The following is a 61,085-nucleotide window of genomic DNA, read 5'->3' as shown; positions in this document are numbered from 1 at the left end:
TATTTGGTGAGAATAATTATATATTTTTTTGAGAATTTGTGAATCAGTGAATTGGCGCATGGCTTGACCACAAAAATTACCGACCCGTCTCTTGATATCAGCACAGGCACAATTTTTTTCTCCTTGCCTGTGATATCTGCGTCATCTGTTATCGTATCAGGAAAAATATAACCGAGATATTTGTGATCCGATACAACGTTTAAAATCCTAACCTTATAAGTAAAGCAACGAGCACAACTAACAGCAAGGGACCATGGTAGACAGTATTGTCGTTCTTTTTTTTTTCGCAGGCCCCTCCCCAACATTAAGTAACATTTTCAGAGTCGTCCTCTATTGACAAGAAAACGTTTAGGGGTCTTCCAACCCCCCCCCCCAAAAAAAAAAAAAAACAAAACAAAAAAAAAACAACAGACAAACGACTGGCCAGTCGCGGTGATTGCGAATGAGAGATATCTTCTTCACAACTATGAAAAGAGGCAAATTAAAAGTCTTTAGAGAATTGCTTTCTGAGGGTTCAGGATGAAAACAGGATGGAGTGGGGGTGGGGGTCAAAAACTAAACGTGCCCGGCGACTGTTCTACATGGCTAGTTCGTTTCCACTCGCACGTAGAGGGCAGAAATCAAAATGGAATCAATGACCAACTCTAGGTGTACGCCCAGCTTATCATGCATGAAAATGTTACCCTTCCCAACTACGCTTGCAAAATTGAATCCCATGATCTTCCACAAACACCTGGGACAAAATGGCACTTCATCCACCTGAAAAACCATCCTTACTCTTGTCCGTTCAGTTATTTAGAAAAGATAATGGCTTGTGATAACATCCGGAATCATGGAATTGTCATTGAAATTCAACTTTTATGAAGATACAATCAGTGCGATTTTGAAAATACTGACAAATAAAGTACATAAAGTTCACTGAAAAAAATATGTCATATCTAAAGGACATGATAGAAAAGAGACGACGGTATGCAAGTTTTGGTCTATTGAAAAATAGACGCACAGTGTATCTGTTGAAGCCCATCTTCACTTATTCTTTAATAGCGACAGTGATTTTCTTTGCGTCGACGCAAACCTTCAGAAACCGTTTAATCTCAAGTTTGCTTGCCTTAAATGAAGAGAGAGAGAGAGAGAGAGAGAGAGAGAGAGAGAGAGAGAGAGAGAGAGATTTTGTCGAAACAACGGTACGTGTCGAACTGTTTGTACAGATTTCAATAATGATTGAGGGTGAACATCAATGGAATAAAACGAATGCCACGCTGGAGTAATGGTTCAATGTGGAGGATGTGCATCAATGACTATACGTACGTTAAGCGCAGACTTCAACCTATGTAATATCCACGCTGCAAGTTGGTTATTCCAAACGGCTCAGGTTAAGTGACGCCAACATGAAGAACTACTGACTACAAGTTCTCGTCCAATACTGTTCTAGGTCGTGTGTTTAATACCATTGGACTACATCCCCTCAAGCAGGCCTGTGGTACGAGCGTTATATTACTTGTAAATGTTTAAAATTCTACCCTCCTGCAAGGATTTGGCGGTATTTCTGTATAAAGAAAGGCCATTGCATGAGAGACATACAACCCCTAAAACTGAATAGAATGACCGAGTATTGTTTCTTTCCATCGACAAATCGCTGATTCAATGCGTCTTTATTTTGAGACACTATACTTCATATAGCACGCCGTGGCGCTCTTTTTCGAGTATCTGCCATCCGCTACGAGTGACTACAACATGTCCTGATTTCGTTTGTTTGGCGTTTGATGTAGGCTTATAGTTACCGGGAATATGGAAAAACAGTTGGACAACCTCACTTACTATGCGACTGGTGTTACCATTGCGTTGATTGGTATTCTTGGTGCGTTCGGTAACATCATGGTCCAATTGGCATTTATAATAGACAAAAAGATTCGAACGCCAACGAACATATTTATCTTGTCGATTTCATTAAGCGATCTGGCGATATCGGTTTTTGGAAATCCAATCTCTGCTTCAGCCAGCTTATCACGCAGATGGCTCTTTGGGGAAGCTGGCTGCAAATGGTGAGTAAAATACTGCGATACGTTGTCATTGACTTTTGGCAAAGTATGCATCGCTGTTGTCTAGTTCATTTGATTGTCAAAAATATAAACACCAAGACACCGATCAATAAACTGATTTGATGTTACTGAGATTTTTTTCGGATTCAGTTTCAATTACCAAAGTCGACGTAACAATGTTTGAATAGCAGTTTAAAAACTGTTTTCATTTCTAGAAAGTCAGTTCCATTATAACGTTTGTCAGTTATTATTTGAGTCAAGAGATCATGGCAGATTAAACCATGCAAATGTTTTATAATAAGTGGTTTATTCCGTTTCATTTAAACTTTTAAAAAATGTGAAACACGTGAAAAGGCACGTGTTTTGTGGAGGGACCGTGGTTTTTATGTACCCGTATACAGTCTTATGTGGAAACGTTGACAGTGTGGATCGTTCAGTCGACGGGCAATTAATTCTTAGGGATAGAGACATATAACAGCTACTCAGAGGTTCTTGGTGAAGGAAATATCGCAGGACGTCAATATAAACAGCAAAATTTCAAGATGAAAAATTCAGCAACAAAACCGGTGGTTTTCACCTCATTCCGTTTTATGTTGTGAATATTATAACTCTACTACTCATCTCAAGAATGTGTATGAGAAATGTGTCATTTTCCCCACTATACTGACAAACACTGTCAAGGTACTGTGTAACTGTGTTTCCGCCGTAGCCCCGTTTTCTATGTTTATTCTATTTCCTCGATGATGACGTCACGCTGACAGCACATCTTTTGGTACTTCCGACTGCATTGTTAGTGGACCTGTCAAACCCATTCATGTTTAAATAGAAACAAGCTGATTGCATGTTGGTTTAATTGTAGGAATGTACCACCTAATGCAAAAGCTACATCTGCCCAGCATCTCTGCCTTCACCATGATGCAACATTGAATTCCAAAGACATTTTGACTTTGCCATGGATTATTTTTGTTCAAGAGATACGATTTTTTTTAGTTACCACTCAGATAACTACAAATTGAGCGATAGACATGAAACATGTCGACAATCGGATTTAACAATGGTCTTGACTATCGCCTTAACTTGGCGTCGGGCAGCCTTGGGGAAGATTCTTTCGATCAGTTTAGTCTATCCACCTAGGGTAAAAAATCAGTAAGGAATGGACCGTTTCATATTAGGAGGGCTTGGAATCTTGACTCTGGAGCATATTTTTTCCTCTCTGCTTCACCTGGAATTATTTTTAACTGTGTGAATCCTAGCATCTTTTTTCACCCCCCCCCCCCCCGTTCTCAGAGCAATCTTTATCTTTTCACGGGCATGCGAAATGCGAATATATGGTTCTTTTACTTTCGCTTTCGTCATATGACGAAACTGAATAGGGAAGCAAGCAGCATCTGCTTGAGAATGCTGGAAAGTTGGGAAATAGAGAAGAAAATAATGAAAATAAAGAAATAGATTACTGACGTAGACAAATCAGAAGTCGTCGAGGTCCCGGTCTGTAACGGGAAACGACTACTGTTTTTAGCGCTTGAAAGGTTCTGGGTAGCACGCTTAAAGCAAATGGCGCAAACCAAGTAACATTTTGAAAGACTGGAAATTTGTAGAGGTAGTTGATTACTTTGGGATGGGTTAGAAGGGTCTTCCCTCTCCCGATACAGAACAATTTGAAGTTTACGTATTAAAATGGGGTTATTTGGTGGCCATTTTGAGTGCTTTAACAGATTTTTCATGACGATTCAAAATATTGTAGACACAAAATTATTTCCCATTATTATCATGTCAACAGAAACAAGTGAATATCCAAACAGGAAAACTTCTATTTTTTCGCAACTTCATGCAAATAAATGTAAATTAATGTATAGAAATCAAAATACACTTCTAATGCACATAAGAAACTGCATTTTGATTTCTTCACATTAATTTGCATTTCTTTGCATTAAGAAATGAAAAAATATAAATGAATGCAAAGAAATCAAAATGCAGCTTCTGTATATATATATATATATATATGCTACAGAAATGCTTGAAATTTCTGTTTTAACTTTTGAATATTGACAGGCGTATCCTATAACATGCCTTGAAAGACAAAATTAATCATAAATTAAGGATATTATAAAGATATTTATAAGTAAGTCTCTTTACAGCAAATTCTTGCACCCTTGGTCAACCCACGTCACATTGCATTGCGTAAAGTTGTTAGAAATTGAAAAAGAGTGCTGTACTTCTAGAACCATCCAATTTCGAGCTGAGTGCGGGAACCACTTTATGTACAACAAATATACGTTTGTTAACAAGTCATGATAAGCCTGACACTAATTGAAAAGAACAGCAAAGGACACATGATATCCGGTGCAGGCTATGTGAAGAAGTTAAATTGAGTATTCGATATATTTTCAGGTGTAAGGATGAGAAACTGTAGCAGAAGCACAACAAATGAAAAGTACTACTTAATATTTCAAAAAAAAATAAATCAGAGCATTTATGAAAAAATAGCAATAAATTTACATGTTATAAAAATGTCTCGATCCACGGATATGCGCCGAAAATTAAAGATGTTATGACAATAAGGTGCCCAAAGAGCGCGCTGACATTTAAAGATATTACAAAAATGGCGTGCAAAAAGTTCCCGCCGAAAATGAACATGTTATAGAATGGGAAAACCCGGAGGGCGCGTCGAAAATTTGCAGTAACTGTCCGTGCATTATTTTTACTTCATATCTGCTGACAATATTTTTTATTTTCTCTGTCATCCTTGGCTGGATTTTTTTACCTCTCATTCCCCAAATCTTCCAAGCCGCCTCCGACATAAAATGGGCCATCCCTCAAGCTAACTCTTCCACCAGATATAGATTTGATCTCGCTGTACCTATACTTACCAAATAAATTTCCCTGAGGCTTGTGTCCATTCAAATAAATCTAACAAATATCTCTAGTAGACGCTTGCAGTCGGAGACCCTAAAATTAGAACTATACGTCGCTTCTCTATTTTCATTCTATCTATGGTTGAATATCAGAACTTTTGCAAACGTGTGACATAAATCTTTTTTTTTTCAGCGAGGAAATTAATGACAAAACAATGTTCGGTAGTGTTATTGTGGCTTTTTTATAACTTTTTACGAGTTGAGAATATCCCACACGATGCAGGAACTTTAGTGTCATGACGGAGAGTTTCGGACTTGTGAATTCACTTGAAACAATTCAGAGGCCATTCTTCCGAAAGAGAACGTATTCCACATTGTTTCATATTTTTCTCCATAGGTATGGTTTCGCCAACACTTTTTTTGGCCTTGTATCGATAAACACACACGCCTTGATCGCTATCGATCGATACCTGATAATCGTCAAACCTCACATCGGTAAGTGACATTCGAGTCTCCATAATCACGCAGTTTGTAGTTTTCTTGTCAAGTTTACATTCTTCGGATTTCTTTCTTAAACGAAAAAAGCCTTGCCTAACGACAGTAGAAAGGACGCTTACGTCTGAATAAAGGGCAGAGGATATGATATATATATATATATATATATATATATATATATATATATATATATATATATATATATATATATATATATATATATATATATATATATATATATGTATGTATGTATGTATGTATGTATGTATGTATGTATGTATGTATGTATGTATGTATGTATGTATGTATGTATGTATGTATGTATGTGTGCATGTGTATATGTATGTATTATATAAGTTATGCTTCCCTTTAGATCTCACGACTGGAGAGTCATCGGGCACATCCAAATAATAATTCGTAATTCGACAAAAGCTGATAACGTTAGCCATAAAATAAACATATCGAATGATTGAGTAACCAATTATTAATGCAGCTAAACATATGTGGACAGCTGAAAGCGTTTGTTGGAAATAATCATATTACTTAAATGGCCTTAAAGGCATTGCTCGCGATCTCTGGGATCGCCTTTGTTCTAGTCTGTAAGAGGATTACGGAGGTGTGATAGCCTTTTGTTTTCCATTGAAATTGTAATCAGGTTGGTAGATATTCTGATGAGACAATCTGGTGCCAACACATGCCTTTAAGGAGTGGAAGCTATCCATTTCTCACGGCTCAATTCAGCCAGTGAATAATCCGTCGGGGTGGTCACAAATTCAAATTGATATAATGCAGACACGCTGGACAATACGTTGTGTTCACCAGCCACCATATCAACTCTTCGATAGAGCCAGGTAAATTCAGTGCTTGTATAATCGAACAATGGTTAAGAACTATTCTTGATGAGGGGAACTGAAATGCGCCCTGGAAGTACTCTCATGGTCTCATTACTCAACACAATGCTCACCATCAGTTGGAGACATTTCTGTTTCTCTGGTGAAATTAGATATTGATTTAAAATATCTGCCACCAACACCGCCAAAGGTTGCACATGTACATACATAGGGGTAGGGTATTGTAGGCAGGGGGGTTGTTTTTTACTCAGTGATTTACTTGTATACTCAATCGAATACTGGGTACGCTTGCGTTTTACTGTAAAAAGAGCGTCAAATTCCTCAGTCATGCTTTTTGTCATATTCGAGAGAACATATCAACCTCTTGCTAAAATGATTGGTTTAAGAATTATCGAAAAGTCGTGTTTCAAATTTCTTTGCATTGTATTTGCGTTCCTTATGAATTTGAAATCCTGGTTTGAGTCACCGGCGTCCTTAAAGTAGTCATGTTTCGATTTACTGCCCTTGGTTAGGAAATGGGCAGGGTTACACCTACAAGCTTCTCTCAAAAGTGTTAACTTGGTTGAATTGCGCATCATTTAATGATTGTTGGTAGGAATTAAACCCATCCATTATAAACAGTCTGCCATGGAAATCTTAGCTAAAAAGCAGATGGGCGTATTTACACAGGTTGCATATAACGAAAGTTGATGGGCACGTAAAGTTATGTTCAAAATGGTAATGACTCGGAGGTGATCAGATGTGATTGCTGGAAACTGGTGGGTTTCATGAAGTTCGTTATCAGATATGCCCGACGAATAAACGTAGGATAAAGCCTTTATCGTAGACGAAACTTCTATCACGTGACAAACGTGGTGAATCGGGACATTCGAAGAAACTCAATGGGTGTTTGATGTTGTAGTATGGGCCTCGAAAGTGAAAGATTTAAAACTTTTACTCAAACTTTCCTCAAGAAATCTTTCGACAATTCTCTTTCAAATTCACAATAAAATCGGGGTCATCGTGCAAATTTTAGTACTAGCGATATATATTACCCAAGATTTACCAATATCTGAAATTCAAAATGGCCGCCCCCCCCCCCCCCGTATTAACTCTATGGGGAAAATACAATTTTCGATTTTGAAAAACTAAGACGCTAAAAAGTTTTCTTACACCAAGGGCTTTAAAATGAACCCCACAAGAGGTAGATCAGAGAAGAATTGTAAAAGTTTGAAAGTCCAAATATGTGCCCCGATGCGCGTTTGGGTGACTGAGAATAAACGAGTGTGTTTGGACACTCTAAGGATTTAGGAAGCTTGCGCTCAGTGGGCAAAGAATGAGTCAGATTATTTTTTCGCCTTTGAGCGATGCAAGAACATGCTATGTATCTCCGGGGGTGCTCTAAACTTAAAGAGGCACTCCCACTTGGTAACATTTTTAAAACACATTTTTTAATGCCAACGGTCGATATTTGACGTGGCAACTGTGCACGGATCGCGAGATATCGATAAAAACATGTCATTTCCCGAGCGTATTTTTCACATCCCGAAGTTTCTTATTATGACCCGAAATCCCCCGAAGGTTTGTTGTTATGCTGATGGACAATATTCTAGGGAGTCCAAAAACGTTTGAATGACGCAATTAATTTACCCACTGCGAAGACTTTATATACAGCATTATGCCTTTACCTAAGGTAATTTTTTTTTTAAAACTTCTCCTTAGTTTTTGTCGGTGTCATTATTCTCAATCAGTTGTATTAGATTTTTAACCAATACCACATAGATATCAGTTTTTACGAGTAAAATATTAGCCGTCTCTGATGACTACATTTTGTCGTCTGCCACACAGTTGCGCGTGGTTCGATACATAGCGGTCGCCACGTGGTATGCGTCTGCATACCACGCGGCGGCCGCTATGTATCAACCAAACGTAACTGTGCTGGTCACCTATGCGAATTCTGGTGGAATCAGCAAACTTTGTTTTTCGGGGTTTTTTTGCAGAGTCAGTAAGACTCGGCTTTATCCCACGGGACATGACCGATCACCGACGCGAGTGGTACTGTGGCGTACAGCAGCGTCAGAGTAGACTCGTACTACATAGCTTAGTTGACAATGGCCCCAGTGCCGAACGTTCGATGTTCGGAAGCTGAATTTAGGTGGGCCACCGGAATTCAAACTTGTACTTTTTTGAGGACATGTTTATATCGATATCTCGCGTTCTGTGGGCAGTCGCCACGTCTAATATCGACCAATGGCATTAAAAAAATGTGTTTTAAAAATGTTACCAAGTGGGAGTGCCACTTTAAGGTCCTTGCATGAAGAACTTCAACTTTTCTCAACTTAAACTTTGATCTATTTGGCGATAGCCTGTGAAGTTGATTTATTTCGATTTCAAGTTCAGGGACTTAATTTTATTCACCATGTATGAAGGATACCTCGAAAGCTTACTGGATCGGTATTAGAGAGTAGACTTTGAAGAGTGGTCTTGCAAATCCTCCGACTCAACTTTATCGGTTTTTTTTAAAGGTATGTATACAGTCACCTGTAATCTAAATATGCCTATATATGGTCAAAGGGGTGTTCCTTGGTATCAAAATGTCCATGTGAGGGCGCTGTTTTTAAAAGGCGGCCACCCGCTTAAAATCTGTGATTGGTTAGATTTTCTCTTTCCATGGTAAATGTGGCAAAATTGGAACAGGTGACAGTATACCTTTAACATTAAGGTAGTACACGCCTCGAAATTGAAAGTCTCAAACCTTTGTTCAAACTTTCCTCAGGAAACTCTAAACCACTGTTCTTCGAAACCAAGAATAAAATCATCGGTCACTGAACAAAATTTTGCACTAGAGATACCAATTACCTAAACATGACAGAGATATGAAATTCAAAATGGCCGCCATTCGTGTGTTGACTCTATAGAGACAAAATAAATTTTCGATTTTCAAAAGAATAAGACAGTGAAACTTTCAGTAACTCAACGAACTTCTAAATGAGACAACACAAGTGGTTGATCAGAAAGTATCTTAAAAATTGGAGATCCGAATATCTGTCCTCGAGGCGCATTCTGCCTTAATCCATTTTCGAAGATGGCAAACAAAGTCGTATTTTGAAAAAAAGATACGGAAATAATATATTCAATGAAGCGCTTTTCTGCTATGGTTGGGTACATGCTCCTGATAACGCTTTAAAATCGGCGTAGTCTTCATGATGAGCTATTAATAATCTGTGCCACGTTCTTAGCTACCTCATCTGTTTCTTAACGTTCTTTCGAGCTCACTTCTTTTGACTCTACAGCACATGCACAAACTCCATTAAGATCGTGCAGGTCAACAATCACATTGAATACTCTGTGGGGAAGAGAGAGGTGTGAGCAGCAATTGGTGGAATATCTTTTAATGATAGACGCCCACAGTTTAATCAAATAGATGGAGTTCAAACAAAGAGAATTTCCCGAGGAATATGAAATAAAACAAATGTGCAATGCTCTCGGTCGCTGTGACAAGGATGAAGGTCGTGAAGGGAAATAACACGTCATCAATGTTTGATTGATTATGTTTTTATAACAACATCAAAATATTAAAAAGTTACGAAACCGAATGATCATGACGAAAGAAGTACAATATGTCACCATGACTACCGAGAATATAAACTTGGCATGTTGTTAATGAATTCGTCGACCTTTCGTTCATACATTAACTTTGCATTCCTTGCTACACGTATTGAATTTTACTATTAGTGTATGTGTCGTCATTCCTGTCAGTTATTTTTTGTTTTCGTGTGTGTTTCGTTTTCAACTGGTAGGGTCCTGAAACAGGGGAAGTATTTTCTCATTTTCTATGTACAAGCACAGTCCCTCAGCAGAAGTCTCTATGTAACATAACGTTAAATACGCTAAGTACAGTGGCAACAATGATTTGACAAATTCGTCACACAAGAGGCAAATTGTGACCTTGAGCGAGCTCATTTCACCCTTTCATCAATATAATGAAAGTTATCTTAGTTCCCATTGTTAAAGACAAGTCGAAGCTAGCCAGTGATGCTAGCAACTACCGACCAATTGCCTTGGCTTCGGTGGTGTCCAAGCTTATTGAGCATATTTTACTGTCAAGATGTCGTGATTTTATTACGTCTCACCATTTACAATTCGGTTTCAAGAAGGACCATTCTACCGACCTTGTCTGTTTGCATTCAAAGAAATTATTAACTATTATGTAACAAAAGGTGGTCCTGTGTTTGCATGCTTCATGGATGCCTCTAAGGCATTCGACAGGGTGAACCACTTTAAACTGGTGAAAAAGCTCATTGACAGGAATGTTCCTATGTACATTGTCAGATTACTTTATTATTGGTATAGAAATCAGTTATTCTGTGTAAAATGGGTGGATTCTTTGTCAGACTGGTTTCATGTTTCTAATGGTGTGAGACAAGGGGGTGTTCTTTCCCCATATCTCTTTAATGTGTACGTTGATGATTTGATAAATCAGCTTTCTGATTGTAATGTAGGTTGTCACATTAGTGGCGTCTGTGCAAATAATTTAGCTTATGCTGACGACATGACTTTACTCAGCCCAAGTGCGAAGGGCTTACAGTGTCTCCTTAGAATATGTGAAATTTACGCCAAAGAGTTTGACATCACTTTCAATCCATGTAAAACTGTGTGCATGATTTTTAATGGGACGAAAGTAAAAGTCCAAAGAATTCCTAGACTGACACTCAATGATAAAACACTGAGTTTTGTATCCACGCATACCTACCTTGGTCATGTCATTTGTAGAGGTATGTATGACGATGACGATATTGAAAGACAGAGACGGGCATTTTGTATTAGAGCGAACATGTTATTGAGGCAATTTAATGTTGTAGTCCAGAAGTGAAAAAGACTTTATTTGCAGCTTACTGTTGAAATCTATACTGTTGCCATCTTTGGGTAACTTATAGAGTTAAAGTTATGAATAAGTTAAAGGTTATGTATAATAATGTATGGAGAAGACTTTTAGGTCTTCCTTCATTAGTAGCGCGTCTGCGATGTATGCTACAAATCATATCATGTCTCTTGGAGAAGTTATGCGCAGAAATATCTATAGCTTTAAATGTAGACTTGAAAAATCAACAAATTTACTTATTGCCGCTATCTCCTCATCAGATAGAGTAATTGATAGTGCATTCTTCAAGTTCTGGAGAAAACAACTGTATTTGAAGTAGTTTTTCTTTTCTTTTTTTTCCCAAAAGCCTGAGTTTTGTATTCATTTTCATTTACTAAATTTCTTTTCTGTATATGGACAACCCAGTCTGAAATAAATAATAATAATAATAATAAAAAAGGTGCCCGTTTCGACGGCATATCATTAAAGTCACATGTATGAAAAGTGCGATGAACGCGCTCCATCAGCGTGAGGGGCTGAATTTGTGTGTTAATGTAAAACGCATTTGCGTTCCCTCCATGTGCCAACAGAAATGGTTGAAATATCTACCGTGCAGAGTTTGATTTATTTACGGTAATCTGAAATCGGTGACTTTACATTTACATATTAAAGCAATGTACAGTCACAGTCCCTTCGATATCGACCAGGAAAGTAACTTCGGAAGTAAGTGCTTGTAAATGAAAGCAGTAATTGACCTACCCTCTTACTGACACTACACGCAGTTTATTCAATTTTCCGAAACTGTTTAATACGAGCTACTCAAATAGGTAAATACTTACCAACGTATTGGCCGAGGAGATTGTATATGGGAACATATACGCTTCCATATTTTTGCCTATTTGCAAACTTCTTACCGTTCTATAACGAATCCGACCTTTTGTTTGTCTAAATAAAAATGTCTATGTACTTTATTCTTCCAGGTTGTTACATTACCAAAAAGAGAGCTGTAATGATGTCAACTGTGGCATGGTTCTTAGCGTTACTTTGGTCAGTGTTTCCCCTCATCGGTTGGTCAGAGTACACTTTTGAAGGCGCTGGAATGATGTGTAGCGTGCTGTGGCAGTCAGATGAAACTGATGACGTGCTCTACGTGGTCAGCCTTTTTCTCTCGTCGTTTGTTCTGCCAATAACCATAATGATCTTCTGCTATGTTGGCGTGTTTCGAACGCTTAGATCCGCTGCGTCCATACAGGCTGCGTGGAATCCTGAGTCAGCGGAAAAAAATTTAAAAGTGTAAGTATTAGGATGTATATATATAACGGCTTCCATTTTGAAATGAGCTTTCCAAAGCTCAATTTGAAAACGTACATCTCTAACATTAAAATCGACATTCAAGGCCGCACACACACCGAGATGTGTGGCTTGAACACTCAAGCCTATATCCATACATCACAATTGGTGACTGATTCAAGGCAACTTGCATAGATCTAAATATTGAACGATCTAAAAGTTTGAATAAATTAAACTCTTCAAACACAGAATCTAATACGAGAACATTCAAGGCAGTGCAATTTGTGCATTGGACTTGAACATTTGAGAATTTTGAGATTTGGAGCATTCAAGAAAGACTGTTCACACACATGGGAATATTGAGTTTTGCCATTCACACATTACGATCTGCGGCTTGAAAATTCAAGGCACTTCAGACATCAAGATCTTGAGGCTTGAAAATTCAAGGCACTTTAGACATCAAGATCTTGAGGCTTGAAAATTCAAGGCACTTCAGACATCAAGATCTAGAGGCTTGAAAATTCAAGGCACTTTAGACATCAAGATCTTGAGGCTTGAAAATTCAAGGCACTTCAGACATCAAGATCTTGAGGCTTGAAAATTCAAGGCACTTCAGACATCAAGATCTTGAGGCTTGAAAATTCAAGGCACTTCAGACATCAAGATCTAGAGGCTTTCAAGCCTTGAATTTTCAAATTCAAGGCACTTCAGACATCAAGATCTAGAGGCTTGAAAATTCAAGGCACTTTAGACATCAACATCTTGAGGCTTGAAAATTCAAGGCACTTCAGACATCAAGATCTAGAGGCTTGAAAATTCAAAGCTCTTCATACATCAAGATCTAGAGGCTTGAAATTCAAGGCACTTTAGACATGAAGATCTAGAGGCTTGAAAATTCAAGGCACTTCAGACATCAAGATCTTGAGGCTTGAAAATTCAAGGCACTTCAGACATCAAGATATTGAGGCTTGAAAATTCAAGGCTCTTCAGACATCAAGATCTAGAGGCTTGAAAATTCAAGGCACTTTAGACATCAACATCTTGAGGCTTGAAAATTCAAGGCACTTCAGACATCAAGATCTTGAGGCTTGAAAATTCAAGGCTCTTCAGACATCGAGATCTGAGGTTTATGGAAATCCGGTCACGACATGCGACATGCGACCTGCGACTTCAAAACTGCGACCTGCGTCCTGCGTGTTTGTCAAACTGCAACCTGCGACTTAGGGAGCATTCGTTATTTACGGGGAGGGGGGGTTGGCGGAATTTGAGCGACAAATGAAACGTAAAAAGCGACCCCCCATATCAAATTTCTAAAATTTGACCCCCCCTCAATTCATCAATTGTAAATGTGACCCCCCCCATAAAAAAAATTCATCAGATATGATTCATTAACCCTTCGCATCCTGTGGCCCCGGGCTGAAAAAGTTTCCTCACATACTAGAGAATCAACATTTTTGGTGAAATGCCAAATCAATTTTTTGCACACACATGAACTTGTAATCGCTCTAGTCTAATCAAGTACACTAATATCAATAATCAAGAGTACATAAATACACAGATTTACCTAGTTTTATATTTGAAAAAAATTATTCATAGTTTCCATATAGACAAGATAGTGAATCAACATTTCGGTGACATTCCAAAATCAAATTTCTTGCACAAACATCCACTTGTTACCACCCTAGTCTAATCAAGTAAATTAATATCAATAATCAAGCGTACATAAATACACAGATTTAACTAGTTTTGTGATGGAAAAAAAACTATTCATAGTTTCCTCTGACAAGATAGTGAATTAACAATTCGGTGAAATTCCAAAATCAAATTTCTTGCTCACACATGCACTGGTAACTACCCTAGTCTTACCAAGTACATTAATATCAATAATCAAGAGTCTATAAATACACAGATTTAGCTAGTTTTGTATTTAAAAGAAATTATTCATAGCTTCTCATATATTATGTATGGAGGACCGGTGTATTTTCTATTTTGCCTGGGAGTTCTTGTGTGTTATCACTGTATACCTAGGGAGTCCAAGACGGGAACTTTCCAGAGAGTGTTTTACGTTGCATGCTGCACTGGCACTGGAAGGTTTGAGTGTCAGCGTATGCTTTTTAAGTCAGATATTTCTCTATTTTGAGTCTTACTCAAGTCAGCAGATATGTAAAGAAACCGGTGAGTGGTAGAGATCGAATTTTATGCGGATCGGACTGTTTATTTAAACCCTACGCCATCCTCTACTTTAGTCGATGGAACGAACATTGCTCACACAAGTGAAAGCCGTGCCGTATATTTGCAATATACGCACTGGCATGCTAAGATGATAATATCACCACAAGTTGAAAGCTGATCTTACAGTTACTGCAGCAAATTGTGCGTTAACTGTGAACTTTATTCCGTTTATGAGTTCAGTCAGATGTCTGAGATTGTCATGAGAACATTATTTATGATCGTTCCACTGAACTTTTGTCGATGCGCGGAGTTAGCAGAGGAAGACTTCAGATTAGTTCGGCATGTCCCGACCGGAAGTAAACAAAAGATCTAAGATGGCTGCTCCCGTGGTAGCTGAACTGGACGCTGCTTAGCAGTGAATTGCGTGTGTTGTCGCCGACTTTCATGTGACGACATTACACGGGACTTACAATTGTGCTCATCATCGAACATTAGTTAAAGTCGCGTGTGAACTATTTGTGTTTCCCAGCTGCGTGGTCAAGTCTGAGGTACCTCTGCGGTAACGTTAAGTTTTCCATAGAAATTGTTAAGCATTTAGAAAGGGTTTGAACAGAGTTTTGTTCTGAAAGTGTGTTCGACTCCTGCCGTAGGGAGGTCGATCAGTACGGTTACTGTTACCATGGAGTAATATTTATAGTTTTGAAGTACGGTTTTACTATTTTGTATGTAGACCCCGATATTTGTTTGTTACATTATATGACCGTGTGTTGGTTCCTCATTTCATGCCCCATGCTGTGTAGCCCTGCGTACAGGTGTGTGCACGTGTGTTCCCAGCATTATATGGCCTCTACCAAAGCCCTGAAATGCTCTTTGAACAGACTTGAGGTCTCTGCGGCCTGGATCTGGACCGCAATGAAGACTAAAGGGTCTTTTTGGCCGAAATTCTGCTCTATTGGGGCAAAATCCTTTCCCTGCCTACCTTTACCTCCTAACCAATCCAAGAAAAGATGCGATTGACTTCTCCTAACGTCCAAAACTACTCATTTTCTGAAACATAACATACTCGACAAGTTGTTTACCCATGGAGATCCCCATTTTGAATCTCGCTGCAGAGACCCCAGTTATCTCCACAGACCGTTGCAGGGCTGTGGTGGAGGCCGTATACGCCAGGAACACACAGACCTGTACTCAGGGCTACATGCTCTGTTGCTGCTCTAGAGAGGTTAACGCCAGTTTCGGACGTGTTGGCCCTGCTAGAGAAATAAATTTGGCTGAGCTTCGGTCGGTTATTATTCTGCCGTCTCGAAACATCGGTTACACAAGCAACATTTCGGTGAAATTCCAAAGTCAATTTTGTTTTCTATAACTCAATACAACCTTTGTAAAATTTGACCCCCCCCTTCAATCATTGATTGTAAAATTTGACACCCCCCCCCTAAAAAGCGGTTTTGTAAAAGTCAACCCCCCTGATTTCCACCACCCCCCCTCCCGTAAATAACGAATGCTCACTTATGGGTGCTCTGGCCTAGCTGCCACCTGCGAGTTTGAAACTGCGACCTGCGAGATCACGACCTGATCCATGATTTTAGGTATTTGGTGTTTATTGAGAGTATGAAAGCAGTCACAAGTAATATCAATGATAGGTGGTGTCATTTAGGAAAGAGATGAGCTTCGATGACACAGCTGTGTTGGCCTACGTGTTGTTCGGTTGCTTTCAAAGTCCGGTTTAAAAGTGACAATGCTTAACTGCATGCGATACCGATTTTCATGAATAAAATTTGTTTTGATAGGCCTACTTCAACAAGCATGTTGTTATATATGTTGTTTCCTAAAGTGGTGGCTATTTCACAGATCGAAATGACCTAGTTTAGGCCTAAAGAAGTAGGCCTATTATGTGGTTGTTGTACTTCGATTCGGTGACCATGCAACCCATCCCGCCTTAATGCAAGATTACTCGAACGTGGCTAAAACAACAGGAAATGTCCAGTCACATCGCAAGCACAGTTCGCCGCACGAATTACGCAACTAGAACACTAAGCGAACAAACGAAGAAACAAAGAAAACACTAGTCTTCACAACGAAAACTATAGCAACAATATATATAAGAACACAAGCTATAAAAAGCAGCAATGTGCGAAAACTGGGAACACATAGACAAGGACGAAACACTATAGCCTGAATGAAATATTGGGAAATATTTCCACAACAACCGATCATCGCATACAAAAGAAATGATTAGCGATATACTGGTACAGGCCAAAGTCCACGGCATTTGGAACAAGGCAAGAAATAAATATACACAAAACGATCCAAACATAATATTCTAGTTTCCCGGCTAGAAAAACAAGAGATCAACATCATAGACACAATATATTAAAATAAGAAAGAGATATACATAGGCGACTGAGGAAGAGACCGAACTGGTTTCGAAACGTGGGGTCAAAGGATCACGGTTGTCTAAGACACACTCGACTACGCCCACGTCTCGCCATGGCTTATTTTAAAATTAACGACTCGTTTGCTAATTTTCACACTAACAGAAAAAACACAACTCAGACACTAAACACACCAAAGCACATACAAGACGAGATGGCTGATGTGTGAAGCCAATTTCCCTATATTATTTACATCGCAGTTGTGAAGTCGCAGGTCGCAGTTTGACAAACACGCAGGACGCAGGTCGCTGTTGTGAAGTCGCAGGTTACACCTAGGTCTAAATGCCGAGGTCGCAGGTCGCATGTTTCAAACTCGCAGGACGCAGGTCGCAGTTTTGAAGTCGCAGGTCGCATGTCGCATGTCGTGACCGGATTTCCATAGAGGTTTGACAATTCAAGGCACTTCAGACATCGAGATCTCAGGTTTGTCAATTCAAGGCTCTTTAGAAATCAAGATCTTGGGGCTTGGACATTCAAGGCTATTCACACATCAAGATCTAAGGCTTGCACCATAGACAGTAGAGATTCTCTACTGTCTATTATTGAACATTCAAGACAGTCAACTCATGGAGATAGGTCAATCTTGCTCAATCACAGCAGTTATTGACATATTAGACTTCAACGTTCAAGATATTAACAAAGTGAGATATGAGACCTGAATATTCAAGGCTATGTGCTCTTGAAGATCACAGACTTGACCATAAACGCATGGAGATCTGACTTTCATATACAGGGCAGTATGTCATAGAGATCTAACACTTGAACATTCAACGCAGTACGCTCAGAGAGATCTGCCGTGATCTTAACAATCAAGACACTTATATGAAGAAGTGAGACTTGAAAAATTCAATGCAGTAAAATATCATGAAAGTGATTTTAAATAAAAAATATACAACAAAATCTTAGTATTGACAAAACGATAAAACTTTTGAAATAATTTTATCTAGGCGACATTGGTCATTGCAAAGATTTGCATTTGTGCAGAACAGTATTTGTTCAGGGTATTTAATGTTTCTTTTTGTATAGCAATTGCTTGTGATCTCAGCTTGAACATAAAAAGCAGCAGCCATGCTCATTATTAAGCATTATGTAATAAGTGACAGTGCAAAGGCAGACAAGCTGAAAATATTTTATGAAGATTTTATTTGTATCTACTTTCCGGAAAAATTCCACAAATGCTAGATCTTTTCCACATGACCAAAATCTGCTGCAAACACAAAAGTATTCTAGAGCTGATCTTTCTGCTACATTCAGGTTTGATTACAGCCCTTCATTCTAATAAGATGTAGTTTGTGTTTGAATCTACTTTTTTCCTGTTTATATTAACTTTTGTGAACACCACCACCGCTAAGTTGAGGAAAGACAGGAGGGTTTATTGCAAAAGGAGAATGTAAACGCCAACAAAGTAAAGAATAAAGCACATTATCATACATGCTATGCCTGTATTGCCATTCTTCTATTGTTCAGACGGTACTGATATGAGCCCGTATTTTAACTAGTGAAAATATGGATTTTATTTTCACTGTAACCGAACTACTTACAGCGACGCGTACGCGTGACCTTCGCTGTATGCTGACTATCGTTGGTATATGTACATATAAAACAGCTGAGCGAATAAGACAAATGACAATCCGAAATGTCATTATGATTATGGTCAAAATTATGTTGTTTGCAGTCACTTTATGGGCATTACACTTAGGCACAAGTACAGTTGTACCAAAATCATACAAACAAACGTATTGAAAATTTGTATAATTTGCCGACACCTGTCAATTCACGGCCGGTCCCGTGGCGGCAGTGTTTTCGTGTCGTCTACGCTGCTGAAGATTACACCATGGATGTATGATTACACGTAAAGATATCGGTTGACAGAGCATCATGATAGAATCGCTTTACGACAAGTTTCCTGTGATGAGCTTGAATTACAAGCGGTGAATTACATCGTTTACAGTCGTAAGTGAGCCACGAAAATCCAATCGCACGAAAAATACTCGCGACAGACAAGGTTGAAGGTGCACATGATATTTGATATTTGTACCTGTCAGTGCACAGGTCATGTTCGTGTCTGGTGGCACCGATGCGGTGCGGGTTTCAGATACAATGTACCATCTAGGGAAAGTAAAACTTTCGCTTAGGTTGTTAAAGGAAGTTTAGTTCTATTTAGGCAAGCCAGGAACGAAAATATACGAGCAGACGACGGAAATACCTTTGAAATGTTTTATTCGTACAGCAACAAATAAAAATCACGAACGAGTTACGACACTACAGCTTACAGTGTACTCACTTCATGTTTTCACTAATCCGCTTACTGAGATGGTAAATTCGGCATATTTGACGTCTGGGAACATGTATAATTCTTCGAGATAAACTGACTGGTGCGGGTATTATATCCACTGTATGTGCATTCATAGATGTCGCAGAGCTGCTTGCTCTGTGCTCTCAGCTGTTCATACTCGATAGAGTTTGAGCGTGGCGCGAGTATTTTGACCCGATTTTGGCGGCCTCATAACTTTCACGCAGGGATGAGATTATGTATCAAAACACGAAAACTCACCCATTTTACAAACTCCCGCTTATGTTTTACATCCACCGTCATTTTAACTAAAAATAAATCTTCTTCAAATTGTGAAAACCTGTGTCAACATCGTAATATTTAAATTGTTTGCTTTAAAAGTGCTCCATAAACCCTCCTTTGAAGTGGAATGGTCCAATAGCGGAATAATATCAAGAAGTGATACGGTTGTCATCACTCCTTAGCAACCAACTTTTTATAAGTACAGCCTGGAGGAAGCAAGGTCGATTTCAAGTTGATTTCGTCGCTAATTTCGGAGCGTCTGTAGGAAAACAGTCATAACCAAAGCATGCATGTATGATAAAGGGGTTATTACACGAAGTTTGGGCGATACCACGTCGTATTCTCGTGATGTGTCCGTATTTTGACTCGTTGCTGCGCAACTCGTCAAAATACTGACACATCACTCGAATACGACGCGGGGTATCGCCCAAACTTCGTGTAATAACCCCTAAAGATGAAACGGCAAATATAAAGCAGTAAAGGCATAGAACTAGTGCCCTCGCAGATCTCAAACTAAGTACTATCAAAACTTACAATACAAAACAATCAAAATAGAAGTAGCAAACTAACCTACAATAAAATATGAGCAAAATATATGGGAGAGGGCCCCTTCAGTCAAGCAACCGAGCAACGGTCATAGGTGACCTTGGGGTCAAGGTCTGAATGACCTTGATGATGAATCCATCCTGAGAGGCCGCAATGTGGGAAAGGAGTGGAATTCCCGAGAAATGGGGGTCAGGATGGAATCCAAAGCCCAAACGAAGGAAGTATGACTGAAGTGACCCCCAAAAGGAGGGAAGAAATTGAGAATGATGTTAGTAAAGGGTTCTCGCACCCAGGGGAACACCGCGGTGGTGATACGGCCTGGGGGGAGGGGGTCCTGGGGGACAGGTAAACTGTACGAGCCCAGGTGGAAACATGATGAAACGGAGACAAGGTTCTCGCACCCAAGGGATCACCGCGGTGGTGATACGGCTTGGGGGGAGGGGGTCCCGGGGGACAGGTAAACTGTGCGAGCCCAGGTGGAAACATGGAACGAAGACAAGGTTCTCGCGCCCAAGGGATCACCGCGGTGATGATACGGCTTGGGGGGAGGGGGTCCTGGGGGACAGGTAAACTGTACGAGCCCAGGTGGAAACGTGGATTGAACAAGACAAGGTTCTCGCACCCAAGGGATCACTGCGGTGGTGATACGGCTTGGGGGAGGGGGTCCCGGGGGACAGGTAAACTGTGCGAGCCCGGGTGGAAACATGGAACGAAGACAAGGTTCTCGCGCCCAAGGGATCACCGCGGTGGTGATACGGCTTGGGGGGAGGGGGTCCCGGGGGACAGGTAAACTGTGCGAGCCCGGGTGGAAACATGGAACGAAGACAAGGTTCTCGCGCCCAAGGGATCACCGTGGTGATGATACGGCTTGGGGGGAGGGGGTCCTGGGGGACAGGTAAACTGTGCGAGCCCAGGTGGAAACAACGTACATGTAGGAACGTTAGGTGACAGAACACAGACGTGAAACACGACGAGACATGTAACGTGTGAGTCATAATGCAATGGAATGAGGCTGACTTGCATGACGAATAGGCAGCCGTTAGAAGTGTTTGAGTGTGCACCCAGTGAGTCCAGATGGCAAAACGCAGACATGGAACACAACAAAACGTGTAAACGTGTGAGTCTGTTGATGCGGTGAAATACGGCAGACTTGAAGAAACGACAAGACCGCAGTAGATAAGTGTTTGAGTGTTCACACAGTAAGGAGGCTAGCCATTGAAAGGCGTGGCGCGAATTTCTAATGTTCTGACGTACATGTACGTCGGTTAGCAGTTGCTAGACCGTCTACCTAAAAGGTGGTCCGGGATTTCCATGTAGAGCAGCAGTCAACGGATCAGGCAAAGTGGAACGTCGCTGAAAAGTGTGACGCAGGGAGATTTCTGATGTTCTTATGTACATGTAAGTCGGTGGCAGTTGCTAGACCATCTACCTAAAAGGTGGTCTGGGATTTCCCTGTAGAGCAGTGAACGGATCAGGCAATGCGGAACGTCGCTGTTAACTGGCAAAATGTCCGAGCATGCGAAGCAAAGCCTCTACAATGGCATGTTGCTGGTCGAACGAAGTGTGAAGTCCATGACAGCGTTAAATGCCAGTTCTTTCGAAATGAGGAAACTGATGTGGGAAAAAAGTGGCATTTATGAGACATTACTAAAAAACTGTAATACTGCTAAATGGCAAAGGATGAAGTATGTAGTCCTTTGCTTTGAAAGTGAAAGTGTTCTGAAAGAAAGCATGTTACTCCAGTCACACTGATGTGAACTGTACAATCCGCAAAGTCAAATTGCTGACGTGATGCCGTAATGCGGTTTGTGGTAAGGTATCCATGGGTCTAGCAAATGTTTTTGTTTTCGTATGTTTTCGCTGGGATGCTTGTGAGATTGCCGACAAGTGCAGCTGCAGGGTTCGGCTTCCAGGGAGTGACACAGTAGTTTGAAACGGTGCATCTAAAATGAAAGGAAAAAGAAACGTGAAAAACATCGCTACGCTGTATGAAGAGCAAATTGCGTGGGCCGCATGTAAGGCCAGACTGCAGACTGCGCAATACATGCAAAGCTGGGAAAACGCTTGTGCAGGATGGCCAAGTCGACATGCTAAAAAAGGGGGGGGCACGATAATGCATGCAAACCGAAGAGAGCCAGGTAACATGAGCTGCAAACAGGTAAATAAACGAGCGACAAGTAGGCGAATGCTAGCAAAACTGAACTACTAATAAGTAGTAATTTCAACGTAAAGGGTAAGTCATGGCCTTGACGTAGCATAAGACAAAAAACGAAGGCGGCAAGATCCATTGCCAAGTCCACCCCAGCAGACAGAACATGCCAACGAGATGGCAAACATCAGTCTGAAAGGCGATATAGAATGACCGGTCGTTCTCGATCTCCAGCTGTAGTTTGTTGGTTCTTTCTTGTGGCACCGCAGCGTAATCCAAGGTAGAAGTAAGGAGAGATCATCAGGTGACATCCAGCAGCTGCGCTTGGTGACACATTAACTGACAGGTGAAACTGGTCTGTAAAATCCAATAGGTAGCTGGGAGCAGGTACGTCCGATTGGTGAGACGACTGTTAAGTAGGCCACCGATAGGATGCTTTACAGAGAGTTAGCCTTCAGCTTCCGCATATGTATGCTCTGAATTTATTTGCTAGTCAGACTTGATTGTCCGCAAACGCAGGAGTGTCATGTTGATACGCATCTAACTCTTCGCTTAACAGTCTGAAAGTTCAACAGGTAGGGCTAGCCTTAAGCTGCCGCATATTTACATGCTCGGAGAAAATGCTAGTCATTGTTGGTTGACCGCGTAAACAGAGTCTTGACTCGATTGAGTCTTGAATTGAAACTGTACCTTGTTTCGCTTTCAGTCAAACAGGAAATGCTAGTCAAACAGAAAGTGAGGCCGTGTGTAGATCGTTGTGAACTGCCGGTCGGAAGGACTCGTTAGTATGCTTGAAATCATGCAGATGTTACTTAAATAGTCGCCTGTGATCTTTGTTCGACATAAAGTTGAGTGACGCTGCGGCCACTTGACACCATGGGCGCCGCCATCTTTGGTCCTAAGACTGAGTTTGTTTGACGTCACAGGGTCAAGGTCCGTTGTTTTCCCTGTGCAGCAAGCTGTCTTATGACGGGCTACGCACGACTAATTACTAATCTGAAACGGAAACTGATATAGTCGTCGGTCAGTCAACTGATCCTCTTGTCGATTCTTGCTGGACGTGATACGATGTACGTGATAGGAACTGATGACATCAGGTTTGATGAGGTTTCTGGCCCCGCCACCAAAACAGGCGGTCGACTGAGTCTGGAGTCAATGTGGTATACACTCTGGCCGTCGTTACGTTCGCTTCTTGACGGCGTCTGGCTGTTGTGTCCTGTTGATCCGCAGTCATCTGAATAATGCTTATGAAATTCTTGCGGATGCGGAGCTGGCGCTGGATTGGTACGATGGGTCGGATTGAGCGGTCGGACGTGACAGAAAAACCGGGCTCGACATAGGCCAGGAAAACATCGCCATGGGCGGTATATGGCCAAGCAAAGTCAGTCTATGGTTACTCGTAGTCAGCCTGCAACTTGTCCAACGTACAGACGAGCTAGAAATGTCGGAAATAGGCAGAGTAATAAAAAGAGTCCGATACCTTATGGTTGAACTCAAAGATGTGCCAAAGTCCCACGTCTTTGGGCATAGTAGTCGGCCTGCAGCTTGTTCCGACGTGCGGTAGTACTTTTTAATTGGTACAAACGCTTGACGAGCTGGAAGATGCCAGATATTTATAGCAAAGTAATGAGTCCGGTGACTTATGGTTTGAACACGAGGACGTGCCATGTCGATGGAGCCTTCGTGAGCGTCGTCTTTTGCCTGGCAGTGGCATGTATGTTCATTCATGTACACATGGAAATATGCAGGTCGTAGGCTTGAAGGTGTGGATAAGCAGCAGAAGTCCGTCGCTTGAACCATAGCCGGGAATGAGTAGGCAAGATTCCCATCCTTTCCTGCCAGGATATCGCGACGAATCGCTGGAGACACCATTTCGATATGTGGTAGGCTTTCTGAAGGCGTTCCGCGGGTCTGTAGCAAGGTGTTGGATGACGCGTGACGATGAGGAGGGGATGACATCGACGTTGTTGGAACGTAGGGCGCCGCCATCTTGGATTGTGTTGTTTACGTTCCGGAGTGGAACTTCGGGAAGTGACGTCATAGGTGACTTAGTGGCCGCTGGTCGAAGTTGCTGTTGCAGGATATTGGATATCGTGTTGACCGAGTCTTGCAGCTATGTTTATGGAAGTGTTACATAACTATCTTCTGGAATGTTGGCTTGGGACGCTGCCCGACGAAATGCTGGCAGAAGGAACCATTGCAGACAATGGAACTTAGGAGGAGACCTGGTTCTGAACTCGGTTTGAATGCCAGGACTGTCATTCGCCTGAGGCCGATCAGAAGGATTGTGAGTAATAATACGTTAGTACCGCGGGCGTGCTCCGTATTCGCAGCTAGATCCAACGTACACAGGCAGCGGAGCGGGACAAAGGTCAGTGGCCGGTCTTGTGTAGGGCTGAGCACGGGGTCTCGAAGCAGGCTGAGCATTCGGACACTCAGATTCTTGGCTGTCTTTGGACGTCCTTTGGCCGGCATGGTTGTTCGAAGGAAGGGATCGTAAACGATTCCGGACGTAGTGTAATAGGCTGAGCTGGTATGGCATGAACCCAGCGGCTGAATGAATGAATGAATGAATGAATGGGAGCGATGAGACAAAGGCTTGATTATGTAGTGTCGTGTGCAAACGTGGCTGATTGGCTGGGAAGGAGGATTGATAACAGTCATGGGTAGAAGAGCCGATTGGCTAAGGGGATGACAGTGAAGATGTAAGGAAGGCAGATAGCTAGGTGTAATCACAAAACACATCTGTGATAAACACAGATTCCACTTAATACACTTGTAGCTCTTGCTGTGTATTTCAAAGTACGGGTACAACTATTCGAAATTTAGGGCTCGTAATTTTTCCCTTTCGTGCAAGTGAAAATGAAAATTCACTTGTCCCAGAGCTAGTAAGTTTGAACAAGTGACGTAGCGGCCAACACACTCCCCTGCATTATGTAGATAACAACTTTTTGATTAAGAAGGTGGAAATTTTCGATAGCTCATTTCAAGATGGCCTGACCAAAAAAGGCAAAAGTAGCTGCAAAAATACAAAATATTTTTGATAATTTAAACATTTCGCATTAAGATCAACTCTCAGACTGATTATCTAGAGAATCAATTTATTTGATCCAAAACGGTAAACATAGCCCAAAAATACACAGTTGAAGTTTTAAATTTTTTAAGTGTTTTACCCAACATTATAAGAAATACCTTAAAATATAAATTCGCATAGTCTATCAAAATTTGAAAAAATCTGAATTAGGCGATCCCATGTGACCTATATACCAAAATATTAAAGCTGTTGGACCAGATGTTAAGGAGGAGATTTTGTCCAAAGAGCAAAATTAGCCTTGAAAAATAACAAGCGACCTAGCGTCCGATATAGCTGCTATGTGTTATGTAGAGAATAAATATTTTGACACATCTGTTAATAAAGAATGTGGAAATCTTTGATAGCTCATTTGAACGGCCTTTTTAAAGGCCAACATATATTCAAAAGGGAGAGTTACCGTATCAACACTGTGCCATGCCTCAACACTAAAAATGTACACTATTACACATAAAATTACAAAATAAATAGAAGGGGTCAACATCATAAGAGGGCACAGAAATAGAGAACAAACTAAACATATTACATCAACAAAAATGTCGCATTACACGAGCACAAACCAAAATTAACATCAATACACATAGCACCCTCGAATTCATCTGAATTTCACCTTCCAAGACACAGAATAAAATACATCCTATGTCTAAGGCATGTGATCAAGAACACTATCAGAAAACGGTGAGATACCAATCAAACCGTTAGATAAAGGAAGATGAATGACATTCTACACACTAATAAGGAAGCGTCAAAATAAACTCGTCAACCCGTGATTTCACACAAAGATAACAACAGTCAACTTATAAACACAGAAAAAATCCTGCATTTTGACAGAAACGCACAACATTAAACATGTTGACGATCACATATATCTATCTCTCAATCTAGTAAACAAAATACGAACATGACCCTGAACATGATAGAACAAAATTAGACATCCTAGCTTCCAGAATGAAAGAACAAATTTCGAGTGGGACAACATAGGAATACATACCATCTGCCAATATACCACACAATTTATCCACTGAAGATGAACTTGAGGCAATTGATGAAGAAAGTTTGGCAAACTTCCGAAATATAGCGTCAAAGAATCGTAGTGTCTTACGCAGTCTCTCCACTCTGGAGCACAGGCTGCACTGACACGCAGATTACAGCCTCTGTGTCTCTGCGTGCCTAATCAGCTCTATACACCAGACAGTGTAACAAAAAATACAGACTACCCCGGTACTCTACATTTAACGCAAAACCACCAATATATGAACGATGTGTGGAGTTGCTTTCCCTTCACTAACTATGACTCTTACTTATTCCTGCTCTGCAAGTTTAAGTCGAAAGCTTACATACACGAAAATACTTTTTAGGTATCCATCGTCATATACATACAAGCGTAACACTAGCTGTCCCAACAATCATATACGGATTAGGATTAGAAAATACAAACATCAATGTCTGCAGATCAAAACCCAGTAACGCTAATCGAAAACACAAGATTCTGAAATCACAAAAAATACACTGATCAGAATTCACAAATAACAGCCAATTACAGTGCCTCAGTTAACAGCCAATAAAATGCGACTAGAAAGAAAACTAACCAATCAACATGAAAGCGGAAACAAGAGCAAACAACACCCTCAATACAAACTTGATAACAAAAACGTAACGGTTAGTATTGGGGCGCATAGACGCGGAGCGGAGTAGACCTCATGTGACTGTGACGAGTGAAAATCAGCAAGACAAGATCCTAGGCCGTACAATGAATCGACAAGAAACCACACTGCAGCAACAGTAATAACGTACATGACTGGATACAGCATGAGCCAAACAGGGAACATAATATATACCAAACGGCCCTTTTAAAGGCCAAGACAAACTCAAAAGGGAGAGTTACCGTATCAACACTCTGCCATGCCTCAACCCCAAAAATGTACACTAAAATACACATAAAATTACAAAATAAATACGGGGCGGTAACAGCCTAAGCCGGCACAGAAAGAGAAGAAGTCAAACACAATCGACTCAACACAAGATAAATAGTCTTCAAACACAAGCAATTTCAATATCTCACCACGAGCGACACAAAAGCTATGTCCTAGGCCTTCTTGATCGACATTGGCATTCAGCCGGGATAACCAGACGAGACTGACATCGATATGACGCTCCAGTCAAGTGCTGTCAGTCCGACACCAGTATAGAGCAACTCGTCATAGTAGATCAGCAAGTCTTGCATACGGCTCGATTCACTCTATTCGTTACAGGAGGCGACAACTAAACAAAGCGGAGCATTAAAACGCTTCTGCGACACATAAACTAAACCAAGGATCCTTTAAGTACGCCTTAAAGCATACTTACCAGGCCACTACCTAGTGCTGTTCTCATCAATAAGTTACAACATCGGAGAACCATTTAGACAAATTATTTGTCACCTTGTGCTTTGACTACATTCCGCTGCATCAAGCACAGCACAGCCAAACAAGAAAGATATTTATAGCCAAACAATAAACAGAGATTGACAGTTGTCAAGATCCCACAACACGAAAGACAGCCAAATGCCTCCAGAGCCGATATAATTTATTGGCCAAACGAAAGGCTATACACAACCCAAAACACAAACGTCCAAAGGGACGAACAGAATCGGGTCTGTCTTTGAAACCCATAGCAGACGGCCTTTTTCAAGGCCAGCAAATTCTCCAAACAAGAACTACCGTAACACAAATGCAAAATACAAATTTTCACAATACTGTGTCACCAAACACAGAAACAGGAAAAACAACAAAATTGCCAGAAAAAGACGGTACAAGAGGGGACACCATATTATCTCAAACACAATGAAACTCCGTACAAATGCCGACCATAGCATAAACATAAATAACAATACGAATCTTAGATTCATCAAAGTCTATCATTACAAAAGTTAACAACAGCAAAAATCAATGCACTGGGTAAGGGTTGAAATTCATCCCAACACCAAATCGTCCTCACAGAGTTCATCTCATACAAGACGCAAACATTAGGAGAAGGAAAATCCGATACATTATGCGATACAAATCGACCAAAGACAAATTCAAACACAAGTCTCGATGGACTCCACATACAACTAAGAACACAAATCGACAGATTTGAATTCTTACATAAAACACCAGGCCACCTGAAATCTACGCTTTAAAAGCCAGGCAAAACACTAAGATACATTAGAACTTGCAACGCAAAAATGACTTTGTTTCAAAGGTCAATACACTTTATGCAAGATTAATCGAACGTGGCTAAAACAACAGGAAATCTCCAGTCACATCGCAAGCACAGTTCGCCGCACGAATTACGCAACTAGAACACAAGCGAACAAACGAAGAAACAAAGAAAACACTAGTCTTCACAACGAAAATTATAGCAACAATATATATAAGAACACAAGCTATAAAAAGCAGCAATGTGCGAAAACTGGGAACACATAGACAAGGACGAAACACTAAGCCTGAATGAAATATTTCCACAACAACCGATCATCGCATACAAAAGAAATCCAAACATTAGCGATATACTGGTACAGGCCAAAGTCCACGGCATTTTTGTATTAGGAACAAGTCAAGGAACGAACGAACACATGACGATCCAAACATAAATATTCCGGCTTCATTGCTAGAAGAACAGCTAGGAGATCAACAATATCGACGTGACATAAAACAAAAAAAGATAATACATATATCTTAGGCCACTGAGGAAGAGACCGCTCTGGTTTCGAAACGTGGGGATAAAATAAGAGTCAAGGTTGTCAAAAGACAGATCTGACTACGCCCACGTCTCGCCATGGCTTACTTTAAAATTAACGATTCGTTTGTTAATTTTCACACAAGCTTGTTTGTTAATTTTCACAGCCAAAACATTTCAGACACTAAACACGCCAAAGCACATACAAGACGAGATGAGTGATGTGTGAAGCCACTTTCCCTTTATTACACAGAGATTATCAAGATTTTAAAGTAATCGTTTGATGAACTGGCAACCAGTGCAATTCCTGTAAAAGTGGAGTAGTGTGAGCATGACGATTTGAAAGGGTAACAATCCTGGCAGCAATGTTTTGTATGTGTTGGATACGACTAATTGAATATTGAGGTATACCGTACAGTAGCCTAGAATCCTTTTCCGTCCGCTTGCCTCCGTACCTCCGAGTGGAGTGGAGTGGGTCGGAGGTACGGAGGCAAGCGGACGGAAAAGGATTCTGGGCTAACCGTACAGCAAAGAATTACACATGTCGATACGGAGGTTATTAGGGAGCCTTCAGTAATTACAGGGGGGGGTGGGCCGGGGGAATTGGGGGGAGGGTCACTTTTTAGAAAACAGTTCAAGGGGGAGGGTCACTTTTTATAAACCTATCTTGGGGGGAGGGTCACTTTTGACAGAAGCTGATATTAAGGCCAAAACTTTGATTGTCCGTGTGATATTTCCTGAATAGGAAATCACCAACAAAATACGCACACACTTATAGACCGCCATGCATAGTGAATTGACATTTGGTGAGATTCCAAAATCAAATTTCTTACACAACCATAGACTTGTAACCACTCTAGTCTAATCAAGAACAATAATCTAAATAATCAAGCATACATAAATGCACAGATTTATCTAATTTTGTACTGAAAAAAAATTATTCATAGTTTCATCATAGACCCCGATGCATAGTGAATCGACATTTTGGTGAAATTCCAAAATCAAATTTCTTGCACAACCATTGACTTGTAACCACTCTAGTCTTATCAAGAACAATAATCTAAATAATCAAGGATACATAAATGCACAGATTTATCTAATTTTGTACTGAAAAAAAATTATTCATAGTTTCATCATAGACCCCAATGCATAGTGAATCGACATTTTGGTGAAATTCCAAAATCAAATTTCTTGCACAACCATTGACTTGTAAACTTTCTAGTCTTAAGAACAATAATGTAAATAATCAAGCATACATAAATGCACATATTTATCTAATTTTGTACTGAAAAAAATTATTCATAGTTTCATCATAGACCCCAATGCATTGTGAATCGACATTTTGGTGAAATTCCAAAATCAAATTTCTTGCACAACCATGGACTTGTAACCATTCTAGTCTTATCAAGAACAATAATGTGAATAATCAAGCATACATAAATGCACAGATTTATCTAATTTTGTACTGAAAAAAAATTATTCATAGTTTCATCATAGACCCCAATGCATAGTGAATCGACATTTTGGTGAAATTCCAAAATCAAATTTCTTGCACAACCATGGACTTGTAACCATTCTAGTCTTATCAAGAACAATAATGTGAATAATCAAGCATACATAAATGCACAGATTTATCTAATTTTGTACTGAAAAAAAATTATTCATAGTTTCATCATAGACCCCAATGCATAGTGAATCGACATTTTGGTGAAATTCCAAAATCAAATTTCTTGCACAACCATTGACTTGTAACCACTCTAGTCTTATCAAGAACAATAATCTAAATAATCAAGGATACATAAATGCACAGATTTATCTAATTTTGTACTGAAAAAAAATTATTCATAGTTTCATCATAGACCCCAATGCATAGCGTATGGACATTTTGGTGAAATTCCGAAATCATATTTGTTGCACAACCATAGACTTGTAACCACTGTAGTCTAATCAAGAACAATAATCTTAATAATCGAGGATACATAAATGCACAGATTTATCTAATTTTGTACTGAAAAAAAATTATTCATAGTTTCATCATAGACCCCAATGCATAGCGTATGGACATTTTGGTGAAATTCCGAAATCATATTTGTTGCACAACCATAGACTTGTAACCACTGTAGTCTAATCAAGAACAATAATCTTAATAATCGAGGATACATAAATGCACAGATTTATCTAATTTTGTACTGAAAAAAAATTATTCATAGTTTCATCATAGATCCCAATGCATAGTGTATTGAATGACATTTGGTGAAATTCCAAAATCAAATTTCTTACACAACCATAGACTTGTAACCAATCTAGTCTAATCAAGAAAATTGATATCAATAATCAAGAGTACACAAATGCAAATATTTACCTATTTTTGTATTGGAAAAAACTATTCATAATTTCATCATAAACACCATGGATAGTGAACCAACTTTTTAGATGAAATTCAGAAATCAATTTCTTGTACACAAATGCACATTTTACTTCCCTAATAAAGCAAAGTACATTTAAATACATTATCAAACATATATAAAATACAGATATAGCACGTTTTGTGGGGGTAAATTGTCAATTATTTGCCTGATAGACTCCATGTATTATGATTTGATATTTTTGGATGAAGCACTAAATCAGCTACATCTTGCCTTCTTATAGTTAGTTGCACAAAATATATGGTGACCCTCCCTAAACTGTATGAAATACCATATCTCTTCAAAAATTCTTGCGTGATAAATTGCGACTGTCCCTCCAAAAACACCAGCCCTCCCCTCTGTAATTTGTCCCTAACATAACAATTGAACCAATTGTTATGTAAATTAGCTGATACTGTTTTAGTTATTCCCGGGGAGAATACCGGAGTGGTTGGGGGGGGGGAGGGTCAAGTTTTAGAATGTCGGACAAGGGGGAGGGTCACATTTTAGACAGGAGGATTGGGGGGAGGGTCACATTTTACGGTACAGGTGTTTGCGAAATTCCCCCGGCCCACCCCCCTGTAATTACTGAAGGCTCCCTTAGAGGATAAGCTATTGAGTCTCACTGCAAACAACTCACTCGTAGAAATTATTGCAAGAAAATAACGTGAACACTACGCTATTCCTGTAAAACAACTTAAACAATATAGAGGCAAAGAAATCCGTATACTCGTACCACACTTTGTAGAATTTCCGATCGTATAGTGTCACTCCCGGACGCGTGATGCACGAACAAAACTTTTTCGTACAGTCCTGCCGACACAATAAGATGACAACTCTTTTGAATTTTTTTCACAGGTCACCAAACAAGTTCCCTATCTTGGTAACTAAAATTGTACTGCCAGTGCAGAATAAGACAAAAAACAAACACTTGCGACAGACAGAAACCAGTCAGATTGAATATGTCATTACTAATATAAGCTGAGAGAAACAATTTGAAGCTCTTAGAGTGTGAACACCATAAAAAGAATCGATCTTAGATGAACTGTGACAATGAAAGACAAACAAATACCGTACATGTGTGATGGTACAGTACTCCACGATAGATATTTATTCTCTTAATCAACGGCAATCATGACTTTCTTCATTTGGAAACTTTACAAAATTGTGCCTTCGAGTATTGCAATGTTTATTTCTCATAAGTGAACATATAACATGCTGACACTGACAGACATTGTTAAATATTCAGTTGCTGTGATATTGCTCTGTATCCATGTGTGTCAAGACTTGCGACAGTCGATTTCAAAATTTGAGTATGAAAAGTTTACAAGCTGTCCACATGAAATTCAGAACAAGGGGAGTGGAGAGAGATCGGAAGAAGATTGTAAACCTGCTTTTTATACTTACTATAGTGAGATAGGAACATCACTAAGGACTGATAGAGACATTACGCTGCGTTCACAAATAACGGTGGGGGGAGGGGGGCTGGAGGCATCGGGATGGAAAATCTTATTTTTTTCCATATCCCTCAGTGCCCTCAAAAGTCCCCCGTCTACATAGTCAAAAAAATCCAAGTCTCCCGCAATTATCACATAACTGCATAATTAGTAGGGATTCACGGAAAATGAAAATAACATGCATGGTTCTGCTCGCAGATGTTGAATTTATCAGTCTGAGTCAATTTGAGTTAATCCAACTCTGGCCAGGTCAATGGCACCTGTGGAAGCGCGCACATAATGACGATCATGAGAGAGTATGCTGATTGTGAATTTCTGGCAACATTTTGCCAAATTGTGAAAACCTATCATAGTTAACCATCTTAAAAATGTTTTTTTTTCAAAAGTGCAAGACATATATGGCATAGATGTTGCTCAAAATTGACAAATTACTGCATACAATAAACGTTTAATCTCTGAAATTTTGGGTGAAATAAGCAAATTTGGTCCAAAAAAATTCCTGTAAGTCGCATACTTTTTCATTTAAATAGAGTCTTAAATGTTCTCAGTTTTACCTCTGTGGTATTTTATTACGAGAATGTTAAAATTTAGAAAATCAAGCATGGTAACCCCCATCTTTTCTTAATAGTATTTGATTATTCTTATATGCCAGAATCCTGATATTTTCAAAGGAAGTCTCCCGGTCTTCCATATAATGTGTTGCTCTCTGGTCAATCTGATTACAATCAGATGTAGAGTACGGCGACGTCTTCTTATGCGTACGCTGTATTCTCTAGCTGTCGCCTCTCACTAGTAGTAGTAGTGAGAGGCGACAGCAAGACAATACCGCGTACGCATAAGAAGACGTCGCCGTACTCTACATCTGATTTTAATCAGATTGCTCTCTGGTATGATGTTATGTACAAGTATATTTCATTCTCATGAGCGTCATTTAAACCCAAACTCTTCTCAACTACATCAGAGTCAGAGCTATCTCTGTCACTGCCAGTATGCAGTGACAGTGACACGTAGTAGAAGGGCAGCTGTATTAACCTTGAAAATTTTGTCAATGTTTTTTTCAGTTTATACAACTGTGTTCTTGTTCTACTCCCACAGCATGTTTAACTGTCAAGCATTCAGCTTACCACACAGCCTGTGTAAGCCTACTTTTCATTTATAGTATCAATTACAATTAAATAACTTTCAGTCTGGACTTCCAGTGCATTGCATTAAAGGCTTTGTCGACAAACTAAATTATAGCATGTTCTAGGGAGCAACAGAAATATTGAAAAAAAATTTACACATGTATCATAACAGTTTCAGCTTCTGTCCCGTAATGTTTTTTACGAAAAATCTTACAGTCATGTTTAGATTTTTCCGAGATGATGAAACTCAAGAAAGTGACAAAATTAATCTTGATTTCGTTAATTATTACTAACATTACAACAATTTGATGACTTTAAGATATTATGCAGTTTTGATTGCATTTTACCTCGGAATTGTAAAATGTAAAAAGTAAGACGAAATACAAAACTTTTCGGGTCCACCTACAGGTAGATCAAAACTTTCGAGTCCCCCCCCTTTCACTATCACCAAAATTTTCGAATACCTCCCCCCGATTCCTCCAGCCACCACTCACACCTTTTTGCCCCAATCACCTTTAGCTATCTAAACATGTTGTTGTTGGCTGTGAACAAAAATTGAATGAGATGGAATATCTAATCGGAAGCGTGACCTTTATGTACTGCTGACATATACTGATTGCGGAGTTTAATCACACTGCATTTTTACTGCCATAAGTGTTCCCTTATCTTGAAGAAATGTTCACCATCGCTTGTGTGATAGAAGGTATAAAGTAGTTGCAGCTATGATTTCTTTCATGAGTAGAACGTAAACATTCAAGCACACTTTCTTCAAAAAGATACATAGACATGTTTTCTTACACTTATCGACTGAGTAATCGCAAGTGAAATTTCTTATCAACACATTATGAACTTGCAAAGGAAACACACTGATCAATTTATTGGATATAAGACGACGGTAGACATAATTCGATTTAATACTGTTCAAAACTTTAAGAATTAGCTAAAATTTTGAACAATCCTAGTCGACAGAAATATAGTTCGCAACAATATATTCAGATATAAATAGCTCGATCAACAATCGATCCCACCTTTAATCATTAGCTCGTAGAACGTTGATAATTGCATTGTTATTGTTACCGATAGGCCTACAGGTGGTAATTTTCTGTCATACGACCTATGGTGATTTCTGTCACGGTTTATCCTTCATTCAGCTAAGACAAATTACAATCGCACTGTTATGCAATCAGAAAATCAGCTTGTATAAAGACAAAACCGATCCTACCAATTAAGTGTTTTAAATGAGACCCCATCACGATTGCATCCTGTGTCCAAGACTGAGACACAAGATACTACTTCCTTCATTTAAAAACTCTACTCGACTTTGTTTATTGAAGCGATAACATTTGTAATGGTATCCGACTACATCACACAGACGTATGTATGCAATACACACAGTTAGTCTGGGCGAATCAAAATCAGCTGCACTGGTTTTCATAAACCGAAAGAGACATTGTTATGGGAAGAAAATACAAATTTTTAAATAAATGTTGGGTCTACGCACATTTTTTCCCGGTGGGTAATATGTAGATACAATGACAGATTGTCTGAACAAGATAGCTGAAAATGGACCAGTGTTATGCAACGTAATGTTATGTCAATCTTGAACACAGAGTGCCGAGCGTAAACTCTCGTCAGCCCTCGGTTGAGCTGATTTTGCCTTGGTACAAACAAAATTCCTGAGTCAACGAGTGGGCTTAATCAACAGTTGAGGGCTGGGACCACACCTTAGAATAGGCTGACTGGCCTTACTGAAAATTACTGTTACATAACGCTTTCCGCCATCTGGTAAGATTGTATCTCATCCGGTCGGCATGATGCCACAGGTCAGAGAACTTTGCGTTTGATTAACGTACATGTAGGTCAAGCCCTTGTACATCTTTGCAACTTGAAGTTGATCCAAGCGACATGAGGCGACATCGAGGATCGAAGGCGTCCTCCGCCAATTCGCAAATCAAAATTGACGAAGACGATCAAACGAACATTTAAAAAACAACGTAACAAAACCCAAAAAGCATCACCATTCTATCAAAATGCTGATAAACACTAGGTACTAATACACTGTAAATCGTTCCGTTGCAAGAGCTCGAAATCAATTCCTCTACATATCAGTGAAATTTGTTAATTCGTCATTACTCACCGTCATAACTGATAATTTTTGCGCCATTTTCTCTCATACCGTGGGTTTGTATTCTCTCCCATCACGTTATAAAAGAGCATGAATTATCTAGATGTGTTATCAAATCGGCAAGCTTCCTTGAGTGTCCACACGATAATTCACATTTAATGTTTATCATCCCAGTGTCCCTGTCCGTAAATAGGGTGACGTATACCGTGAAATTTGCTAGTAATTGACCTCTGCGGAGAATTATTGGCTGATGATTGTCTCGGTGATCTAGAATCATCCTCCGGTTAAGAATAATCCTATTACTGCTGACGTGTACTACTACAAGTACCCATGGAGGTATAAAATACCATATGCGTCGTCGTCAGCGAGAATGTGAATCAATCAAAGTATCGTACATTTGGATAGTTCGTTTTTAGAGCCACATGCCACTTTGCAAGAAGCCCAAACTCTCGGGTCGTTTTAAAGTCCGTCTCTTTGCTGCAGAGAAATCGTTTCCAGTAGATTCGATCTCATCAATGTTATCTGGCTCAAGTGAAACTTCCATTCATTGTTCAAGTTCAATCTGATCTCTGTCCTCGGTAGAGCACGGCAAGAAAACCGTTGAACGGCGAACGAAATACATACCGATGAAAATAACAATGGTATTTTACAGCGAAGGTTTCTGTCTTGAGGGGATCCCATTTTTGTTCCAGTTGTTGGCAGTGGAGACTAATTTTGTTTGGCAAGACTGTAAACCGGCTGCACCTCCCTCCAAAGCCTTGTCACTCAACCAATGTAATTGCAGATAGTACCGGTTCTCGCACCGTTGCCTGGATACCAATTCGAAGGCCGATGCTTTATCTGCTACAAAGGTTTGACCTTTGATCGACTTGGACTACCAAGAAACTGATTGGAACTAATTTGGGATAATTGGATGTTGAAGTAATGCCGATTTAACCTACAAATATAATCTAATCTGCTTTTCTTTTTAGATTACACACTTGTTTTTATGAGTAATTTGCAATATTGTAACGTTCAGCTATACGGCACCTAACACTTTTGAGAAATTTGAAAAATATGAAATTCCAATTATCCCAAATTAGTTCCAATCGTGTTGAAGGCAACAATTTACGCTGCGAGGACCATCAGCACATAGAATAAAAGAAATTTTATCAATAGAAGGGTTCAGTCTGACTCAATAAAATTTTGCCGTTGTTGATCGGCAAGCTACGAATACGCTCACTATGAAAATGTTTAGGTTGACAAAATCTCTCTAGTTCGCCAACTTCCGCCAAAGCACCTTCCCTATTTAAAATGTGTGTAAAATCGTGCTTGGATTGAATTTCTCCGTAGATCGTATACTCAAAGTTCCTCTGGTGGGATTGTATTTTGTTTTCTGAGCGAAAAGATTGAGGTTGAGATAAACACAACAGTAGCATACAACCTCAATTATCATATCTTGTGGGTTGCATAACTCTGGGCCATATATGGTGTTCCTATTCAAATCAACGTTATGAGCGCCAAAATCCGTTGATGATGCAGCGAACGACCCATAGTAAGACATTTGACCCTTGACTACATTTCGTCAACATCGTAACAGAATCTGCCAGTTTTTCGCCCAGGAAAAAGAAACATATGGGCTGCAATGAAACTCCGAACTTGAATATAGAAAACATATTTGGACAATGTGCTGTCATGCAAACAGATCATTGGAATCGCGTATTATTTCCGGTGACAATTATCAGTCCACGTAATCAGAACGAAGTATTTCGTCAGTACAGCAGTAATGTGTCCAAAAATATCTCAACAGCAGAATGTGACTCGGACCCTGCTAAAAGAGAAACAGGTAAGTTAATTTCCTTAGACATTCGTAGTTTGAAATGTACATTGACTAGAAAGAAATTTTCAGTCTTCCGTATTTATCCTATTTGAAATCTGGCCTCTTTGGAAATAATTCCTTCTATTGCACTTGTTGTTATCCAAAGTGAGGTCTTCGATATCCATAGGAAAAATTCAGATTCCAAGTACTCTAGACGAGGTGTTTTCAATCGTATAAACCCGACAAAATGCTTGTCTCAGCCTTTTCACTGTCAAATGAGATTGCCAACTGTTATACTGCTCTAACGAAAATCGTCAAGACGTCAATAAACGTGGAGTAGACGACCTTCTACATCACATTGCATAGCAATATGTTAGCCGTGAAAGAGTTGTTTTTACAAAACACTGGACTTGTATATATTTTACGGTAGATGGCTATCGTTTGTAACATAAGTAATCAACAGCATTACAAATCGTTTTCTGTCATAATCTCAAACAGCTAATGTAATCGCACAGGCCTAATCATGGACATATCGCCTACCACTTCAGACTGCCACGGACAACGTGAGCCCCACATATTACACTTATTTCAAGACATTAGAAATCTAATTTGTTTCGGTAAATGCAAGTCAACAAAAATCAACACCAGTGTGATATGAAGGAAATCAATTAAGGGACAGTCGAAATGAACCTTACCTCGGTTCTAGCTCAGCTCTGCGTGGCAGGGCTGTGTGTTACAGGCGTTAGGCTTATACGCTTCCCACCGCAATGGTGGGAGGCCAAAGCTAGTTTCTAGCTTTGCTTGATACCCTTATTTTCGAGATATTTCTTGAGAATCTAGAAGCATGTTCAACTTCCCCGTTAAAAATCACGACATTAACGAAGCATGCATGATCCCCAAAAATAGCAGAGTCATTCAAACACTGCTGGTGAGTGCAGTGACTGCAATGCTATCAGTATCAGTGACATGACGTTCTCCGGGACGTAATCCGATGAGTGATTGCCTAATCATGGAATTTAACATGATGGTAAAATGTAGCCGCTTTTCGAAATGACTTTGTGACTGTGAGCGTTGATAAGCTCACATGCCAGCTAAAGTGTACTTTTCCATGGAAATAAAATTTATGCGGGACCTTGGCCTAAAATACTTTAAAATTGGTCTTCCCCTTTCTCGTAAAAGAGATGAGGTCGATAATCTATCCTCGATTCATCAAATTTTATGGTGTCTCGCGGACAGCCGATAGATATTTCATAACTTGCTAAGGAGTCTTATTCATAGGCATACGATCACGGTTACGTGTGGTTCGATACACAGCGGCCGCCGTGGCATGCATAGAAAATGCATGCCACGGCAGCCGCTGTGTATCGACCCAACGTGTAACCGTGCATACGATGCATGTGTACAACGATAGCTTCGACAGATGGCTGGCCTTGACTCGTAATACTAGTGTCAGACAAAGTCACTGGAACTGACATCGACAAACATTAAAACCATCGAAATGTAACAAAAATAATCGTATGTATCCTCTGCCCAATCTCATTAAATGCAGTGTATTTGTCAAGTATTTTCTTTGATTCAACGTCTGAGAACTTCACCAATAGTTAATCACTGTCCTTTCTCCGGATTTTCTGAGACGTGTTTATAAGAAGTTTGTCAAATTGGCCAATCTGTGATCTGATTTTAGTATTAATTAATATATTTCGCATGAAAATGCAAGTTTTATTTGATCCCTGAGAGGGTTTGCTCGGCGTTGATTCCATCGTTCAAAGTTCTCTCCATATCAATCATTTATGATGGCCAAGAACAATAACAACGTGAACAATAGCCACTTGCCATTCCCTCACAACCGTTCACGCATTTACATAAAGAGATGGTACTTCCTTTGAGTATGCATGGCAAACAATTTTTCGTGAGTATAAAGTGATGTAAGACAATGGCAGTGATTTGTTCAAATTCATTGCATGTATAGGACCGTAGTAGTAACTGCATGTGATTTTGTTTGCATGATTTCATTCAAAATGAATGACTGACGGTAAAAATCAGATCCATTGGACACCCCTGTTGATTCTACAATCTCAATTTCTTCGAAAAAATAATTGAAAATAGTTCTATTATAGCTCTAACTTCCGACTGATATTGCATCGAAAATTCTCAGATTTCAATCAACTCGACCGGATAAAGAGACAATCATAAATATGTATACTTTAAGTTCGTAAACATATTTCGATGTATCGGAAAGTGTATGCGGTCGAAAAACCAACCATACGCTTACGAAGAACCACGGTCAATCTTAGACAAAAGGCAGGTGTAGGCTTTAAAGAATGTAAATAAGAAGGTAAACTTTCTGATTGTATAAACTAACCTACCTTATTATGTTATTGTATGTTCATACCTTGTCGATTGAAATGGTCTGACTCAGCCTCCGTCTTTGTCGATCGATCTACCAAACACATTTAGGACAATCAACCATAGAATTTCCATGTGATTTTCTAGTATCATACACATTGTACTATACTGTCTTTCATAGGTTTACTAAGGAAAATTGCAGTGTCCTGATGAAGTACAGATTATGGTCAGACGGGAATATTTGCTCTTGGAACCCAGAGGGTGGTTTTGAGTTATTCAAAGGGACCAGCTGGGGGAAATCATGGTGCCATCCGGCAGTCCAGGATTTGTGAAGCCAGTATTTGACTGGAAGAAATGGAATTATTACAAAAGAGCATTGAGGAATCAAGCCAATATTTGACAACTACTCAACAATTGTCCTGGGAACAGCTTCTGATGAAATTGAAAGATCCACATGCGTACAACCAGGTTATATGCATAGCGATTTGCAGTACTTCAGAAATATCAGCAAGTGGAACAAGAATCACCTGCAACAACAGATGAAGAAATGGCTGCTATGGCAGACCTGCTACAGAAAGAGAGAGTGTGTTCTGAGGTAATTTGGTTTACTGTTTATCTTAATTAATTTTAACAAGTCATAATGTGACAGAGTACATTCAGATACTACTAATTCACCAACTTTTGAACCGTGTTTGTCAATAAAGTAATCATTACAAATCAGCCAGTTTGAATTAAACCTATCAAGTTAAATGATAATTGTAACTTAGGTGACCCATGTTTTATGAATGTACAAATTTAATATAAATCGTCAGTGATTTTGTTTCCACTTTGTCTCATACAATTACGTGTGGTATATACACAATAAATTTTCGTCAGCAATTTTTTCAACAGAAAAGATTGAGCACCAAATTTATCAAACACACACACAGGCCTGGAACAAAATCCATCATAGCTGCTGTGCCTGTGAAAACAGTAAATGCACTAGGCTGCTTTATTTCATTGCCCAGAGGAATAACGTGGTCGTGCCTCTTGTCAGCTTGACTTCCCATAGTGACTCAAATATACTTAACAGAGTTCTCCAAAAGTGATAAGGGCAAAGTGCCATGATGTCAGTTTTTGTAGACTTTTGATCGGATTCAAGCTCAAAGTAAAGCAGCCGGTAACCTAGCGAAGACATCACAGTGACAACCCCTCCCCCTTATTAACATTAATGATAATTGCTAATATTCAGATATATTTATTATTATTCTGCCTTAATTGGCACTCATTAAACGGCAAGCATTTGGTAAGCTATCTAAGCAAGGAAATTTTTTTATTCACAGGGAAATACTCAAGGAAATACAAAATAAACACAAAAGACAACAGACAAGGGTTTCCAACAGAACATCGATGTCATGGTTGCAGCATTTGTCAAAAGGAAGCTAGTTGTTGGGAAGGTTCAGGTTCTTCAAGGAGCAGATATTACATATACGTCATATATTGATCAACTGCATGAATATGGAAACAACATGGAGATGTGTGTACTTTGCCTATTGTACATGTCATTTCTACATTTAACTTTACAAAATGTGGCAGAATACCATCGTACGCTTAAGAAGAAATAAAACGAACAATATCTCACTGACATGTCAACGCTGATTAACCTTAGGAGATCATTATCGGATGTGTCTATTATATTATTATGTAATATGCTGTTCAAAACTGCTAACATCGTAACAAATTTGAAATGTTCTGGTGGCGTTCAGAATGAATTGTTTAAGTACTTCAAAACATGTCGCCAAATATTTCTGATATAATACACATACCAAAGTTCCTTTCAAGTGCCTTGACAAGTAAGAAGGGAATTACTCAACCAATATCATGACCTCACGTAATGAATAAGGGTGACCTCTTCCTTCCGATCGCATCATTTTTGGACGTACCAGCGTATGATATCGCGAACGAGACAATACGGTACGTCTACTACAAACACAGGAAAACGGATATGCATGTCTTCTTATAGCATTTGCTGGGAAGAATGCACCTCGGGTAAGAGGCTGAGTTGTGATGAAATTAAATAGATGTTCAAAGATGCAAACAATCGATTTTGTGTTCTCCATATTATATGACTTGTTTCGTCAAATAATCTCTTTTCAAAAGCCTTTCATTTGCTGTTGTTAAATTCAGCCAGACCCTATTCCAGTATTTTAGGCAACAACGATTGTTAATATTTAATAAATTTCATTTGACAGATTATTTCAAATGAAATAAGTTAATTACATTGGTTACATCAGTTGTACGTCGTTTTTTAAGATTTTAATGTTATTGAATATATTATATCTACTAAAGATGTGTAATTGTACTTAGAACGTGAACATTTGTTTTATTGATAAAAAAGAGGAGTGTCCCTTCATTTCATATAGATGGCGATACAAATCTCGGTAGTTGTGTTTTTACAGGCAAAGATCATCTTTTTGTAGACTTATTTTATAGTCTCTAATCAAAATTAATTCTGATCACCAGAATGTTGAAGACTCAGATCTCTATGAGTATTGCCATGAAGATAGTGACTTTAATTTTATAGCATTAAATCTAATGAGTATAATTAATTGAACTTGGATTTTAAAGTCGCTCTTCAATGTTCAAGACTTGAATGTTCAAGCCTCCGACCCAACAGAGTGGAATGTACTTACTTTAATGTCAAAACTACATATCGCAATACATACACTCACTTGAATGTTTAAGCTAACTCACTGAGTGGACTGTACTTACTTGAATTTTAAAGCCATACATCAGACTCGCTTGAATGTTCAAGCCAACTCAGAGAGTGGACTGTCCTTACTTGAATTTCAAAGCCACATATCACGACACATGCATTCGCTTGAATGTTCAAGCCAGTCATCCCCATGTGTATGGAGACTGAATACTTGTCAGTGAATATTCAAACCTCTGACCTCATAGAATGAAATATAATTGCCCGATTTTGCAAGTCACAAATATAAATGTGTGCAACTGCTTTCCGCACACAACAGAATTGATCAATACACTTCAAATACATCGTATGTTTAAAAATTTAGCCAAAACAATGAAAAGGCTCAATTTCGACTGGAAAGGCTCAAATTAAAATGGAAACAGTTATATATATATATATGCACGCAATGCCATGCAAATATACACAAGTTATACATATGTATCTGTATCTCTCTCTCTCTCTCTCTCTCTCTCTCTCTCTCTCTCTCTCTCTCTCTCTCTCTCTCTATATATATATACATATATATGCATATATGCATGCTTATAAACTAATTGGAAAAGACGCAACTAAATATAATCGTGTGTACATTTTAAATATTTTTGGGCTTCAAACATCACCAAAGTAGGTTTGAACCCACGTCTGTTGAGAACTCAAAAGTGTCTCTGACCTCAAAGGTATCCTCATGTTTTCAGTTGAACTTGATTTCCTTGCAGTCTAATTAAATGGGACACCTTTGAAGACAGGGACACCTTGGAGGTCTTAACACACGTCCACAGAGTTCAGTTCAGGTGCACCACGGCAACTAAGCTGACGGATCAGTCAAAGTTGGCTGATATGCGCTGTCCTGTTGTTGTCAAGCCCCAAGATATTTGCAGTGTAGAGACGATTAGTATAATGGCACGTCCCAACCATAGAAAATTTCGTTCTGTCTGTCTGAGGATTGCAGGGTGTTGTACTGCAATACAATATATATATATATATATATATATATATATATATATATATATATATATATATATATATATATATATATATATATATATATATATACATAAATATACATACATATATGTATATATATACATAAATATACATACATATATATACACTTGAAGTTATTATATATATATATATATATATATATATATATATATATATATATATATATATATATATATATATATATATACACTTAAAGTTATGAAGTAAGGAAACCACTATGAGATATTCACATTTATGATGCATTGTGTATCACAGGAAAAATTATCTAAATATTACAATCTAGGTTTCATATTCCTTGGTATTGTTTCAAACTTGTTCTCTTTCTAAATACAGACAAAAGAGCTTCTTTAAAATGGTGTTCATCATCGCAATGGCTTACTTGATTTCATGGACACCCTACTCTGTGGTTGCATTGATGTCAACGTTTGGTGATCCAAAGTATATCAGTGCCACATCAGCGACGATCCCAGCTATCTTAGCCAAGACTAGTATTATTTACAACCCGATAATCTACGTCGTTATGAATAGAAACTTCAGAAGGGCCTTCCTCAAGGTCAGTTGATATTCCCTTTCAACATGTCGTTCATCGAAATTTTCTTCAAAATTGTAATTCTCTTCAAAGTATAAAGTCTACTCTCGTTGTCATCATATCATCTAGTACTTCTTGTTAACTCCCAATGAAAGCACTCCCAATTTTCACTGGTATTTCTAAACTTTAATATTCCGTAAAATTCTGCTGTCAGTTTTATTATTCATAAAATATTTGGTAAACTCTTCTTTATTTTATTATTCTGTTGGAAAATCCTCTAGAACAGTACAGGTACGGAGCAACATCGTTTACTTGCGTACCACTTATGTTGCCTCAACGCCTTTTTTACTGGATGTAAGACTGGTCCAACCGTTGCTCACTGGTTGCCTGGTTTTTCTCGGCAGAATACTGGCTGTGTTGGCCATCGCGTTTCACTCCACGATGTACAGGATGTACGCAACAGCATACCACTAACGTGGCAATCTGATGAAGTTTATTTCTTCAATTAACTCTGTTTTGATAATTATAAGCCCAAAGACTTGGAATCAGTCCGACCGGAAGTTTTCAACTTAACGAAGTATACGTATGCAAGCGTGTCAGAAATAATCATGGTATATTTAATCCTTTCACATAAATATGTACATTCATTCATTCATTCATTCATTCATCATTGATTTCTAAAACTTTCAGATGATGACTTGCTGTTTCCATGGAAATGTGGATAAAATGAAACATCCCGTGCAAGAAGATAACCAGATGAAAGACAAAAAGTTGACAAGTAAGTGACGTAATCGGCAGTAGCCTTTTGCAACGTTTGTTTCTAGCGACAACCACATTGCATTGTGGTTCATATCATGGTATCGACCGCAACATGCAAATCATTATATGTATCCCTTTCGGCCCTGAACTATTTTTTAGAAACCACGGAAATGTGTACGATAAAGAAAGGTTTCATTAACGTTTCCAAGAGACGGAGGACGGCTTCGATTACTATGGAGATCACAGATAGAAAAAATACGAGTCCATCGTTACCAAGGCAAATAAAAAAACAAACAATTCAGACAAATCACACAATGAATGGAGATCACACTAACTGATTATTTTATTCATTGCATTTCAGCGGAGATACCTTTGACGACGTATCCACTGGGGACAACGCGGCTGGACTCGAACGTGCGTGAATGTGGTTGTCCGCCGGTTGAAGTATTATCTATCCCGGGTCAAATTGTATCCAGCTTTATTGAAAAATCAGCAGTGTGACGGTCGTGTCAGGAAAACTTTGTATTGTACGGCCGAAATTTTTTTCGAATGTAAAAACTTCAGAAGACGTTCGCTCCACGAATTTGGTCAGTAACGCTGGAGGGCAGTCAAACAGAACATGATACTTTCAGTGAACTGATAATCCGTGAAACAGAATGACTCACGAAATGCCCCGAATGTGCCCGCACTGGAACATTGTCCTACAGATGACTACGGAAAGCGTCATTTTATTTCATTGATTTGAAAAATACAAGTACAAGAAAATAGAGAAATATTTAATTTTCTTAAGACTTTGACAAAAGGTTCAGTATATGATGACGGTGTATTTAAGACATGCTTAGATTTCAAGGCTCTAGATAAAAACATGCATTTGTACATGTACCTGTGGTGCTAAGACCGTCACTCATTTTGTCCTGCCATTATACTTGAGAGTCATGATCACCTGTAGAGACTTGTTTTGATTTTTACATCAAAATGACCAATGTCAATTCCTAATCAACTTCTTGCTTATTTGAAGGCTTCAATTGTCATATTTAATGTAAGCTACAGTAGAGATAAATATGTATTCAGTGCGATGTGTCTCAAAAGCAGATCCGGAACGATAATTTTTCACATCGTTTTCTTGTCTGCCCGCTTCTACCTCTGACATCATGCAATAATGAAGATGATAACACCTATAAATTTCTGTTGCTTTCTTTTAATTTATTGAATATTCGGGAATGTGTGTTACATCATTAAGAAAAGGTATGTGAACTGGCAAGTATTCGCAACGCATACATTCCGACTGTCTGCCCGCTTCTACCTCCGTTATCATGCAATTTACTATGAAGATGACAACACCTATAATTTTTGGTGATTCTCCTTAGTAGGCGTTCGGAAAATGTGTATTACTCTATTTGAGAAGGTGTGTGAACTGACAAACAATCGCTTCGCCAACATTCGGACTGACCACCTCGATTAACGCAAAGCATCTTAACTTTCCAATATTTCAAACTTGGCTTTCGCGATGTCGAAATGACATGTACTGCGAGGTGAAACATGTTATACATATTTCTGTCAATTGCCAAGTCATATACCATGCATTATATTACCATGCCCTGCCCGTCGCATTTCGATTGGTCGAGCTGAAGCACGTGACTGACCACAAATACACAGTAATGGTTTGTTTACATGCTCGTGAATATGAATAATAAGATTAACAACTCAAAGTATCGTAACTTTACAGCTCAAACGTAAATCATAATCAATCACAAAATAAAATGGAGCACTTGTAGGTCAAGTTGAGATACTTTTTTCTGAAAACATCTCCGGATTTGCCAATTTTTTTACAGCGCGCGTGACAGTGCGTCGCGTATTGCTCAGTTTCTGGGGCCCAGTTGTCGTTTGCTCCTGAAATTTTCGGAAATTTTGACGGTTTTCTTGGGTTCGCTGATAATATAATGGAAATAACAGACTCCGCTCTGACCATTAACGTTTATTTGTTGGCGCGGGCTCGAGGAAAGCCAAATTAACGGGCTCGGCAAGCCTCGTCCGTTAATTTTTGGCTTTCCTCTCGCCCTTGCCCACAAATAAACGTTAATGGTCAGCGCGTCGCCCGTTATTTCTATAACAAACAAATCGAGGGTCAAACTCAGTGTCATCTTGACATGGACGTGGCACGAGTTTTGCGTATTTCTTTTGTCCTCGTAACATTCGCACGTGTATAACTGATGCCCCTTCCAGGATCTGATGCACAGTACACGCAGGGCTATAAGCGCAGTTTCAGGATCCGTCAAGTTGCCCTGAAAGGCCACATAGCGCTCATTCTTTCGCACCAATGAAGGTAAATGACAACACCAATGATAATGGTCGGTACACCATACATAACACGACACTGTCACTAACTGCTATGTAATCATTCTAACAGCATGAACAGAGGATTTCATCAATGTCAATGGCTCGACAACTAATTTAGTTTGCTGACGGCGGTGTGTTACAACCGATAATGTAGTAACTAATCGATAACGTATAAAACCCGATAACGTGGTAAAAATTACCGATAACGTATCAAATCAACCGATAACATAGTAACGAACCGATAACGTAGTAATTTTTCTAACCGATAACGTAGTAAAAATTTACCGATAACGTAGTAACGTACAGTATTTTTTCCTTACCGATAACGTATCAACAAATTTACCGATAACGTATCAAATCAACTAATAATATATTGGATCAAGTGGTATCTATCCTCGAACAATCGATCAATCCATTGATCAATCGATAGATCGACGACTGATCAATCGGTGTATTGATCTATCAATCGATCTTTCTATCGATTGAATGATTGAATGAATTGATCGATTGATAGGACAATCCGATATATGTGTGTGTATATGTGTGTGTCGATCGATGGATAGACAGATAGATAGATAGTTCGATAGCGTATCAATCAACCCATAATGTAGCCAAGTGAATAATAACATATCAAATCAACCGATGATGTATCAAATCGCCCATAATGTATCAAATCAACCAATACGGGACTGGTCAGTTTCTTCAACCGGGGGGGGGGGTGGATTGATTGGGGGGGGGGTCACCCTGTTTCTGACTTTGGTGATGGGGGGGGGGGGGTCACCATGTTTTTGAAATGCCCAATAGGGGGGTCAGTGTGTTTTTGAATTTTGACACAGGCTCATCATTGCCTAAAATGCATCGCGTCAGCCACAAATTTCATCATTCAGTTGCATTTTTCGGCGCCCCCTTCGGGCGCGTAACTTTAATAATCATAAATATTTTTCAGCACGCCCGACTTTAACATATCAGGCACACATATATCAGAGATATCTGTATGTTCAATATTTTTCAGTGTGCTCTTCAAGCACATTACTTTAATATATCAGACATTTTTCAGCACGCCCTTCCGGTGCATGACTTTAATATGCAGGACATATATATCAGAGATATCAGGATGTTTCATATTTTTCGGTGCGCCCTTCGGGCGCCATACTTTAATAAATCAGAGATATATGTCAGAGACATCTTGATGTTTGCTAAGTGAAAGTGTACCATTGTGAAATCTACAATTCATATGGAAAGCATGACAAATTCCTGATACTTTTCTGTGGTCTCTATGAGAATTCAGTATGAGAAAGCAACATGTACAAATATTTCACAATACATATATTTGATACAGTGACTTATTTTAGAGATAGAAAAATGACAAGATATCTTTCGTTCTTATCGATGCAACTATTTTCCTTTGTGTCTCAGGTTTTCTCTAAAAAGACGCTTTTTATGACTAAAATAACAGTTAAAAAAGGCAGTTTTCGTCATTATTAGCTGACAGTGCTTTTATGGTTTCAATGTTACTAGAAAAGATCCTCTTAGACATGCACACATCAGATTTGGCGAAAATAGCTCTCTATGGCTTCTCAGGAGATTTAATAGGATGGCTGGATTCATGGGGGGGGTCACCCTGTTTTTGACTTTGGTGATAGGGGGGTCACCCATCAAAGTTTTTGATTTATTGCTTTTTCCTCTCTGATATCAATGATTGACATCCATTTCTGTACAACAGTTCAAGACATCTGGTTAAGCATAGAAAGTGTGAAATACATTCACAGCTCATTCAAAATGTACTGTATTCAAACTTTGAAATTGACTCTTGGAAATTCCTATCTTATAAGTGACATGTCAACAATTTCATTAAAACACAGAATGACTGTTGAAAATAAATATAATATATATATATATATATATATATATATATATATATATATATATATATATATATATATATATATATATATATATATATATATACACACACAAAATGTAATACAATGTGCTCTCCCGGTTATCACGATAATGGCTTTATGGCAATCTCTGAACTTCTCAGGTATGTTAATGCATGGGCATAGGCTTACATACATGTAAAATCAGTTTGAACATACTTTTTAATCAGACCTGGTCAGAAAATTGTGAAAATTGCCAAAAATATGTTTCGCATTTTATTAAGCTGAAATTTATTATAATATATTACCTAAGTCAGGTCACGTGACCATAATCTGTATTTTCCCGCCAGAATTGTATGTTGCAAATAACTGAATATTCCAACCGCTAAACATCAAAATATTTAAAATATTATGACCAATTAATGTAAAATGGGATGGGAACTTGTGTTACAACTAGTGGCAGATGCAAAATTATTGAATTTTGATTATTATTTCTTCACAAAAAACAACAAATACAATATTTTTGACCTTTTACATGAATATTTTGAATATCAGAAAGAAGTATAGATAGAGTTTCATGAGTCCATGTATTTTTGAAAGAATATGATAGATGTTGTTTCCAAAAGTGCAAAGAAAATCAAGAAAATTTAACGGTTTACGGTTGGAATATAAAAATTAATAAAGACGTAAATTTTGGCGGGAAAATATCAGATTTGGTCACGTGACTCAACTCGTCAAGATTTAGGCAGACATTTTTTTAAAGAATTTAACCATTCCAATAATTAGGCCAAATTCAATCAAATCTGGTGGTTTTTAAAGATAATTGATCATTTTCGTACTTTTGGGCTTGATGGGTACAAACACCCATGCATTAACTTACTTGAGTTGGGCACAGAGAGTACGGTTACATATTGTTGAGGATTGAAATATGGACTCACCAGAGTGCTCTAACGGCAACACGTACCATGAGCGAAGCATATATATATATATATATATATATATATATATATATATATATATATATATATATATATATATATATATATATAAACAATTTATATCCACCTTTTTTTTACCGGTGTCGCGCGGAGGGGGGGGGGTTCACCCTGTTTTCGAAATTTGGAATGGGGGTCACCCTGATTTCAAAATTTGGAATAGGGGGTCAGTCACTTTTTGACGTCGGCAAAAAATAATCCATCGGCCCCCAGACCGAAGAAACTGACCAGTCCCTAACGTAGCCAAGTCAAAGAATAAAGATTCAAATCAACTGATAATGCATCAAGTAAACCAATAAAGTATCAGTCAACCGATAAAGTATTAACAAATGAAAACTAACTTAATATACATAAGTGTTGTATCTTTCATTTTTTCATGATCAATCGGTTACACCTGCAGAGTTAGGTATACTTGGAGTATACTGTTTTCGTGATATTACCAAGACATCAAGAATGGAATTTCATCAGTTTGGGAAATGCAACCTAGGCCAAACCCGGAATTCGAATCGACCACGGTACAAACAAAGCCATGTGTGCAAACGCGCATAGATGTACGTGTATTTCCATACGCGTTAGTACACATGTGGGCTTGTTTGTACCGGCATCACCTGATTATTTGGGCGTACTGAGTCTGTAGAACGCATCGCGTCCTTTTTATTCCGGAGTAGAACCATTATTAGGTATTCCTGCAGGATGAATGCAAGATACAACGGACATGTGAATGTCTTTATTGACACACTTTCTAAGTTTTGAGGACTTGGAAAAAAGTTTTCAACATGATCGATTATAAAATTATGTTACTTACAACGTCAGTATATCAAAATGACAATAAGTCTTTACAATGTAACTCTCATTCTGACTGAATTACAGGTAAATCTGGACTCATTGTTCAATTGAATTCCTTATAATCAACATTCATTAATTTTGCAAGTTACTCCTGTAAGCAAGCCAAGTCAACAGATTTGATAGACAGCATCTTGCGTTTTTTTCCCCTTTTTATCCTTTCTGTCGCGATTCACGTCAAGTCACATCCTATGGATATGAATATGAAGACATTGCAAAATCATTGAGTAGTAGTACATAAGCATAGTGCAGGTAGAAAAAACGCTTACCACTGCACAGTTCACTCATGCATTTAAATAAGGTTCCTGTATTTAAATCACTGATATGCTTACCCTTTTCAAATACACCCGATAGAGATTTCAGTGACACGAAATATCGTCAATTGTACGAATACATAATTAATGTTCTTTGATTAAATACTAATACGCAGTTATTTCTATCGGTGATGTATCCTATACGTGTGCGAAATTTGCGATGTTCGGTTGTTGGTGATTGCGGCGTTGCAATTGGTCTGTTAGAGCGAGAAAACAGTCCCGAAGGTAAAAAGGACTTTCGTTTTGTAGCTGGTCTGATTACGTTGTTAAAAAAAACAAACAAATGTTTTGTGATAATCATATTTATATCCAAAGCAAAATATTCCAACGATTTGCCTGTATAACGTTTGTTGCAGTACGAACGACTAACTTGATCTAAATGTTGCTACACTACTGGCATTGTTTTGGAAAGTTGTTTCTAATTTTGCTATTACAACCATACTTCTGTCTGATTTGTAACCAATACATAATAGTTTTCTTTCTCAGTAGGGTTCTCTGTGTAAACCAACAGTCGCTCATTACCCTGCCTTTGTTTTATCAGTACTTATACTATCTCTTTGAATTTCATCCAACTACAACTAGACTGTATAGCTACTATAGCAAGACTAGAAATAACTTCCCAAACCAATTCCAGAAGATTGACAACATTCAGATCAACGTAGTCGTTCGTACTACAATGAAAACAGTCGGAATACGATTGATTTGCTGCAGAAGTTTGTAGCAATTTACGCTAAACGGAAAAAATAACTGGAAGAAAAAGAAAATTAAGTATGAGACAGTGTGATAACAGATCTATCTATCTATCTATCTATCTATCTATCCATCTATCTATCTATCTATCTATCTATCTATCTATCTATCTATCTATCTATCTATTGACCAATTTATCAAAACGATCGATCGATTGATCATTCTATCGATCGATCTATCGATTCATTAATCTATCATTCTATCGAATTGATAGATCCATAATTCTATCGATCGATCTACCCATCAATTTATCAATCGATAGATTGATCGATCTATAGATAGATCTATCTAATGATCGATCGATCGATCTATCGACCATCTATCGAACATCGATAGATAGATCTATCTATCGATTGAGTGATCGAATTATCTATCTATCGATAGATCGATCGACCAATCTAAGCTTATCTATCAATCTATCTATCTATCGCTCCCAATTAATCACTCGATCAGCTATGTAATCAGTCAATTGATAAGTTATTGGTTGTTTTGGTGCGTATAGGTTGACTTTCCTACGTTATCAGCTGATTTAATCCGTTATCACTTCATTGATACGTTATCGGCAAATTTGTTGATACGTTATCGGTTAGGAAAAATTACTACGTTATCGGTTCGTTACTACTTTATCGGTTGATTTGATACATTATCGGTAAACTTTTTCTACGTTATCGGGTTTGATATGTTATCGATTTCTCACTACGTTATCGGTTGTAACAGGGTGTCGTCGGAATCGCTCTCAAAGGTCGTTTGGGACCCGTACTACCACAGTGTATCCAATTTACTTGGCGATTGATGAAAGCTACATATAACACACGTTTGTAATAATGTACATGTTGATATGGTGCATCTGGATATCGTGCACGTAATGCATTGTTTGTAAACAAGAAAGTCGCCCATGCGCAGTTCCGACGACTCCCTCCCTTTAATGACACAAGTGTTTGAAGAATGAAAGATTCATTATCGCTAACTTTGATGTGTCTTCTAAATCATTACAATTATTTATGTTCTGTTCATAAAATGCAGCCTCGTTTTCTACTCGAAAATCACATCAAAATATCTTATATTCACTTTGCACAGCCTACCTATATGCATGTCTAATGTCCGACGTTTATGTTGACAACACTTTACTGTAGTCCGGATTAGAAACAACAGTATTGCATATTGACCATAATGCTGTGCATTTACAACTTATCTAGTATTTTGAATTCGAATATACTTTTGTGTGAGCAATATCTGTGTGCCTTTATTTGTGTTATAAAACAAAATAACCTTCTCACAAGTTACACTTGTTGTCCCTTTAATCTTCGCCACTGTAATACAGCAAAACAGCTTAGATTAAGCAGCAGGTTTAGAAAAGTCGGCATTAAGGGGTAAAAAACTGAAGCCATTTTGACCAGTGACGGCCGCAGACTGACTGTCAGCAGTCTATCATCGGTTTTGCTTTACTAGCATGAACAAAGTTTGCAAGAACGGAATCCGGGCTTGTGTTTGCTGAAGTATCATTCAATCTCTAAATGTATAGGAAAAAAAAACACTGTTTCAACATATAAGATAGAGTTACTTAGATCAGGGACTTCTTACTTTAGACAAATTCCCCCTCCAAAAAAAATGGCATTTAAAACGATCTGTCCGTTTTTTTTATCAAGTTTTTGAAATGGTCATTGGCATCTGCTGCCTATCAGACATGATGGCGTTGTTTTATGGAACCGGTATACCATTAACTCTGATGCATTGAGTACACTGTGAACGAGAACAGTATACAGCAGAACGGTATGCCTTACAAGGGCAAAATTTTACCAGGCAAAAAAGATGCACATTGAAAATTTTGGATTTGCTACAGAAAATTTCAAGTGGTAATTTAAATACAAATCCAAGGTACGAATGTCTTTTTACGTGAGTACTGAATCAGGCCAATACATATCAGCCTATGGTATACGGATAATATTACAATATTTGGTCAAAACAAAATTATACTTTCACTCACCTGCATTAGTTTTTGTTAAAAACATCATGTTCACAATTGTGATTACTATGTGCATGTTCGCAAAAATTTACTTAGAATTTCATGAAGACTACGATATGTACATATGACAAATTAACTTTCCCCGCAATATAACAACATCTTTCCGCTCTGCGAAACAAGCGTTGGTCAATGAAATAAACTGGAAATAAACTGGAAGATGATATTCTTCACTGTTAACTGTAATATGATTGTGAATTAGAAAGCTTTAAGAAATTACAGACCCATTCGAAACGAACTTCTTGATTAAATTACCAAAAAATTAAATTATTCTAAGACTTGTATACCGCGGAGCAAAATACTAATCAAGTTTATAACTAAACTGTCCCATGATATGTATACTCAGACTGGTACTGTGGAAAAGCCTCTTGTAATGTACTTTACCTATATACGGTTAGAGGATCATAAAAATTACGAAATGCTCATATGCATGTTAGGGTGGGGTTACTATTTTAAAGAGGCAGCAAAATGAGGGCCAGTAAAAAAGCTCGAACGTGCATTTAGGTTCCTAGGATTTTCAAATTAAACAACGTAAGCCAAGATGGAAATATTACGCGAATTTCATGTCCCATGATTCAGTAGAAAGAGCAATTCAATACTTTATTACGTTCATGAGTCAGTAACATCTGATTTTAATGGACCAGAGTCGTAGGATATGAAATCGATCAAGTAGAAACGCCTGTAGATACTTGTTCTTTGAAGCACAAGTGTTTGTTTACGTTCCTACAGTGAATCATGAGCGCATAGAAAGCAGTTCTCAATCAAACTACTTCATGTATCCTTTTCTAACAGAGACTTGTTCAGATAAGAAATACTTGCCTCATGATATGAAAATGTACGTGTAATCAACCATTGTCAAGCTTTGTTAACTAAATAAAATGTAGAACTTGGTGTAATATATGCATGCAGCTGAGAATTCGTCTGTGACCTGCCCGGCCCTTTCCAATCAACGTTGCAGATAACGTATCAAATGATATACACGCCGCATGTGTAACCTCCATATATGTAATAATCTCCACAAATATAACATTAACCACAATTGGAATAAATCAACCACAAAGGTAATAAAACAGCCAACCATTAATGTAACAACCCAGACCCACAAATGTAATAAACAAATTAACCATAAATGTAATAAAACTCAACCATAAAAGTAATAAACTTGAACTTATATACGTGATCATTTGTTTATCAATGTCCTAGGTACATAATAACAAGTGCAATGTTATTGCATACTTTCCTGAAAAACTAGGTTTCCTTTCTGAATCGGAGAATAGGATAGTCTGAGAACACTCAGAAAACGGCGAGGTACCGAAAACGTTAGATAAAGGAAGTGGAACAGCAGTTCTATAGACACTAATGATTAAATAATAAGGAATAGCTCGTCAATCAGAGATACCACACAGAGTTTACAACGACGACTTAGAACAAACAAGAGCGAAAAATACAACCTTACAACTTAAACTTACGATACAAAACATGTTGATGAGAACATCCATATTTCAATCTCAAAACGTATGGGGTTCAGACACTTCGCACCAAAATCAGTTCGCCCCGCCCCACTCAACTTCGCCCCAAAACCATTTCGCACCAAAACCATCTCGTCCCAAGTACTACCTCGTCCAACGCCACTTCGCCCAAAGTATCGCACCATCAGCTCATCCTAAAAAAAAAAAAACTATGCCACGACGTATCATAACGTTGTTTTTACATGCAACTTGGAAGCATTAATGTGTCAGGACATTTTTGCCACTACGAAACATTTATTGTTGCATGAAACCATAAACAGTAGAATAAGAAATAAGAAACACGCAAACTACTCAATGCTACAACTCAGGTGCCATGCGCGGATTTGCACCATGTCATTTTCTCAAAATATGTACAATTTCAAGATTTCAGCCCTGGGATGATAGAAAGGTGATGAAAACTTTTCAGCTTTACCGGTTGGCGTTAAGTTTGGGGCAAAGTGGCATTGTTTTGGGGGCGAAATGGTTTGGGGCGACGTGATTTTTGGGGCGACGTGGTTTTGGTACGAGGTTGTTTTGGTGTCGAAGTAGTTTTGGTGCGAAATGGTATGGGACGAGATGGTATGGTGCTAAGTGGTTTTGGTGCGAAGTGTCTGGGAACCTGCAATACGAACCTATACCTTGAACAGGTTCCCAGACACTTCGCACAAAACAACCTAGTACCAAAACCTCTTCGCCCCAAAAGTCACGTCGCCCAAAACCATTTCGCCCTTAAAACAACACCACTTCGCCCAAACGTATCGCTAGCCGGTAAGCTTAAAGCTGAAAATAACAACACTGCCATGCATCGAAGTTTTCATCACCATTCTATCATCCCAGTACTGAAATCTTGGAAGTGTACACATTTCGAGAAAATGGCATCGTGCAAATCCGCGCACGGCGCCTGAGTTGTAGCATTTAGTATTTTGCGTTTTTCTTTTTTTTTTAATATACCATGGTTTCATGCAAAAATAAATGGTTCGTGGCAGCCAAAATATCCTGACACATTAATGCTTCCAGGTTGCATGTAAAACAGTTATGATACATCGTAGCATCGTTGTTTTAGGACGAGTTGGTAGTATTATGATGGTACCATTTGTACTTTGGGGCGAAGTGGTTTTAGTACAAGGTGGTACTGGTGGCGAAGTGGCGTTGGACGACGTAGTACTTGGGACGGAGTGGTTTTGGTACGAAATGGTTTTGGGACGACGTGGTTTTGGGACGAGGTTGTTTTGGTGTCGAAGTGTCTGGACCACCTTGAACACAGTAGAACAAAATTATTCCCAGTGAAGGAACAGAGTGGGATCACATAGGAAGACAGACAATCTATCAATTATTCCACACAATTTATCCACTGAAGATAAATTTTAGGCGACTCAGGCTGATGAAGAAAGTATGGCAAATGTTCGAAAAACAGCGTTAAAGGATCGTAGTGTTATACAGTCTCTCCACTCTGGAGTAGCGACTGCACCGACACGCAGATTAGGGCGACATTTTTAGCTCACGTGTGTAAACACGTGGGCTAATGTCATAGCGATGTCTTTCTGTCTGTCCGTGTGTGTGTGTGTGTGTGTGTGTGTGTGTGTGTGTGTGTGTGTGTGTGTGTAAATCCTTAGAAGTACGTCTGAACCGTGTCAGTGCATAGGGGAAAGAAATCAGTCCCCTGGGGTGGGGAGGGAGGGTTTTTTGTGCAACGGTTTACCTTATTTAATTTTTATTAATTTTGACTGTGATATTTCAAATAAAGAGTTCAACTCCACACCGTCTGACTGTTTTCTTTATTGCTACAAGTAGCCTAATTTTATTAATTTTGACTGTGATATTTCAAATAAAGATTCAACTCCACACCGTCTGACAGCTTTATATATTCCGACAAGTCCTTATCTCCTCTCCAACTTGTGTATACACCACTGTAATTGCTCCGAAAACATTGCCAACTTGCTAATCCGCTGTCCGTATCGGCGGATTAAGTGATTGAGTCAACACCACAGCCGTCCCACACGCATTAAATAAGTCCTTATTTTACTACGTGTGTGACGGCTGTGGTGTTGACTCAATCACTTAATCCGCTGATACGGACAGCGGATTAGCAAGTTGGCAATGTTTTCGGAGCAATTACAGTGGTGTATACACAAGTTGGAGAGGAGATAAGGAATTGTCGGTAATATATAAAGCAGTCAGACGGTGTGGAGTTGAACTCTTTATTTGAAATATCACAGTCAAAATTAATAAAATCAAATAAGGTAAACCGTTGCACACAAAAAACCCTCCTCCCCACCCCAGGGTCCTTTCATCTGTTCCCTGTGAACCGTGTCAGTGTGAAGCCTCGGACAACTAGGTGGAACAGTGGATTGTAATGAAAGGGGCTGTCAGTAGTGCAAACGATAATAAAACAGCAAGACGCGTTGCAAGAAGGACATACAACCTGAACAGAAAGGGGATTCATCAGTTGTTTACCGGGATGACTTCTGCAGGCTCTCGGCTCGCCTCGTTTATAAATATAACAATCTCAAGACCCTGAATGTGCCAAGTCCGTGTGACGGTCACACTACCACAAGTTCAGTGATTTTAGCAGCTTTCCCAGATCATGGAGATACAAGATGAACGAGGATTTGAAACAAATGTGGTCAGATTCCCCTGGCTCCTCACGCATATCTTATGGTCGTTCAACAATTTTCAATATAGAACTGTTACAGTAAATCAGAGAAGTAATCTTTTGGTCGTCTCCGGAGACACTAAGTAAATTATGTGATACCCTCAAGTCGTTATAAATTTAACATTCGCATCCGTGGTCATGATGCGTAACCATATTTGATAATCATGAAATCTGGACTTGCTTATATTTTTGACCTTTTGGTTGCTCCAGGGACTGTATATCGTCCAAATCACAGCCCCCTTCCATTACATCGACAGATGGAAGGGTCGTCATTGAATTAAAATGCCTCAAATTTCCCTGCCTGCATCGGCCTTTATGTTTCTATTATTATCGATTCTTTTGATTGTGTGATACTCATCAACAACAATTTATGTACCTTAAGGCGTACATTTGACCTCTCAATGCTACCGGGGCAAGATCGGAAGCATCTTTCAGTTCGAATGGCACATGTTGTTTACCCGAGAGAGCGATTTCACAAAACGCTTTCTCCGTCATTTATTTTCATCGGCGAGGTCTATTCCATGATCAAGCTTTGAGAAACGCAGGAAGTACTAAGCTCTCCTCTCTGCTTGCGTTGTCGCGTGCGCGTCACCAAGACAACTTGAAAGTGTTCGTGTTATTTTACAAACCGATCCACTGGCGATACATTTGAAACGCTCTCATCATTTGTCATTTGTAACTTAATGATTAGAAATCGCAACTACTTATATAGACACTTTATTAGAAAAAATACAAAACCAAAATGCTGAAATGGAAATCCGGAATTGTAAAAGTCGACGTCTGTACTTCAGCAATCCCCTTTGCAGATTTGAAAGTGACCCCAGCTTTCCCCTAATCGAAAAATATGTTAAGCTGAGGTATATGCTTGCAGACATCTATCTTGTACTCCAGACTTTCTCACCAAACGTGAACTCGACAACAAGCGTCACACTTCTCCATTCTGAACTTAACTTTTTTTAAGTACATTTTACAAGCGTGATCAGTAATGACAGCAAACACATTGCAGCAAATATTGAACAGGAGAAGGACAGGTAGACAGACAGGGACACGGGCAGAGATAAGCTTACAGACACACGGAGGCAGAGAAGACAAAAACAGAAAAACAGATAGAAAGACGAATAGACGCAAGGAGTAAAGGAGAGAACGGGGTTAGGTAGGACGTGTTTGTATTATTAATAAAGATGTACAGATTTGCAAATTTTATTCGATTGATGTAAGAAAATCAGGAAAAGTCTGTCTTCCCACCAGACTGCCCGACAAATAACGTCAGGAGTTCGATGAGGCATTGTTTTCAGGATGCATGTGGCGTCGCATGATGCGAAATCCCTACAGATTCTTGTCGACATAAATCAGTTTGAGAGGATTGAGAATTCATGACTGTTGTTCGATCGCTGTCTCATTTATACCCGTATTAAGGGCGAAATCAGCGAAGAAAAAATGACAGAGAATTGCTGAGAATTGAAATACTCCGAAGTAAAAAAATGGAAAATAGGTACACAGCAGACAGTGCCGCCGGTCCTTGACGATCCATTACGTGTGACAATTGGTGAAGTTTTCATTACTTGTGACTTTCGCTTTACATTCATTAATTGGAAATACATGTTCGTGTTCGAAATCATGCCCAAATGTCAAGTGCGCTAAATAACGACAGAGCCTGTACGTGTGCAATGACCAGTGCCAGTCAAGTTGTTGACAATGAATTTCAGACAACTGAAGTCGTCTTTCTCAGAAACAAAGCAGGGACATAGTGACGTGCGCTTCCAAAGTTAAAGACTTAAACTTTTGCTCAGAATTTTTCCATGAAACTTTCAACCACTCTCTTACCAAACCAAGAATAAAATAAGGGGCCCCCTTGCAAAGTTTGGTACTAAAGAAACAAGTACCTAACATTTACCGATATTTGAAATGGCCGCCATCCATGTGTTATCTCTATAGGGAATGGAAAAAAAAGTTTAGATTTTCAAAAACTAAGATGGAGAACTTTTTTCTCACTCCAACAGCTTTAAAATGAGCTCCCGCAAGCAGTATACCAGAAAGGGTTGGAAACATTTGTAAGTCCAATTATCTATCCCCAAAGCACATTCTACCTGAATGGTGCACACAATGCGTTGTTTACGACAATACGCGTCGTATTTCAGGATACTTACTGGGAAGCGGAACAAAATATACCTGTGTTCTAAAATAAAAACAATGGAACTGTTATTAAAACTTATTGTTACTTTCTCCTGAAATTAGTTGTGAAATAACATCAAAATTACTGTTGCTGAAAGCATGCCACCTTAGAAATACCTATCTTTAATATCCAAGTTTTCGACTCATCAAAATTTTTTGACCTTGCAGCGGATTTCTCAGGTTTCCATGACGACTTGGTTAATACTTTGTCATTGCTCTTCTTGGAGAAATTGCCTCCCCAATCGAAATTGAATATGGTTTTAGCTTACTGTCGGATATGAGAACGACTATAATGCGTTT

General features: G+C 38.8%; 1 protein-coding gene and 1 long non-coding RNA gene across 2 annotated transcripts; both read left to right on the top strand.

Annotated features, from left to right (window-relative positions):
* The first annotated feature begins 1,676 nt into the window (after positions 1-1,676).
* LOC139134763 (visual pigment-like receptor peropsin) lies at positions 1,677-46,495 on the top strand. Its single transcript, XM_070701798.1, has 6 exons — positions 1,677-2,042; positions 5,292-5,389; positions 12,061-12,373; positions 44,359-44,578; positions 45,245-45,332; positions 45,675-46,495. Exons 1-6 carry the CDS (start codon positions 1,789-1,791, stop codon positions 45,812-45,814), a joined length of 1,113 nt encoding a protein of 370 aa, XP_070557899.1. The 5' UTR covers positions 1,677-1,788; the 3' UTR covers positions 45,815-46,495.
* LOC139134764 (uncharacterized) lies at positions 37,683-43,020 on the top strand. Its single transcript, XR_011552866.1, has 3 exons — positions 37,683-37,973; positions 40,474-40,887; positions 41,615-43,020. It is a non-coding gene; the product is annotated as an uncharacterized lncRNA (long non-coding RNA).
* Positions 46,496-61,085: the final 14,590 nt, after the last annotated feature.

Source organism: Ptychodera flava, chromosome 6 (genome assembly GCF_041260155.1).
Source record: "Ptychodera flava strain L36383 chromosome 6, AS_Pfla_20210202, whole genome shotgun sequence".
In the NCBI taxonomy this organism is placed as follows: domain Eukaryota; kingdom Metazoa; phylum Hemichordata; class Enteropneusta; family Ptychoderidae; genus Ptychodera; species Ptychodera flava.
The sequence above is the reverse complement of the archived record's forward strand: the minus strand, read 5'-3'. Positions and strand labels throughout refer to the sequence as shown.

Excerpts from the sequence above, each read along its gene's own strand:
- LOC139134763 (XM_070701798.1), top strand. The coding sequence starts at position 1,789 with ATGGAAAAACAGTTGGACAACCTCACTTACTATGCGACTGGTGTTACC. Across the intron at positions 2,043-5,291 it reads GGGGAAGCTGGCTGCAAATG|GTATGGTTTCGCCAACACTT; the intron begins GTGAGTAAAATA and ends TTTTCTCCATAG. Across the intron at positions 44,579-45,244 it reads TCAGAAGGGCCTTCCTCAAG|ATGATGACTTGCTGTTTCCA; the intron begins GTCAGTTGATAT and ends TAAAACTTTCAG.